Consider the following 72,089-nt stretch of genomic DNA (forward strand, 5'->3'; position numbering starts at 1 on the left):
GGGAGATTGTAAGGTGGTGGCTTTGAGTGGTGTCAGGAGGAACATCTGTTTGGCCATGAGTTGAGAAACTTTGCAGATGTGGTCCTGTAAGGATTTAAAAAAGAAAGAGGAGTAATAGGGGGATTTGTAGAGTCTAGACTTTTGGTGAGATGGAGATGGGTAGAGTTCAGTTGTTCTGACTGCCAGTGGTCCTGCATGGGAGCAAGCTTGAGGCAAAACTGTATGCCAGGAGTGGCAGATGAAGGGGGAAAAACTGCATGTCAGGAGGGGTGTGCAAAGAGGAAAAGAAGAAGGGTCCCATCCATTCCCATAACCAAAACCTGTGAGGGAATTAGAGGTCCAGAGTGTGATAGCAAAACAGAGAAAGTAGCCCCCATGTCCACAAGAAATGAGATGGACTTATCCAATAGTTGCAGCATACCCTGGTTCTCCGAGTCCAGGCCATGTCCTAGGAGTTTGAATAATGCGCCCACCTGGCTGGCTTGGCGGCTTGTACTCCCAAAGAGATGCTGAGGAAAAGCCTTTTTCCCAAAGGGGCAATTGTTCTGTGAGTGACCAGACTGCTTGCAGTCAGGGCAAGGCTCAGTGGGCAGCCGCGGGCAGGGGCCCTGCCAGGACTAGTGACCCTGCTTGCCACACTTAAAGCAAGCTCCTGATGGGGATTTTTCTTTGCGGCTTGGACTTGGGTTGGGCACTTCCTGTGCCTTGCCTCTGATGCTCTGCTGGCCTCAGGGCTGCCACAGGAATCTGGGTTTGGAGCGTTACCTTCTGCTGCATGTGGGCCTGGTGAACAGCCTTGGCCTGTTCCTACTAGTTGTGTCTACTGAAAACTTTAAATGCCATGTTCACAGGTCTGGATAGGAGTTTGGGCATTGAGAATAAGAGGAGGGGGGGCTTGTGGAGAGCCCCGTACCCAGATTCTGCCAGAATCACTGGAGCCAAAGACAGGACAGGGCCAGAACTTCCTGTAATAAAATTGGGGTTGGCCATCCTGCAAACCGGTGTAAGGGCCAATGCCAGACTGAGAATGGCCTGATGGAGTTAGGACTTAAGAACATAGTGGAGAGGAGACCTGAAGATGGCAGCGGAGTAGGCAGACGCACAGACTGCCAGCTCACACCACCGAACTGGATTATAAACTAATTTATGAACAATCAGCATGAAAAACCAAATCTGGGCTACAAGAACAGCTTTCAAAAATCAAAGAGCAAAGAAGAAGCCACAACAAACCTGGTAGGGAGCGCCTGAATCTCCCCTGCTTACAGGAATGGCGGGGGGTGAGGCTGGGCTCTCAATACCAAGGAAAAGAGCAGTAAATACTGCTCACAGCCACTTACCTGGTGACCAGGGAACGAAGTGTGTTGAAAGGGCCCACTTGTCTTCCAAAAGGAAAGGAGAAAGAGAGAGATGGATGGTGAGGGGGAGAGGAATATAGGTGATGACATAAAAAGCTGACTCATTCAGTGCTGTAGGTGGCCATAACTGGGGGAGGGGCTGATCCTTCCACAAAGCAAAATACAAAAATACTTCCAGGTCACAGAGATACAGACATCTCTCCAACTCCAATCAGCACAACAAGACACAGCTGAAAACAAGAAGTGGGGAGAAGGGGCAGTAACTCAGGTCTCCTTGGAGATCTGAGATATACCTCCCCCTACTGAAGCTGAGAAAGCAACTCACCCCCAGAGAGATTAACTGGCAGAAGAGGACTTCAGAGCCTCAGGTCACACCCATCGCATTCCTGGATACAGTTTCAAATAAGCCCCCTGCTGAGATCAGCAAACAAGACAATCACCTGTTAAGAAAACAAACAAATCAAGACTTCAAAGTGGCCCAAATCCTAAAGTGGATTACAAATAATAGCTGATGCTGACCAAAGAAGACTTAGAAACAACACAAGTAAAAGCTAGAGGCAGACAACACCAAGCCTAGACTCAACCAGGTCTACAAAGAAAACACCCAGACACCCAGGCACAATGAGGAGACAAAGAAGTGCAATCCAAATGAAACCACAAGAGAGATCTTCAGGAGATAAACTGAGTGATATGGAAATAATCAAACTTCTGTATGTGGAGTTTAAAATAATGATTGTAAGGATGCTTAGGGATCTTAGAACAACAATAGATGGTCATCACAAACACCTAAATAAATAAATAGCAAGTATAAAAAAGGATATTGAAATATTAAAAAAGAATCAGTCAGAGATGACAAATACAATATCAGAAATGAAGACCAAAATGGAAGGAATTAAAAACAGGATGGATACAGCTGAGGATCGAATCAGCGAGTTGGAGGACAACTGGAATGAAGGCATGAAAGCAGAGAAGAAAAAAGAAAAGAGACTCAAAAAGTCTGAGGAAACTCTTAGAGAGCTCTGTGACAACATAAAGCGAAATAAAATCCGCATCATAGGGGTTCCTGAAGAAGAAGACAAAGAACAAGGTATAGAGGCTTTGTTCAATCATATCATAGCTGAAAACTTCCCTAAATTAATGCAGGAGAAACTCTCACAAATTCAAGAAGCACAGAGAACTCCACTAAAAAGAAACCCAAAGAAACCTACACCAAGACACATCATAATTAAAATACCAAAGCTAAGTGATAAAGAGAAAATATTAAAAGCTGTGAGAGAAAAAAAGGCTATCACCTACAAAGGAGCCCCCATAAGGATGACATCAGACTTCTCAACAGAAACACTTGAAGCCAGAAGGGAATGGCAAGAAATATTCAAAGTAATGCAGAACAAGAGCCTACAACCAAGACTACCTTATCCAGCAAGGCTATCATTTAAAATTTAAGGACAAATAAAAAGTTTTCCAGACCAAAAAAAAAAAAAAAAAAACCTCAAGGAATTCATTACAACCAAACCAATGCTGCAGGAAATGTTAAGGGGCATGGTGTAAACAGATCAAAGTGGGGAAAGAATATAGCAAAAGAGGAATACAGCTTTAAAGAATAAAATGGCAATAAACAACTACATGTCAATAATAACCCTAAATGTAAATAGATTAAATGATCCAATCAAAAGATATAGAGTAACTGCATGGATAAGAAAACAGGACCCATACATATGCTGTCTACAAGAGACACACCTTAAAACAAAAGATGCATATAGGTTGAAGGTAAAAGGATGGACAAAAACATTTCATGCAAATGGAAATGAAAAAAAAGCTGGGGTAGCAATACCTATATCAGACAAAATGGACTTTAAAACAAAGAATATAGTAAGAGATAAAGAAGGCCACTACATAATGATAAAAGGAACAATCCAACAGGAAGATAAAACTATTATAAATATGTATGCACCTAATATAGGAGCACCTAAATATATAAAGCAGACTTTGATGGATATAAAGAGCGAGATCAACAGCAACACTATAATAGTAAAGGATTTTAATACCCCACTAACATCACTAGATACATCCTCAAGAAAGAAAATTAACAAAGAAACAGCAGACTTAAAGGACATAATAGATCAACTCGATTTAATAGATATCTACAGAACCTTTCACCCTAAAGCAGCAGAATATACATTCTTTTCAAGTGCTCATGGTACATTCTCTAGGATAGACCACATGTTAGGGCACAAAAGTGGTCTCAACAAATTTAAGAAGATTGAAATCATATCAAACACTTTCTCTGATCACAATGGCATGAAACTAGAAATCAACCACAACAGAAATGCTCAAAAATTCTCAAACACATGGAAACTAAATAGCAGGTTGTTAAATAACAAATGGATTAAGAATGAGATCAAAGAAGAAATAAAAAAATTCCTAGAAACAAATGATAATGAACATAAATCAACTCAAAATTTATGGGACACAGCAAAAGCAGTACTGAGAGGGAAGTTCATAGCACTACAGGCACACTTTAAGAAGCTAGAAAAAGCTCAAATAAACAACATAACTCTGCATCTAAAAGAACTAGAAAAAGAACAGCAAGTAAAGCCTAAATGCAGTAGAAGGTAGAAAATAATAGAAATTCAACATAGTCCTAGAACTCCTAGCCACAGCAATCAGACAAGAAGAAGAAATAAAAGGCATTCAAGTTGGAAAAGAAGAAGTAAAACTATCATTATTTTCAGATGATATGATATTGTATATAGAAAATCCTAAATCTCAGTCAAAAAACTACTGGACCTGATAAATGAATTCAGCAAGGTGGCAGGATATAAAATCAATGCTCAGAAATCAGAGGCATTTTTATACACCAACAATGAACAATCAGAAAGAGAAATTAAGGAAACAATCCCCTTCACTATTACAACAAAAAAATAAAGTACCTAGGAGTACATTTAACCAAGGAGACTAAAGACTTGTACTCGGAAAATTATAAAACATTGATAAAAGAAATCAAGGAAGATACAAACAAGTGGAAGCATATACCATGCTCATGGTTAGGAAGAATAAACATCATTAAAGTGTGTATATTACCCAAAGTAATTTATAAATTCAATGCAATACCCATTAAAATACCAATGACATACTTTAAAGATGTAGATCACATATTCCAAAAATGTATATGGAACCAAAAGAGAACACGAATAGCCTCAGCAATCTTAAAAAAGAAGAATAAAGGGGAGGTATCACACTTCCTGATATCAAGCTATACTACAAGCCCATTGTACTCAAAACAGCCTGGTACTGGCATAAGAACAGGCACATCGATCAATGGAACAGAACAGAGAATCCAGAAATAAACCCACAGCTCTATGGACAACTGATATTTGACAAAGGAGGTAAGATAATACAATGGAGTAAAGACAGCCTCTTTAACAAATGGTGTTGGGAAAATTGGACAGCAACCTGCAAAAAAATGAAACTAGACCACCAACTTATACCACTCACAAAAATAAAGTCAAAATGGATAGAAGACTTAAATGTAAGGCGTGAAACCATAAGCATCTTAGAAGAAAACATAGGCAGTAAGCTCTCCGACATCTCTCGCAGTGATATATTTGCTGATTTATCTCCATGGGCAAGGGAAATAAAAGACAGGATAAACAAATGGGACTATATCAAACTAAAATGCTTTTGCATGGCCAAAGACAATAAGAACAGAATAAAAAGACAAACTACACAATGGGAGAACATATTTGACAGTATGTCTGATAAGGGGTTAATAACCAAAATTTATAAAGAACTTGTAAATCTCAACACCAGAAAGACAAACAATCTAATCCAAAAATGGGCAAAAGAAATTAATAGACGCTTCTCCAGAGAGGATATACAGATGGCCAATAGGCATATGAAAAAATGCTCAACATCATTAATCATTAGAGAAATGTAAATTAAAGCCACAATGAGATATCACCTCACACCAGTTAGAATGGCGCTCATCAACAAAACAACACAGAATAAGTGCTGGCAAGGATGTGGAGAAAAGGGAACCCTCCTGCATTGCTGGTGGGAATGCAGACTGGTGCAGCCTCTGTGGAAAACAGTATGGAGATTCCTCAAAAAATTGAAAATCGAACTGCCTTTTGACCCAGGCATCCCACTTTTAGGAATATACCCCGAGGACACCATAGAACAGTTCCAGAAGGAGAAATGCACCCCCATGTTTATAGCAGCATTGTTCGCAATAGCGAAGATCTGGAAACAGCCCAAGTGTCTGTCAGAGGACGAGTGGATTAAAAAGCTTTGGTACATATATACTATGGAATACTACTCAGCCATAAGAAATGATGACATCAGATCATTTACAATAACATGGATGGAGCTTGATAACATTATATGGAGTGAAATAAGTAAATCAGAAAAAACTAAGAACTATATGAACCAATGCATAGATGGGACATAAAAATGAGACTCAGAGACATGGACAAGAATGTGATGGTAACAGGGAGCAGGGTAGAGGGGTGGGGAAGGGGCGAGGAAGGAGAGGGAGGGAGTGGGGGGAGGGTATGGGCACAAAGAAAAACCAGATAGAAGGTGATGGAGGACGATTTGACTTTGAGTGAGGGGTATGCAGCATAATCAAATGTCAAAATAATCTGGAGATGTTTTCTCGGAACATATGTACTCTGATTTATCAATGTCACTGCATTAAAATTAATAAAAATAAGATTAAAAAAAAAAAGAACACAGTGGAGAAAGGAGGGGCCCCTGGCCAGCAGGGGAGGAGAAAGCGAGACTGGTATTTGCCGGTGAATGAGAAATAGGATCCTGCGAAGGGAAGGGAAAGGGCTCTGAGGGAAGAGACCCAAGCAAAAGAGGTCCACAGAGGGACCAGAAAGAAGTCCCAAGAGAGGAGCATCGCCAGGGATCAGGCAGGATGGGAAGAGAGTTGGGAGTCTGTGGAGAAGGAAAGATCAGGAGTGGAGGTTTTAGGTGAGGTTTCTCTGGCCAGAAAAAGGGCCTGCGTGGTGGAACACAGAGATTAAGTACTGGCACGTGAATAATTAGAAGTGAATATAAAGGATCTCCAATCAGTTCCCAGCTTTTTTGGTGATAGTAAAATTGGTGAAGGTGTTTAAACCGAAAGTCTCTTCAGGAGGCTAATCCAGTGGGTTCTGTGGCCTGTCCACAGTGGAAAAGAACAGTTTCCTCTTCTTTAGGGAGGGAGAGATTTTGGATAGGCAACTCCCGGAGTGTTTTGGGATTAGATTTAGGTTCCTGTGACCCTATGGCCGCCCTCAGTCCTTGTAGTGGTCAGAGTTGAGAACTGGCATCCTAAAACTCAAGCTCTGGCCATGGATGGATAGGAAAAGTGGAGTGCTCAGGACGCCTCCATGGGCATACACACACTTGGACGGAAAAAAGTCCCTGACGTAGCTATGGTTTTTGACAGGGATTCTCGGCAGAAAGAACTGAGGGGAAGGCTGGAGGCAGGGGATTAACTGCACTGTGTGTTGAAGTGGGTGGAAAGTCGGAGATCCTGGTTCTTTCTTGGAGGAGAAGGGAAGAGGAGCAGTCCTTGCAGACTTCAACTCCTCCTGGGTTTTTGGCACCAAAATTTAAGGTATTTTTCCCCACCAAGTAACAAGAAAGAGGCCAGAGCCACGAAGTGTGGAATAATAAAAGGCTTTATTGAGTATAGAGCGCATCCTACCTGACAAGGTTCCCTGGCCCTGAGGAAAGATGGAGGCCAGGAAAGTCACAAGGGGTGACCTGTGTGAGAGATATTTAAAGACTCCCTAGGGTGGTCGAGCTAATATGACATGGTGAAATCTCACTGGCTGACAGAGGTGTTGCTCTTTTACAAAGGGTTCCTGGGAAGTTTTTTTTTTACACGCTTGGTTGTGGGCAGTCCCAGCCAAAGTTCCCAGGCCTGACTTCCCCACGTAACCTTTTTTCATTATCCACTGACCTTACAGTCTACATAAACAAAATGTAATGAAGGTAGGGAAATCAAGTGCAAGACATGGAGGATGGGGCTATGCAATAGTCAGCAGCAGAGACGCAGTGGTCATCCTCAAGAGAAGGGTGTGTATCATTCCAGGCCTCAAGCTGGGCACTGGTTGCCACTCCCAACCCCCCAGTGAGTCCCAGAGAAGAGCTGGCAGCTGGCACCTCCTTCCCAAGTGACTCATCCAGTGAAGTATCCTGTGCAGATGGAGTTAGCAGACTGCCTTCCCCATGCACCCTCTCTGTTGGCCCTGCCTGGACCAGGGAGCAGAGCACAGAGTTTTCCCCATATTCTGGCTCCCCTCCCCAGACACTCCTATGCCGCGGACCAGCACGGCTCCTAATAACGGTGCGGAATTAAGGAAACACACTTGTCAAAACAAAAACGATGGGACCGGGAGGACTCTTCAAACTGCCTGGCAGTATCTGAGTGCCCCATAGCCCCAGTTTGCTTTATTATATAGACATATGCAAATCAAGGACTCTGATACCAAGTTGCACATCAAAGGCTAAGATAGGAACTCTCCCAAGGCATAAAACAGGATGCATTAGTGAAATCTACCAACATCTGAAACAAACAAAGAGTCAGAGTAAGGGCATATATATTGCTTCCAGCAACTCAAGGAAGCAAGTGGAGTGAGTGCAAATACTCAGCATCAAAGCCAAATATGGAGATGGGGGGGGGAGAGAACTTAGCCTTTTGCTAAGCCTCAAAATCTACAATGGCTTTTTTGCCATTTATGGTCCACAACATATCCCCCTTTTCTTTTTAATTTGTGTGCTGAGATTTGCACTCATCTGATTTCCTAGTTTCCCAGATTCTAATTTGGAGGCAGATGGAAAAAAATACAGAACGAACACAAAATTAGTATAGCCAATGCTAACAGATACCCAAAACAAGTATACTAATACAACATAGTGATTAAAGCCTTTAAGCAAACTCTTTAATACAACAGGAATCTATAAAAGAGTAATGTCCTTAATGTGTTCACCAAGTCCAAGTTGGCACCAACACCATTCCAAATCCCTGCAAATGCAACCCAACCCCAGTTCAGTCCATCAAAAACTGTCACAGGAGCAGGAGTCCAGGAAAAGTTCACGTTCAGGAAAAGTCCACATGGCACTGGAATTGCTGTCACACTTCCACACTCTGCAGCTAGCATTAAAGTCCCAATGACTGCTGCTCCCAGCTGGCAATGACCCAGGTAGACTGGAAAAGCCATCTGCAGCACGCATGAAGACGGAGCTTCCGTTTTCTTTAAACTGGCCGTTTTCTTTAAACTGGAAAGATGAACCCAGGGTCCTATACTGGAGCTTTACAGCCATGGGGTGGTGAGGAGAACCTTGGGATACACTAAGCTGGGTGGCAGAGGTAAATTTGCGTAAGTTGGCAAAAAAGGAAAAAAGGTACTCTGAATTAGGAGTAGGTCCCAGCCTAAAATATGAGTGGGGCATTGAGGCAGGAGGAATAAAGGAAAGACTATATATTAAACAAAGCAGCAGAAAACAGGACTATCAATACCCACAACAGAGATCTTCGAGGGAAGAATAAAAAACCTGAATATTCAGGCAAGACATAGTTAAGTGGCCCTTGTGTAAATGAGACCAGTCTACCGGCTACTTGAAAGAAATACCCCAGGCTCGTCCACAGTGTCATAGATGGGGCCGACGGCCCTGGGCACCTTTTAGCCTTCAGTGGCAAATCCTAGTATTCTGGGCAAGGTTAGGTCACAGGTGGCTGGAGCAGGGCTGGAAGAGACTGAACCCTCCCTTAGAGGAGCGAGGGAGAAGCCTACCTTCCAGTGTCCCTTCTTCCTCACAGCAAAAGCATGTAAGCCTGGCAGGCTTTGGCTTAAATGACCATCCTTTCCACTATTGAAGCAGGGCCCTGATGAAGTTCCAGTTGGAGCCTTGGAGCCTTTGAGGGTGTACGCCAAGAGCTAGTATTTCACCTGATCTCTTTTGGGCTTTTTCTGCCTCTTGGTACCTTAAAAGCCATGCTCAGAAGATCTCGCTGAGGAGTTTGAGGGTCCCTATCTGCCTATATATCTGGAGCTGTTCGGAAAAAGACAAAACAGTGATATTAGCTGGAATTAAATAAAAATAAAAAAGGGGTAATAGTTTGCAGGACAAAAAAATTTGACATCTCTTGTACATCAGCATTCAAAAGAAACTGTTTGAAGTAAAAAGCATGATGGGGTAGACCTGCAGGAGCTCCAGGACATGACTCCCCCCCCCCTCCTTTCTTTTTATAATATTTACAGTTGATCTTCAAGCAAATGTTAAGCACACTTTACAATACTTTGACTTCAAAGATTGCAAGAAATTCTTGACTCTGTTAACTTTTAACAAAAATAGAGTAAATGCACCTTCAAGCAACATTCCCACACTTATCAAAACACCCCCTTAACATTAATTAACAGGCACTTTAAAAAGTACATATCAAAACTGAAAAATCCCAGTGTGATCTTCATTATTCTTTACAAAAAAAATCTTTACACCTTTATTATGTAAATCTATGCTGCCCCAAGCCTTCCACTTGTGGCCTGGAGCAGCCTGGCCAAACCAGCAAGTCTTTTGGATCCAAAATGAGTGTGCTTTACTTATTCCAAATAAAATTATATTTATGTAGAGAAATGAAATTATTTTTATTTTGTTTTCAATACTAGAACCGGCATTTCCAAAATTATTAGTATTATTACTTTTCATGTAAGGACTTAATTCAGGCCTTATAAACAAAGACACTTAGACATTAAACAAAGACTTCACATACAATCATACAAATCAAGAGTGAAACCCAGAGTTTTAGAGATTAAACTATGACCTGCTTGATCTTAAGTAGGGCTACTACTTTAATAGGAATGTAATAAGGATATATACTAAACATAGATCTCTCTTGAAAAATCTCAAGACGGTCGTATGAGATTTCTGTTCAGCAACACCCAAATCAGGCCCCCTTTTCACCCTCTTTTCAAGCAATGGAGCAGGAAAGAAATAAACTGATCTAAAACATTAAAAAAAATAGATAATAATAATTGAGAAAGGGAAGAGAGTATAGTAAAATAAGCCTCATACAATTGCTCTTGTGAAGTGAGTCTCTCATCTAGAATTATGGTGTCTCACCTGTCGTTCAGGGATCCACCGAGGAGCTTCAGCAGATCTAGGAAAAACACACACATATCCTCGGCCCCATAAGAGAACAGGGTCTGGCCCTTGCCAGATTCCTGTGAGTGGATCCCTCCATCACACTTCAGGGAAGGCTTTCCTTGCAGGGTTCCAGAGTCTCTCTGCTTCTGAATGACCCTGTACATCAGTATTCAAAAAATTTAAAGTAAAAAGAGCATGACAAAGAAGATTTGCAGGAGTTTCCTAATACTTAAGTTGCTATTTGGCTCCTAACTCTGAACACACCTCACAATGCACTAACCAAATCAGTAAGTCTTAAGGATTTACATTCTATTCTATTTAAATTTAAATGAGCGCTCCTTACAAGTTCTAAAAACTTTTTTTTTTCTAAATATTAGAGTCAGCATTTCCAATTTTTGCATGCAAAAAAACTTAATTCAGACCTTAAAAACAGACACATTTTGACAACATTAAACACAGACTAAACAGAAACAAGAATTAGACGAACCAGACAAACCAGAGAGAAACCCGGGATTTCAGAGCACATCCAGATTAGAAAGATGCCTGCCTGATATTAGTCAGGGCATTTTCAGACACAGGGACTGAAGAATGTGACTAAACAAAATCTCCCTGAGATAATTTGCTCTCAGCAGCTGCTGGGATATTTTCTATAGTCAGATCCAACACAGGTCCCCTGCCTCAACCTCCAGGCAAAGAATAAGAAAAAAACAAAGTGATAGTTCAGAAGATTGTAGTTAAAACTTTAAAGAAAATCAGATCATGACAGGAAAAGCTGTAATTTTCCTAATTCCTGAGTATCCTATCCATACTCAAGAAAGTCCAACTTCCACAGCAAATAATCACCTCCGGAGAGACAAGCACAAGCAATCGCCTTCCAGCCACTTGGGGGAAGAGCCTTTGCCCTAATAGTATCTAATAAACCAGGTGAAAAGGGGGCAGTAGGCCCATACTGACCACAAGCAAGTTTAAGCTCTTTCAGAGTTCTAAAAGGTACAGGTTTATGTTTTCACACTAGTCTCCCTGTATCATCCTGTATTTCTACAACAGGAAAATGGGTAAAGCCATCATTTATTGTTTCCCCTACATTTTGAGCCTGGTCTATAGATTGTTGGAGAGGGGATTTCCCAGATTTTGAGCTATAGACTCTGCAGTCAGCCCAATAAGGGAACGGAGGAGCAGAAGGTTGAATTTAGGAAGAAGCTGAGGGCAGCGGAGGCCCCGTGGCTAAGGCAGCCTTAGCCACGGATTTTTCATCCCCCCTGTCATCCTCAGACTCCAAGTTATCTTCGTATTCACATCCCTCTGTTTCCAGCTCACCCTGATACTCTTTAGATCACGATTTGTCTTCATACGGAAACATTTCTACATAAAGGTCCCTTATTTTTTACCCTATCTGTCCCATATTCTTTTACTTCCAACTACACTTTCCCCACAAACTTTCTTTACTCACTGTGCGCACTTCACTTTGGGGAGTTCCGTCATCTTCCTTCAGTTTTAGTTTCCTCATACTCAAGTCGTCTGTTTGGGCGCCACTTGCCACGGACCAGTGCGGTTCCTAATAATGGTGCGGAATTAAGGAAACACACTTGTCAAAACAAAAACGATGGGACCGGGAGGACTCTTCAAACTGCCTGGCAGTATCTGAGTGCCCCATAGCCCCAGTTTGCTTTATTATATAGACATATGCAAATCAAGGACTCTGACACCAAGTTGCACATCAAAGGCTAAGACAAGAACTCTCCCAGGGCATAAAACAGGATACATTAGTGAAATCTACCAACATCTGAAACAAACAAAGAGTCAGAGTAAGGGCATATATATTGCTTCCAGCAACCCAAGGAAGCAAGTGGAGTGAGTGCAAATACTCAGCATCAAAGCCAAATATGGAGATGGGGGCAGGGAGAACTTAGCCTTTTGCTAAGCCTTGAAATCTACAATGGCTTTTTGCCATTTATGGTCCACAACACTCATAGGCTTTGAGTTTTTCTTTAGGTTTGCAGAGGGGATGATAGGGAGGGAACCCTGACAATCAAAAGAGAGATTCCCCTCTCTCGCAAATCTATATAGTATATTTAAATATTAATTTACTGGGGCCATTTTTCATTCTGACCTTCAGCATGAGCTGGTGGCATAATGTTAAAGTAAAGTTAGTATAAGAAATGCTTCAGAGGGCAGACAGAATGTCTGTCTTGCCCCTGTGCTGATCTGAAAAAGTAAAGGTAAAACGTTTTCAGAACATTCACTTTAAAAGTAGTTCCTCTTTACTGAGCCTTGGATAAGATGGGATGACCGACATTGAGTCACTGATTCCTTGTGAGAGCTGGAAGACAACAAAGGCTTGTGCTGAACAGAAGACCATGTTTATGCAGAGTTAAAAAAATAGGGTCAGTATTTCCTTTAAGTAGTTATTTAGAGTCTACTTAAGTACAGGTATGAGTTTATGATAGAAGTTAAACAATCCTATGTCATATATAGCATGGCCAAGAGTACTTTTAGTATGGACAAAAAATACTATGGTTGGTAGAACCATACATCTGCATAAATTAAGTGCCCATTGAAGGCCTGTCAAAACTTCTAATCCTAGTAGATAAATTGTATGCAAGGTACATGTCGTGATAATACCACTGTCAAAATTAATATTTAATATTAAGAAGCATCTCTTAGAGATAATTAGATTTTTGAATAGTTCATTCTTTATGAAATAATTACCTGGCAGGACTGTCAGTCTTGTTTAAAAATTAATACTATATTATCTGTTAATAAATAAATGTTTATATTCTTTTCTTTTGATAATTGGATGGACAGTTTATACCCAGATGATCTAAAATGGTCTATTAAATTTGGGGAGACAAAATAGGACGTATGTAGACACATTCTGAGAATTAGAAGTATTGAAAGTCACTCACAATCTTTTTCAGAAGCTCTTATAATGCAACTAGAGTTACTACTCTATATAAAAGCAATAGAGAAAATATTATACCTCTTGGGAAGTGCTCATTAGATATCAGGATTTAGTATTTTCACTGTGTGGTTATTTGGAAGGGCCTAAAAGCCTCAGTAGAACTTATTTTTTACTCAAAGTGTTGTTTGTTTACTCAGCTTTCTCAATTCAGTGTTCATAGACCTAACGATCTTGAATGCTTTTTGATTCAATCCAGCTAATCTTTTTTTTTTTCAGAGACAGAGATGGGGGGCTAGATAGAGACAGACAGACAGGAATGGAGAGAGATGAGAAGCATCAATCATCAGTTTTTCATTGCGACACCTTAGTTGTTCATTGATTGATTTCTCATATATGCCTTGACGGGGGGGCTACAGCAGACCAAGTAACCCCTTGCCAGAGCTAGCGACCTTGGGTCCAAGCTGGTGAGCTTTTTCTCAAACCAGTTGAGCCCGCACACAAGCTGGCGACCTCGGGTCTCTAACCTGGGTCCTCCATATCCCAGTCCGACGCTCTATCCACTGCGCCACCGCTTGGTCAGGCAATCCAGCTAAGCTTTATCAAGCTTCCAAATTCAAAGTTCTATGCCAAGTGCAGAATAAGACACATAAGTTATTATCATAAATGGGTTTTCCTTCTTAGAAAACAAAATAAATCCTTTTAGCATGATGGGTCAGAGAATAGCCCTTGGTCAGACTGCTTGATTTTCACATCTGACCTCTTCCATTTAGCTGTTTGACTTAGGCAAATTCATTTATGTCTTTTTCACTATCACTAGAAAAAATGAGAACACTAATAATAATAATACTCATAAGACTGTCAGGAGGCTGAAATGAAATAATCCCTGTAAAACCATTAGTAAATATTCATCTCTTGATTATTAGTACTATTATTATTATTGACATTTTGCAGCTAGCCTTCCATACTTTGGTATGTGGCATTTATCAGACATAATTGTTATACAATATAGCATTTTAAAAACAAATACTTGACCACCAAGCCTTCAGTTAATGGGGAGACCTTGGGTCTCCTGAGGTAGAACAGCTGACTGGCCCATTGGACCCACACTATAGTATCACCTTGGTGAATGTACCATAATTTTTGGCTCTGTTTCAAAACACATATATATATTTACAAACTGATAATGGGGCATTTTTCTAGAGGTCCAGTCACATTAACCAAGCATTTAAGATTTCTGAAGAAAAGCAAATTGTCACTTTAGAATATACAATGGAAAATGTCACTCTCATACGGGCTAGAGTACCAGTCTTTGCCTGACTCACATACCAGATTATGGGAAGTCAGATATAAGTATGTTGCAAGCTTGGTGAAAATGACTAGAATATATGGGAATTTTACAATAACAGTTTTACAGCTCCTAGTTTAAGAGAGTAATGTAATCATTTTGCCAATCAGATGGAAATAGTCACCATTCTTATCTAAAGTCCCCTTTCTTCTAAATTTTCATTAAATGGACACAGCCACCATTTGCTTTCTAAATTCCTTAGCTAATCATCTCTCTCCCTACTTCCCATCCCAAAGAATGTAGTCCTTTCTAGACTTGTTAATGCATACAGAAAGGCTTAATAGAAACTCTCAGTCCTGTCACTTGAATATCAGTTGAGACTTATCACTTCAGATATTTGGTGTGGTTTTTAAAGCTCAATAACATTTCAGAGGGAGTCTTGCTCTTATTATCACTCAGTAGTTTGCTTGTAGACACAATACTGGTCATAGATGGTAAGTACATAAAGGGTAAAAACAAGTAGGAACTTCCATTTCATTTGCTTTTCTAATTTGAAGGTAAGAAAAATATTTTTAACAGTGCGTATATAGGGAAAAAGTCAAATGAATGACTCTCTAAAAATGATTAGAAATGCAGCCTAGATTTTTATCATTTTATTACACAGTTGTTTTCCTACTGCCTTCAGAGACAGTAAGTAAAAATTTCTGAGAAAGCAATTTAAACAAAACATCCACTAAAAAATAAACATTATAAACTTTCATATTGTTATACTTAGGAAAATAGGTATGTTTTAATGCTAACTCCCCAGAATGAATTAGCTCTGTTATTTTCACTGTTGCACGTTAAATGAAGGAAAGCTCTTCTTTGTTAGACTATACATGAAGAAAACAAGTGTGTTTGACAATACATACACACACACACACACACACATATATATGGTATATGGCCCTGTACACATATGCAAATATGCAAAATATACACACTTTTGTGCCCCCAATTAAAACATTATTTTATAAACCTGTTAGTTTAATCATAATGAATATCATTTTTATAATTTTCAGATTTGTCAGAGATATTGTCATATTTGGATATAAGTCCCATATCAGAACTTTTAGGTAAAATTGTTAGTTATCTGATTCTAACACTTAGTTTTACTTGCTGATGAAAAATGCAAGCTGCTACCTGTGGAAGACCCTAACATAGACCATAATTTTGATTGATCGATGCTACATGGCATCCTGTATTTCTTTACATATTTACCTAACTTTAAATAATTAAAATAACTACTTTTAAAATAAAAACTCCTTCTGGCAGGTGAGATATATAAACCATTAGCAACTATAAATATTAGATGAATTAATTTATCAGGATATCTTTAGGGTTTTATTGCCGTTTGACAAATTAGATTATAGCTTTGGTATGTTTTGATAAGAGGAAACTGAAAAATACTCTGAACATTTATTTCAGTGTGAGAAACAAGGCAGCCAAAAAAGGTGCTGGACATTGCAAGTAGGTAATACCAAGACGTTACAGCATTGCAGTCATGATTAGTATAATAATAATAGGTAAACTTTGTTAGCATGTCCGATATGTCGGGTATTCTTCTAAGCATTTTCGTGTTTATTAGCTTGCTTAATTTCCCCAGTAACGCTGTGATAAAAGTTATGTTTTAGTCCTTATTTACACATGGGGAATGCAAGACACAGAGAGGTTCTGCAATTTGCCCACGCTATGACAGACCCCTAATTACATACCCAGAAAGTCTGGCTTGTGAAATCACATTCCTAATCACTGTGTTACAATACCCTTTATGGCAGTGAAAAGACAAAAGAAAAAAGAGAATGAGAGTGTTTTGGAGGCCTACACTGTGTTAATACCCAGACCAGGTATTGTACCTGTTCTTCCATATGACACTAATGTCAAGGCTTCAAACTCAGGCTCTTTCATTTCTGCCCATATGCTCCTGGAGATGTTCTTGACTTTCATTGTCCTCGGTGTTCTTACCTATAAATCAAGGCTGGTACCGCATTCTTTCTAAGAATCCTTACAGTCTGATCTTTTGCTTCTATGCCTAGTGATGAAATAAAATGATCTTTTCTTTTTCCATGACTTTGACTATGTTTCACTTTGTCAACTTTTTTTAAGCCTTCACAGATTATAATCTTTATATTCTGGTTTTGGGGAGTAGCACTCTATGCTCATCAGTTTTCGTGGCAACACACCACCCACTCATGTCAATTTCATGCCATTTAGAAAATATTAGTTGGCAAAAGTAAGTTCTTGTGTAAAAAAAAAAAACAACAAAGCAATTACTAGACTGCATCCTCCACAATTTGGTTTGGGTTACCTATATGTTTGGACCTGCTAAGATGTCATTTTTATTTTAACTTCAAAATGTGACGTACAACATGCATCTAAGTCAAAGCATTTTTATTCATTTATATTTACAGGTATGTTATGTATGTATATGTATGTATGCACATACAGACAGTTCTTGACTTAAGAGTTTAAGATTTAAGTATTTTTAACTTTACCATGGTGTAAAAGCAATTTAGTAGAAACTGTACTCCAAATTTTGATTTTGATCTTTTCCTGGGCTAGCAATATGTGGTATGATCCCCACTGGTGATCCTGGGCAGCAGCAGCTCCTAATCAGCCACTTGATCCCAAGGGTACACAACTGATATTCTCGAGTGTAGTATTGCATGCATTTTTTTTTATGTGAGAGGAGGGGAGATAGTGAGACAGACTCTCACATGCGCCAAGACCAGGATCCATCCAAACCCCATCTGGTTCCAATCTTGGGCCAATGCTTGAATCAACCAAGCTATTTTTAGTGACTGAGGTTGACGCTGAGACCAACAGAGCTATACTTAGTACCTGGGGCTGACACTTGAACCAGTTGAGCCACTGCTTGAGAGAGAGGAAGAAGGAGAGAAGCAGACAGTCGCTTCTCTTGAGTGCCCTGACTGGGAATTGAACCAGGATGTCCATAATGTTGGACTGATGCTCTGTCCACTGAGCCAGCCAGCCAGGGCCCCATACATTTTTGACTTACAACTTTTTCCTACCTAGGATGGGTTTTTTTTTGGTTTATAATCTTATCACAAGTCAAGCAACATCTGTGTATATGTGTATGTATGTGCATATGTATATAGTCATAGTCTTAAGAGAGTAAAGGCTTCTTATACAAATGTTTTATTTCCAAACAGTTTTGTTTGATTTTTCTGGGTTTTAAATATACAGTCACTTTATTAAAATGAATAACAAGAGACAATTTTTGAGTTCTGAGTAATGCTTTGGGCTGAGCCTGTGGGAAAATGGGGCTCCTTTTTAGAGAGAAGCCAACACCTTCTAGAGTGTCAAAATGTAGTTAAGAAAAAAAAATAAGAAAGAGAAAAAACTGTGTACTTCATGAAGGAGATAATACAATACATGAGATGTCATGAAGCAGTTGAGCAAATAAATAATGTTTTATGATGGATGATGCATTTGATTTGATAGTGAAAAATTGAATGATGGTCAAATGAAAGAAGTCACTTTCAGTAACTGTTCATTTAGAAAGTTAATCTTTTTAATCAGAAAACCAATAACGCGGTTGAAAATCTTGGATCTTTGTGATGTCTTTGTCAGATCATAACCTGGCAAAATGCATTATTCACATTTCTCTCTATCCACTGCACAAGCATTTACTAAACTTTTTGTGTACAGAGATACTCTCAGGAGCACAGAGGAACAAGTAAGCAAACAACCACAGCAATGCAACATGTGAAAACGGATCTATACTAACTGTTCTTGAAGCACACATGGTATACATATGAAAAAGAATAGATCCCAGAAATCTTTACAGAGGAGGTAATATTTGAGTTATCTTTTAGGATGAAAAGAAGTTTATCTGACAGGTGAGGGGGAGTAGTATCTGCTTTAACCACATTGTACTCAGTTCTCCAGGGTATATATCACATATGACAATAATGAGAAACAAAAGGGACTAATTCATAATTAATGCTAAACCCTTCCAACAAGTTACTAGAAGGTAGTCTATAACCAAATTAAGAGTCAAATTGTAACTCCTCATTATGTCAGTATAATAATCTCAGAAATTTGTGGAATTCAGTGTATACTTAACATTGTTTATGTAAATGTAACATATTTATATTTATTGAAAAAGTGTTGAATTATAGATCTATAAGTTTTAAACAAGAAAATAAATTCTAAGCTTTAGACTACTGTACATGAATAAAGTAATATATTCCACCACTTTCTGAAAGTTTATTCTCTAGGAGTGTTGGAGTGTTACTTTTTGATTTCTATAAATATGTATTATAAAAGGAATTGTATAATGAAATGTATGTGAGATATTGTAAGGGTCATTTGATAGTAATTGCCTGCATTGCTCCTAATCAACCATGGAGGTATTTGGGATAATCTTATTCATATTATTTAAAAAAAATAATTCTCTCTTTGGAAGACAGCTTGATGGTCTCTTATAAAACTAAATATACTCTTACCATATAATCACACTCTGTGGTATTTACCAAAGGAGTTAACAACTTATGTTCACACAAAAAAACCTGCACATGGATGTTTATGGCAGCTTTATTCATAATGTCCAAAACTTGGAAGCAAACAAAATGTCCTTCAGTAGGTGAATGGACAAATAAACCATAGTACACTGAGACAATGAACTGTTATTCAGCACTAAAAAGAAATGAGCTATTAAGTTATGAAAAGACATGGAGAAAATAAATGCATATTACTAAGTGAAAGAAGCCAATCTGAAAAGACTACATCCTGCTTAATTTCAACTATATGACATACTGGAAAAGGCAAAGTTATTCAGACAGTAAAAATTTCAATGATTTCCAAGGGATAGAGGAGGGGAGGGATGAATAGGTAGGAGCAGAGAGGATTTTTTTTTTTTTTTGTATTTTTCCGAAGTTGGAAATGGGGAGGCACTCAGACAGACTCCCGCATGCGCCCAACAGGGATCCACCCGGCATACCCACCAAGGGGCGATGCTCCGCCCATCTGGGCCGTTGCTCTGTTGCAACCAGAGCCATTCTAGCACCTGAGGCAGAGGCCATAGAGCCATCCTCAGCACCCCGGGCCAACTCTGCTCCAATGGAGCCTTGGCTGCAGGAGGGGAAGAGAGAGACAGAGAGAAAGGAGAGGGGGAGAGGTGGAGAAGCAGATGGGTGCTTCTCCTGTGTGCCCTGGCCAGGAATTGAACCCAGCACTTCCACACACCAGGCCGATGCTCTGCCACTGAGCCAGCAGAGAGGATTTTTAAGACAGTGAAAGTACTGCATGTGATACTATCGTGTTGGATACATGTCATTATGCATTTGTCCAAACCCATAGAATGCACAGTATCAAGAATGAAGCCCATGGTAAACTATGATCTTTGGGTGATTAAGATGTGTCAATGTAGAGTCATGAATTGTAAGATATGGACCATTCTGATGTAGGACGTTGTTAATGGTGGAGGTTATGCAAGTGTGGGGACAGGATATATGAGAAATCTCTGTACCTTCCATTCTATTTTGCTGTAAACCTAAAACTACTATAAAAAATAAAGCCTATTAAATTTACTTTTTAATAGACGAGTTCTGGATGAAAGAAGGTAAAGGGATTAGCCAAAAAAACACACATATACATAACACATAGATCCAGATAACAAGGTGGTAATAGCCAGAGGGAATGGGCAGGTGGAGGTTAGGGGGTGGGGGGTTAAAGGGGGTAAATTGGAGAGAAAAAGAGACTTTGGGCAGAGGGTACACTATGAAGGATATAGATAGTGTTATATTAAATTGTACATTTGAAACCTGAATGGTTTGGTGAACCATGTCATCCCAATAAATTCAAAATAAATTAATTAACTGAAAGAGGATTTCTAATTTGGTTACATAAGACACCTTTATGAATGAATACAGATAGCCAGAATTTTTAGTATATACACTACTCACAAAAATTAGGGGATATTTCAAAATGAATATGAAGCAATTAAAAAAAAAGAAGCATTTAATTTTTTAATTAAATAAGAACATCAGGAAAGCAAATGACAAAACAAAGAAAGTTGTTCAATTATGCAAATGAGATGCAAACTCAATTATCGTGATTGAGCAGCAAGTGACATATTGGTAGGGGTGAACAGAAGCATGCCAAACTGGACGAGAGTGCCAGACATTGACTGTTCAGTAGGGTGTATGGTCACCCAAGACTGCCAAAACACACTGACAGCCATGGGGCATGGACTGCATCAGACTGTCCAGCAGTTCTTGTGTGATCCTCTGCCATTCTTGCTCCAGGGCAACTTCCAGCTCAAGAAATATGTGGGAGGCATTGAACAGTTTGCCAGACGTCTTCCCGGTGCATCCCAAGCATGTTCAGTGGGATTCGGGTCTAGAGAATGTGAAGGCCAGTCCATGTGTTTAATTCCTGCCTCTTGAAGCAAGTTGTTGATGAGATGCTCATGGTGGGGCTGGGCATTATCATCCATGAAAAGAAAGTTGTTTCCAACAGCTCCAGCATAGCATACCACTATAGGGTGCAGGACCTCATCTCGATATCTAACAGCAGTCAGCGATCTGTTTCTGATGATGTGGAGGTCGGTATGACCACCAATGCTGATTTCACCACCACCAAAGGAGTCCTTTTCTCACACGAAATGTGGATTCTTCCATGTTCCTCATTCACACCAGATCTGAACATGATGATTGTCAGGCTGCAGACTGAACCATGACTCATTAGAGAAGAGGAGAGTTGGCCACTCATCAAGGGTCCAATGACGATGCTCATCAGCCCACATTCTATGGGTTCTACGGTGTTCAGCACATAACGAAATGCATAATATTGATCGCTGGGCATGCCGGTCTAGCACGAAGGAGCTGATTTCATATGGTCTGGGTGCATAGACGTCGTCTGGTGGAAGCAACTGTCCCCGCAGCTCTGTTGCAATTCTGTGCCTGTTCCTTCCTGCCAATAAGGTCAAGTAGCAATCATCTCTTGCTATTGTGGCAGATGGGTGACCCTGCCCTCTTCTTCTTACTGCACCAGTCTCTTGAAAGCAATTCCACAGTCTGCTAATCATGCTTTGGGATGTTACAAGTGCTGTTGCCACTCTCGTCTATGTTTGACAAGCTTCAAGATGTCTTATGGCTCTCCAGGCTTCGCATTCAGGCAAGTTGTGTTGCAGGAGCATTGCAACGGCTGGAAATTGCAAGATGTGCACTTTCATAATCAGGAAACGTGCAGATACTCCAGTACTTTTAGCCTTTTCTATAGTGCATTTTCACCAATGAAATAAAAGTTGGTTTTGGATTTCATCTGCATAATTAAACAACTTTCTTGTCATTTGCTTTTCTGATGTTCTTATTTAATAAAAACAATCAAATACTTCTTTTTTTAATTGCTTCATATTCATTTTAAAATATCCCCTAATTTTTGTGAGCAGTATATTATATCATTAATTTACCTATCTTAACATATATGTCATAGTATTCTCTTTTGCCCAAGTAGTAGAATTAATATGTTAAATGTTTAACATGTCACTTTATTTGTATCATACTATTTTAGAGTTCTTTTAATTTCAGAATTCTTTTACATAAATTCCTTTCATTGGTCATTGCATCATAGAAGTTTTTGTCAAAATGAATTATACATATTAGTCTTCAATTGACTCATATTCAAAGACATTAAAAATAATATTAATGAGCTGTCATCTTTATGTATTCTTTTCTAACTTATTGAACTTCATAGATACCCATATGATATACATATTAAAATGACGTACTGTTGATAGACATTATCATTTCTTTTAATTCATTTTTTCTTCTACATATAATATTGTTTAATTCACTTCTCCCAGACCTCAGTTTAGGACTCATTCCTTATCCTTTTACAATTTCATTAGTTTTCATAATTCATTTACCCATGGTATGAAAACTTAGTTAACTTTACTTTTAGAAAGCAAAGTGGTTCTTGGTCTACTATAAAATTTCACACATTGCTATCTCTGGCTGTTCATCAACTAACCCATAGTCATTTCAGTAAGCTTCTCATGCTTGCTTTGCAGAAACATAGTCTCTATTTTTGTTTGTTTGTTTTATGGCCATAATTTACATTTTTATTAAATACTGCCATTTGTTTTTTGTTTGTTTGTTTGTTTTTTGTATTTTTCTGAAGCTGGAAACGGGGAGAGACAGTCAGACAGACTCTCGCATGCGCCTGACTAGGATCCACCTGGCACGCCCACCAGGGGCGACGCCCTGCCCACCAGGGGGCGATGCTCTGCCCCTCCGGGGCGTCGCTTTGCCGCGACCAGAGCCACTCTAGCGCCTGGGACAGAGGCCAAGGAGCCATCCCCAGCGCCCGAGCCATCTTTGCTCCATGGAGCCTTGGCTGTGGGAGGGGAAGAGAGAGACAGAGAGGAAGGAGGGGGTGGGGTGGAGAAGCAAATGGGCGCTTCTCCTGTGTGCCCTGGCTGGGAATCGAACCCAGGTCCCCCGCACGCCAGGCCGACGCTCTACCGCTGAGCCAACCTGCCAGGGCCAATACTGCCATTTGTAACAACATAGATGGACCTGAGAATATCCTGCTAAGCAAAATAAGTCAGACAGAAAAATTAAGAATCATACAATTTCATTCATATGTGGGATATAAAACAAAGCAACACACAAACAAGAAAAAGAAACTAAAACTTACACAGAAAACAATATGGCAGTTAGCAGAGGGAAGGGGTCAGGAGAGTAGTAAAGGGTAACAGGAGTCAGATATATGGTGACAGAAGATGATTTAACTTTGGGTGGTGGGCACAAAATGCAATTTACAGGTTACATTTCATAGAAATGTGCACTTGAAACCTATATAATCCTAGTAAACAATGTCACTACAATAAATTTAATTGAAATATTCTTACCTAACTGCCATATTATTTTTTTTATATCTAAGTGCATGTCCTAATCTGTGTAGCTAGCAGAGAAATCACCTTTTCCTACCAAAGGCCAAGCTTCCTCCAAACTTCTAGGTTTCAAGTTTAAAATAGATGCCTTTACTTCTTTGTATCTTCCTTAATTTCTTACTCTAATATCTTATAATTTTTCAAGTACAGGGTTTTTTCCTCTTTGGTTAAATTATTCCTAGGTACTTTTCTTTATTTGTTGTTATAAATGGGATTGTTTTATTATATTCTCTTTCTGCTAGTTTATTATTGGTGTGTAAAAATGCCACTTATTTCTGAATATAATTTTTTTGTTATTTTGTTGAATTCATTTATTAGTTCTAGTAGGGATTTTTCTTTGGTAGAATCTTTAGGGTTTTCTATAGGTACTATCATGTCATCTTCAAATAATGACAGTTTTATTTTTTACTTTCCAATTTGGATATTTTTTATGTCTTCCTCTTGTCCGATTTCTATGGCTAGAAATTTTAGTACTGTGTAGAAGAAGGGTGGTGAGACAGAAATGCCTTTCTTGTTCCTGATCTTAAAGGGAAATGGTTTTAGTTTTTGCTCATTTAGTATGATGTTGGCTGTGGGTTTGTCATATATGGCCTTTGTATGTTGAGGTATGTTCTCTCTATTCTCACTTTGCTGCCTTATAACCCAGCAATTACACTTCTGGGAATATATCAGAAGAATCCCAAAACACTGATTCAAAAGTATATATGCACCCCTACAATTACTGCAATGCTATTTACAATAGCCAAGATTTGGAAGCAGCCCAAACACCATTCAGTACATGTGTGACTAAAAATGCTGTGTTACAGTGGTTACCAGGGGGAAGGGGATGTGGAGGAGTGTAATAAGGGTGGGGTGAGGAGAAGGGTGTAAAGAGGAATAAATATAAGGTGACAGAAAATGATTTGACTTTGCATGCTGGGTATACAACATAATCAAGAATTCAAATGCTATAGAAATATTTTTTTTTTTAAATAAATTTTTATTAATGGTAATGGGATGACATTAATAAATCAGGGTACATATATTCAAAGAAAACATGTCTAGGTTATTTTGTCATTAAATTATGTTGCATACCCCTCGCCCAAAGTCAGATTGTCCTTCGCCACCCTCTATCTAGTTCTCTGTGCCCCTCCCCCTCCCCCTAACTCTCCCCCTGTTCTCCCTCCCCCCACCCCTGGTAACCACCACACTCTTGTCCATGTCTCTTAGTCTCATTTTTATGTTCCACCAATGTATGGAATCATGTAGTTCTTGTTTTTTTCTGATTTACTTATTTCACTCCTTATAATGTTATCAAGAATAAATATCTGAAACCTATATATTCTTATTGATCAATGTCACCATGTTAATTTTCTAAATAAAATTTAAAAATTTAAAAAAATGCTGTGGGTGGCCCTGGCCGGTTGGCTCAGCGGTAGAGCGTCAGCCTAGCGTGCAGGAGACCCGGGTTTGATTCCTGGCCAGGGCACATAGGAGAAGCGCCTATTTGCTTTTCCACCCCTCCCCCTCTCCTTCCTCTCTGTCTCTCTCTTCCCCTCCTGCAGCGAGGCTCCATTGGAGCAAAGATGGCCTGGGCGCTGGGGATGGCTCCTTGGCCTCTGCCCCAGGCGCTAGAGTGGCTCTGGTCGCGGCAGAGCGACGCCCCGGAGGGGCAGAGCATTGCCCCCTGGTGGGCAGAGCGTCGCCCCTGGTGGGCGTGCTGGGTGGATCCCGGTCGGGTGCATGCGGGAGTCTGTCTGACTGTCTCTCCCCGTTTCCAGCTTCAGAAAAATACAAAAAAAAAAAAAAAAATGCTGTGGGGCCTGACCTGTGGTGGTGCAGTGGATAAAGCATCGACCTGGAAATGCTGAGGTCGCTGGTTCGAAACCCTGGGCTTGCCTGGTCAAGGCACATATAGGAGTTGATGCTTTCAGCTCCTCCCCCTTCTCTCTGTCTTTCTCTCCTCTCTCTCCCTCTCTGTCTCTCTCTCCTCTCTAAAAATAAATAAATAAAATAAAATAAAAATGCTGTGGTACATGTACATAATGAAATACTACTTGGTTATAAAAAGAAAGGGAATCTTACTTTTCATAATAGTATGGATGGACCTGGAGAGACTATTATTATGCTAAGTGAAATAAGCCAATCAGAGAAAGTCAAATACCATATTATTTCACTTATGTGTAGACTCTAATGAAAAATAAAATAAAAACATACTCATAGATAGAACAGACTAACAGTTGTCAGAGGGGAGAGGGGTTCAGGGCTGGGTAAAATAGGTGATGGGATAAAGCAAAAACAAAACAAAACAAAAATCTCATAGACACAGACAGCAGTATGGTGCTTACCAGAGCGAAAGGGTGGTGGGATCAGGGAGAAGATTATAAAGGGGATAAATGGTGATGAAAGACTAGACTTTGAGTGGTGAACACACAATACAATATACAGATGGTGAATTATAGAACTGTACACATGAAACCTATGTAATTTTATTAACCAACGTAACCCCAATAAACTCAATAAACAATAAAAGAAATTACAAAAAGAAAAAGATGTCTTTAAAAAATTACAGACATAATTTTGCATAATGTTTGCAGAGTGTTTTGCTACTTCCAGGCTCTTCTACTTCTTTCAATGTGTTACTCATTTATTATTTAGCATCAAACTCCTTCCGTTTTATTTTTTTCCAGTTTGTCTCAACACTAGCTTACTATGAGAAGGCACTTTTACCTTTCTATTTCAATAGCTCTCTATTACCCGAACTCTTTTTTCAATTATTAATTTTTGTTTTTTGCCTCCCATTTGTCTTTTCCTTGCAAAGCTTCTTTACCTAATTTATGAATGTAGAGTTTATGATCCTAGAGAATTTAGTGATGCATTTTATAAAGAAAGAAGGAGTGAGCAGATCAAAGAGTGTCAGCTCTGGTACTCTGGTGTATGGTTGCCATATTTTGTCTTTCCTTATGATATTTGAGATTTTGCTAATAACGTATTTGCTGTTGTCACCCTATATATAACCGAAGATAAACTTTGGATCATATTTTATTACTAACCATATGCCTAAGAGAAACACCCTGGTTTAAAATACCCATTATTAGGGTTCAGTAATGAGGACACAAAAGTTGGATAGGGTAAGCCTGGTCTGTGGTGGCACAGTGGATAAAATGTCAACTTGGAACGCTGAGGTTGCTGGTTTGAAACTCTGGGTTTGCCAGATCAAGGCATGTACAACAAGCCAGCAATAAACAAGTAAAGTAAAGCAACTATGTGTTCCCCTACTTCTCTAAAATCAACAAATAAAATATTTTAACAATATTAGGTAGGGTAAGATAGTGACACTATATAATTTTTTTTAAGCCAGAGATTTAAGCCCTTGCAGAGAAACAAATGAACTAGAGGGACTATTATTTCCACTAATTATATTGCTGAGAAGCTTTTGGTGGTATTACTTTTATCATTTTTGCTTCTACCATCCTTCCTTTTATCTGAGGCCCCTTGGTGCCTTCTAACCAATCCATGACACCATTTTCTGTTTCTCTTCAGTGTGTATAGGTATTTGACCATCCACTGTTGTGCTTACTTGACTTGGTCATGTCTGCATGAAACCTCATTTCTTGTCAGAGAGTATTGCCGTGGCCAAGCTGGGAGGTTTTTGGGGCAATGTAATAGGTACTGTGCTTGAGTGAGAGAGGATGCAATTTGGAAGGGTAATGGGAGCAATAAGCAGGTTAATTAAGGAGAGCTCTAATAAAGAGTCTGAAGAGAGAAATGGTTCTCAAGGCTGCTCTTTAGGAATAAGAGTATATTACATTCTCAAATATTTGTGAGAACATGATATTTGCATAGCATATAAATATATACACTCTCACTAGAAATGTTCCCTTCAAGTTCACTTCCAGGAAACATTGTATTTTTGGTTGCTCCTTCAAAATGACTGTTTTCTTAACTTTTAAACAAATTTATTATATTTAAGAAAACATATAGCACCATATATGAAAGATAATAAGGATTAATTCATTTATTTAGTGAATAAATCTCTACAGAGTACCAGATACTCACTAAGCATTTCTGATTCAATTCTTAAAATGATACAACCTCTACTTTTAAGAAGTTTATTTTAATGAGGAAGACAAACAGGTAAACAGGTTATTACTATATGGCCTGTTAAGTGCTCTGATACATTGTTTTGTGATCCATTTTCTTATAGTTCATTATGCCCTCTGTTTAGTTTCCACATATTAGCAATAGACTTACCTGAATATTAAGGATATATGGATGGATATATAATGTTGGTTAGAGACATTCTGATTAGAATAAACCATTATTAGAGAGGCTGAAATCTGCCTCATTGAATGGAGCCTCTTTGTGAGCCAATAGAGACAATTGTTTGTGCCTATTACATCATCTTAATGTATTTTACTAGGAAGCAAAAGTAAAATCAAAGTATACAAAAATGGAGATAAGCCTGACCAGGCGGTAGCCCAGTGGATAGAGTGTCAGACTGTATACAGAAGACCCAGGTTCAAAACCCCGAGGTCATCAGCTTTAGCATGGGCTCATCTGGTTTGAGCACAGCTCACCAGCTTGAACCCAAGGTCTCTGGCTTGAGCAAGAGGTCACTTGGTCTGCTGTATGCCCCCCCCATCAAGGCACATATGAGAGAACAATCAATGAACAACTAAGGTGCCACAATGAAGATTTGATGCCTCTCATCTCTCTCCCTTCCTGTCTATCAATCCCTATCTGTCCCTCTCTCTGTCTTTGTCACACAAAAAAATGGAGATATAACAGGTAGACCACAGTATATTAAGGATACTTTTCAAAGTCCCACCATGTTAACATTAACCTTCAAAATAAAACAAAAAAGATTTTTAAAGCTGGGCTTTTCATCCTTTATCAGTTTACTATATTAAAATTAAGAGAACTTTTATTCATCAAAAGAAAGGAGTAAAGGACCAGTTACAAAGAGGGAAATACACTTATAATTTCCACAACCAAAAAAGGAATAGTATCAAACATTTTAAAAATAAGTACAAATCGGGCCTTGGCTGGTTGACTCATTGGTTGAGCATCGGCCTAATATGTGGATGTCCCAGATTTAATTCCCAGTCAGGGCACACAGGAAAAGAAACCATCTGTTTCTCCACACCTCCCCCTCTCCCTTCTCTCTGTCTCTTTCTCTCTCTTCCACTCCCACAGCCATGGCACAGTTGGAGCAAATTAGTCCTGGGTGCTGAGGATGGCTCCATGGCCTTGCCTCAGGTGCTAAAATAGCTCAGTTGCTGAGCAACAGAGCAGTGGGCCCAGATGGGAAAAGCATCGCCCCACAGAGGGCTTGCCAGATTGATCCAGGTGTGGTAAGTACAGGAGTCTGTTTCTCTGCCTTCCTTCTTCTCATGTAAGAAAAAAAATTATATAAAATTATATATATATCTATCTATCTATTTATATACATATATATATATATACACATACACATACACACACAAATCTGAGGGCCTTGGCTGGTTTGCTCAGTGGTAGAGTGTCGGCCCAGCATGTGGATGTCCCAGTTTTGAGTCCCAGTCATGGCACACAGGAGAAGCAACTATCTGCTTCTCCTCCCCTCCCCTCTTTCTTCTCTCTCTCTCTCTCTCTCTCTCTTCCTCTACCATAGCCATAGCTCAATTGGTTTGAGTGCATTGGACCCAGGTGCAGAGGTGGCTCCATGGAGCCTCTGCCTCAGGCACTAAAAATAGCTCAGTTGTCAGTGGCTCCAGATGGCCAAAGCATCAGCCCCAGACTGGGGTTGCCTGGTTAATCCTGGTCAGGGCATATGCAGGAGTCTGTCTACCTCCCTTTCTCTTGCTTGGAAAGAGGTAAAAAAAATAAATAAAAAATAAATAAAAATCTGTGAGAAAATCAAAACTATTCAACTGAAAAATGTGGCAAAATATAGGAATAAGAATTTTGCTGAAAAAGTAATGTAAGAAAAAAAATTATTAGAAACCAGGCAATTTTAAATCAATGTCATAATGAGATGCCCTTTACATTATTCAATTTATAATAATGACGTGACTGTTTGATGTAAGAGGGTATATGGCCAAACAAAATCCCTTATACATTTATATTAATAGTGTAAATAAATGCAAATATTTTCAAGATAGTTTAGCATTATCTTCTAAGGCTAAACTGTATATCTTACAAGGAAATAATTTTACAACTAAATTTATATCAGAAGAAACTCTTGTCTATGTACAATGGAAGCCATATGCAACAATGTTCATAGCAATATTGCTCACAATAGAAAAACAAACTGGAAACACTCCAAATATGCATAATTAAAACAAAAAAGCTATGGTGTAGTCACACCATGGATTATCATAAAGTGGTCAAAATTAATTAACTATGGTAACATGGCCAATATGGATGAAGCTCAGCAGTATAATATTTAATTTAAAAAACCCCACAACTTCAAGACTATATAAAGCATGATGCTTTTAATAAGGTGAACATGACTAAAATAAAAAAAAAATCAGTAAACAACTATATGCTTGTTGAGCAATACTCAAATGCACAAAACAATATAAAGAGGAAAGCCTGAATGATGAACACAGACTTTAGAAAGATAAGAATACATCAAATAAGGGAAGCAAGGTAATGGGATAGTCAAGAACATATGTTTAGATGTAGATTAATTTGTCTGGTGGATTCACTTGTACTGGTTACATATGTAAAAATAGTTAACTAGCCTGGCCTTTGGTGGCACAGTGAATAAAGCATTAACCTGGAATGCTGAGGTTGCCGATTTGAAACTCTGGGTTTTCTGGGTCAAGGCAAATATGGGAGTTGACGCTTCCTGCTCCTCCCCCTGTTCTTTCTCCCTCTTTCCTCTCTCTCTCCTCTCTAAAATGAATAAAGTCTTAAAAAATATTTTTTAAAAATAGGTAACTAAATATAATATATATAGTAAATAAAAGCAGATCATATTGGATCAGCAATAAGAGTGAACCACCTTTTATTATAAATCCAATTCTAATAAGTAATCACAGGTGGAAAAAATGCAAGTCACTCAAACATGTCATGACCGAAAATCACTGGGTAAACTGATAAAGAAGACAAAATCCAACTTTAAGACAAATCTCCTTTGTCACACTACTCAGAAAATTATTTGGCTATTTCAGAGAACATTTCATATCATATGAACAATTAAGGAGATAAAGCAATCCTCAACATTTCCCTCTCCTGACCATTTTGCACTGTCAAGACTGCTGCTGAATGTTGTATGGAGAAACCATGATTTAATCTCTGCCAAATAGGGTTAGGATATATAAGAACTTCTTTCTGCTTTAATTATATTCACTTATCTATACAAGTTCTCCTTTTAAGCAACAGTCAAAAGAAGAGGAATCAGGTTGCAAACTTATTAAAAATTAGCACAACTCCTCTCCCCCATATTGAGTCTGCAATATTTTTTTAGGTCAAATGAACACAACTCCTGACTTTCTTTCTTTTTTCTTTTTTTTTCTCTCTCTTTTTAAATTTTTTTCTGCTTATTTCTTGCATAAAACTCTGAGATCTAGCTTTTCTGACCTTGCCCTTGACATAATAGAGAAATTTAGAAAATCATTCTCAATGCAATACTGTTAATTGCAAGACTACTTCTATTTATATCTCTTCTCTAACACTAATTTCTCTCTCCCCTAAGGGAGGTAGGTATATTTTCCAAGTCAACCAACTTTGTGGTCATAAACTCAAAAATGTAAGGAACAAAACCCATACTTATTTGCAAAAGGAGTACTCACACTAACCAAGATTTAAATAGAAGAGTCCACTCACACTAACCAAGATTTAAATAGAAGAGGCTATTACAAATTATGACATTTTTGGATACAAGTTCTCACTTGGCAAAGCAAATAAGGAGACTGTAACATGTTCTCTATATAAATCTTTATGAATAGGGGTGTCTAAAACTCAAGGCCTTTAAAAAATCAGATATCACAGTGCTTCTCTAATTTATTTTTTCATACATGCCAAATTTAAACACATTTCTCATGAGAATTCACTTTTTAACAAAATTTTTATAGAGAAATTTTCAAAGAATACCAAGTGACATAAAAAAGACCATAAATAATTATAAATATGTTTTGATTTGAAAAATAAATTTTTCACCCTACTAAACACCATACACACACAAAAATCAACTCTAGGAACGTTGTACAACTAGATATGAAAGATATAACAACTAGAACTATAAAAAGAAGTAAACATAAAAGAAAACACTAATAAGTCATGCTATATAAAATTTAGAAACTTTTGTTTACCAAAAGACATTATTAAGGAAATAAAAAAATAGACTGTAGAGAAAATATTTACATATATATCATCAAGTCAACTTTTAGCCAAATAACTAAAACAGTGGTCCCTCATCTACTACGATAGACAAAAATTCCTGAAGTAGCAACCTTATATTTATTTTATTATTTATATATATTTTAAAGCTTTATAAACCCTCCCCACACTCTTATAAACCTTTCCCACACTTATTTTGCTTATTTTACTGCAAAAAATAATTAAAATAATAAATATGTAAAAATACCTATGTACCGCAAAATCCCGCAATATAGCAAAAAAATCCATGATATAAATTAGAGATATACAATTTTAAAATCCATGATACAGTGAAACCGTGAAAAGTGAACTGTGATATGGTGAGGGACAACTGTATATCCTTTCTCTTAGAGTTTCTGATAGTAGTTTGCTGGTAATCTTTGACATTCCTTGGTTTTTGACAGTAAAACTCCAGTCTTCCCATGGCATTCTCCCTTGTTTCTCTGTGTCAAAATATCCCCTTTTTATAAGAATAAGTTATTTTGGATTATGGATTCCAGTATGTCCTTATTTTAACTACTACATTTGCAATAAACTTGTTTCCAAATAAGATTATATTGTGAGGGATTAGGATTTCATCATATGAATTTTGAGAACACAAGTCAAGCCATAACAGTCATAATGGAAATTCAAATCAAAACCACAGCAAACACCACTACATACTGGAAAAGATAGGTAATACCAAGTGTTGTTGAGAATACAAAAATACTGGGCTTTTATACCTGGTTTGTGGGAATGTAAATTGGTACAGACTCTTTGGAAAATGTGTTGGCAATGGCGTTTAAGGCAAATGCATGTATACAAAATTTCTATTTTAAGATATATACTCAAATAAAGTTATGTGTTCACCAAAATGTATATTCCATACTGTCAGTAACAGAATTATTTATAATAGCTCTAAAGTGGAAAATACATAAATGCCCATCAACAAGAGAATGAATAAATACATTGCAGATGAATCATAACACCCAATACTATATAGCAATACAAATGAACTGACTATTTTTATAAGCATTAGGATGAATAGATCACTCAAACATGTTGAGTTAAATAAACCACATTTAAAAGAATTTTACTGTATAATTCTACTTATATGGTCTTCAAAAATAGGCAAAATAAATCTAGAATCTTAGAGGTTAAGGCAGTGGTTCTCAAAGTGTGCACCAGGATGCACTACACCCTAGAAGATTTCCAGGTGTGCCATATGGTATTCCAGAGAAATATGTGCCTGTTGGGGATCAAAAAACCAACAGGGTTTTTGGAGTTTAAATTTTGGGGGGACAGAGGTGTGGGGAATTGGCTGTAAGCTGACAGTTGGCCCAACCCCCCACCACACTTGCCTGATTAGGTTGCAAAAGGCTGTTAAGCTGTGGTACTGAATTGTTTACACTACCCCCGCATGTTCCCTGGAAAGACTGGAGGCAAGTTTCTTCTATCCTTTGGTATCAAGTTAAGATGATATGTATGGTGGGAATTTTCTGCACTTGATAAAATTCTTGGGTTGCCTTGGAAACATGATCAGAGACTATTGATTTGCTAATGGCCTCACTTTGCCCTATAATTAAAGCAAGATGTGGTTTTGGGGTGTGCTTTGTTCTTGCCAACAGCAATTACAGGGCCCTCCCAACCCCATATTTTCTTAATTTCCTGTATTTTCTTAATTCTGCACTGTTCCCACTTGGGACCTGGAATTACTAGCTGTGCTGGTTTGTGTAATGTGCCCAGATATAAAAATAAATATAGTTATAATATACCATTTCATTATGGAATTACTGCTTTTTTTAACACATCATTATTAAGTTTATTATTGACACATCATTATATTATTTATGTTTTTCATAAACACAAGAATGAAAAAACTTAACACATTCATGCTGGGACCTGCCAAATTTACCAAATCTTACTATGAATGTATCTATATATATAAAAAGATAACTTTTTTGTCATTTTTAAAATTTTTTTATGGCTATTTATTTTATTATTTTTTTATAATAATTTTATTTTTTTAATGGGGTGACATCAATAAGTCAGGATACATATATTCAAAGATAACAAGTCCAGGTTATCTTGTTGTTCAATTATGTTGCATACCCATCACCCAAAGTCAGATTGTCCTCTGTCACCTTCTATCTTGTTTTCTTTGTGCCCCTCCCCCTCCCCCTTTCCCTCTCCCATTTTTAAAATTTTTTAACCCTTTTTTATGAATTCTAAAAAGCATAACTCAAAAAATGTAACAAAAATGATTTTTAATGTCAGAATAAATTTAATTCTGTCATATTTATTTCATTTAATTACCATAAAAGCACATTTGGACTTTATTTTTTTCTTTAATATTTGACTTATTATAACATATTCCTAAGAAATTTGTATATAGTGTGCCTACAATTATTTGTAGAATTTTAAATGTGCCCCGACTTCAAAAAGTTTGAGAACTACTGGGTTAAGGTAATTGTGCCCCTGGACAGGGACACAAAAGAGGTGATGAGGAGAAGAAATAAGAAGGGCTGGAGTGCTGGGTATTGCTCTATTTCTTAATATGGATGTTAGAGACTAGACTCATTGTAGGTCAGCTCACCAGCTGTATGCTTATGATTTACCTTTCATAATGTATTACATTTCATTAAAAGTAGATGATTTTTGTCAACTTTTAATAACTTTTCACAAGAAATAACAAGTGCTGGTGAGGATGTGAAGAAAAGGCAAACCCTCATGCATTATTGGTGGGGCTATAAATTGGTGAAGTCACCATGGAAACAGTATGAAGGGTATCTATTGGAAGATAATAAAAACACTAATTAAAAAAAATTATGCATTTGTATGTTCATTGCAGCATTACTGACAACAGCCAAGATATGGAAACAACCTAAGTGTTAATCTATGGATAAATGAGTCAAGAAGATGTGATGTGTGTGTGTGTGTGTGTGTGTACATCACTCAGCCATAAAAAGGAATAAAATTTACCATTTGCAGCAACATGGATAGAGCTGGAGAGTATTATACTGAGTGAAACAAGTCAGACAGAGATAGCAAATACTATTAATACCTGATTTCACTTATATATGGAATCCAGAAAACAAAACATAACAAAACTCAGATTCATATACAGTAGTATCTAGTATGTAGGGATATTGGGGACAGAAAGAAACTTAGCTTGAGGTAATGGGTGCACAATGCAGTGTGTAGATGATGTTTTGTTTAGTTGTACACCTGAAACCTGTATGATTTTGTGAGGCAGTATCACCCTAATAAATTCAATAAAAAATGAATATATCATTGGGATATAATGCACAGCATAAATAATACTGTATTGACTTAGTAAAGTGATAGATGATAAGCAAACTTATAGTGATCATGTCACAATGTATACAGATGTTGAGCCACTGTGCTGTACACCCAAAACAAATATAATTATACATAATAATTATGCCTCAATGAAAAATAAATAATATATCACAGCCCTCAAAAAAATGACAAAAATTATTCTTTATGCCCTGGCCAGTTGGCTCAGTGGTAGAACATTGGCCTAGCATGTGGATGTCCTGGGTTCAATTCCTAGTAGGGCACACAGGAGAAGTAATCATCTGCTTCTCCACCCCTTTCCCTTCTCTCTCTCTCTCTCTCTCTTTCATGCCCTCTCACAGCCATGGCTCAATTGGCTTGAATGAGTTGTGTCCCGCCCCATGCTAAGAATGGCTCTATGGCCTCCCCCTCAGGTGCTAAAAGTAGTTCGGTTGCTGAGCAATGGAGCAATGGCCCAGATGGGCAAAGCATAGCCTGGTAGGGCACTTGCTGGAGGATCTCGGTCATGGTGCATGCAGAAGTCTGTCTCTTTGCCTCTCTCTGCCTCTGTCACTCTCAATTTAAAAAAAGAAAAAATATTCTTTATGTATGTCCACATTACATATTTTCAATTTTCCAAACATCTGTACAATTTGTAGTTAAAATTGCTTAATTGACTGGATAAATATTTTGAATAAACATTTAAAAAAATAATAGCTCTTTTCAATTTTAATTTTATTAAAGCATGGTAAATTAGATACAGTCATTCTTTGCCATATGGCAGTTCACTTTTCATGGTCTCACTGTATCATAGATTTTTAAGTTGTATATATCTAATTTTGTATCATGAATTTTTTGCTATATTGCAGGATTTTGTGGTATATAGGTATTTTTATATATTTATTATTTTAATTATTTTTGTGGCAAAATAAGCATTTTCTTGTCTAAAAAATTAAAACCTATAAAAATATTAATTAAAACATTAAAAAAATTTTAAATGAAAATAAAATATGTAGTGTACAACAGATCAGTAGACAAAGACATGCACATATGAAAAACACAGCTATGGCTGCTTCTGCTTGAGCTAGTTCTCCCAAATGAGATTGTACATGGTACATACACTATTTTGGCTGATGGATGGGAGGTGACCAACCAGAGCACTGTGTTTTGTATCCTGGGTACTCTTTTTATGTGTTGTTAAAATTATGTAAGTTTACAAGTGTAGAAAGTATTTAAGAGCATAGGAAGTGTCTAAAATAATGTGGGAAAGGTTAATAACAGTCTGGGAAAGGTTTATAAGAGTGTGGGGAGGGTTTATAAAGCCTTAAAATATATAATAAATAATGAAATAAATATAAGGTCACTACTCTGCAGATTTTCACCTATTGAGGGCCGTTCTGGAAACTAACCCCTGCGATAGAGGAGAGACCACTGTATCTGTAATGGAAAATGTCATGATTGTAGTATGACCCAATAAAACATGTATAAGCGTTTATTTTAAGTTTTAGAATTTTTTTAAGTGAAAGGAGGGGAGATAGATTCCCACGTGCATCCAGACCAGGGTCCACTGGGAACTCCCATCTGGGGCCACCACTTGAACCAACTGAGCCACTGGCTGTGAGAGGGGAAGAGAGAGAGAGAAGGGGGGAGGGAGGGGACGAGGAGCAAATGGTCACTTCTCTTGTGGCCCTGACTGGGATCAAACCTGAAAGTTCTGCATGCCAGGTTAACACTCTATCCACTGAGCCAACCAGCCAGGGCCTAGTTTTAGATTTTATAAAAGAAATTTTGTTTACTTTTAAGAGACATTAATTTATAAAGTAAACTAATTTTATCTGGCTGGCTTGATAGCATAGCACTTGTGAAATATGTGAAGAAAAGGTGATAAATATTATTTTGTACATACATATATGTTTTAAAGTTGCTTGTGTGTTTATGCCTTTTCCTAATTTTAGCCAAAATATTTGTACTTTTTTCCTGATTTTTCTCATTCACATACTCAACTGAAAGTAACATCCTACCAGTATATGTTGAAGGCTATTCACAGAAGCTCTATTAGTTTGCTTTGATCACTATTTCACAAAAATACAAACTGAGAGGCAAAAAATTAACCTATTCACCAACTCCCGAAGACAAGGGATTGAGTCCATTTGAAAGCTTGACCTGGATGCAGAGCATAAACTACCTCCCCTAACATGGTCCCCTGAACCATGCTGTCTCTCTTTTCCAGTACAGTTACCACAATTCTTAAATTCTGTCTTGAATTCTAACTTTAAAACTCAATGGCTTTTCTTGTCTAAACTCAGAAGAAAGCATATCATAATAACTTCCCAGAAATTTGATACAGATATTTGTTGAATAGTAGATCATATTAAATAACCTTCATAAAAACACACACGCATTACATACATTACTCTTCTCCTGTCAGTGGAAAACTAATTTAATCAGAAAACCTAAACATCAGCCTAAGCTTTCATGATCTACAGACAGAGCAATCTTCACAGTTTTAGAACTTAAGTTTTTTCCTCATTTTTAATATTAACTATTCAATTAATTTCCAACACTCAGCATTTTTCAAGTTCAGTCTTCATTTGTTTTCTTATCACTATTAGTTATTTGATCATATAATTTTAGTAAATAAAAAAGATCTAATATACATTATAATATATAATATTGAAACCAAAACACAGTAAGTGAAAAGATTAGACATTTTTGTTGGTAGACTTGTATGCTGCTATCCTTGTTAATGTTTTGTTTGTCAAACAGCTGTGCCTGTTTAAATGACAGTCTTCTTTATTTTCATATCAAAACATGTGATAAAAACATATTCCTATATGAACTATGAATGTTAGCAGTGGATCAATATTTCCATTTTAAAAATAAATTATAGGACTCAAAAAGGAGTGAGCCATTTCTTTAATGAAATGAGATAAGGTACTCTATTTTCTAAATAACTGCTCTTAATAGGGTTAGAGCTAAGGTAAAGTGAATTGAGCACGTTGACTATAAATATTTGTAAATATTTACAGCAGTACCACTTCTAACATAGTGTCCTGACATGCTGACCTGCCATATACATTGACAAGAATGGAGCACTCCAGTGAATCACTTACCTAGTTCTTTTTATGGCTTTAAAAAATCCCTTATTTGTAAGGACAAAGAAAGTCACATATTTCTCTTTACTCGTTTAAATTCAATCAAGGCTTACGACTCAGTCAGCTTTTGAAAATGAATTTTGTCTAGTGTTTTTCTACTGAGTACAGTCTTAAAACAAAGCAGAAAAATACTCACATATTGTTTCAAGACAGTCTGTTTTATTTATAATTACAAATGATTCTGAAAAGAAAAGCAAGATTGTATAAGTACTATCTACATACGTGTACCGTGAGAGTTCATAATTTTTAATTTTTTTTAAAAGAAGAAAATAAGCCTGGAATGCCTGCCAATTTAATCCAATGCATATGTAATTGAACATTTTAGTATTTTTCTGGTCTCAGTTCTAGATATACAAAAAAATATAATATTTGCCCTAGCTGGTTGGCTCAGGCATGTGGATGTCCCGGGCTCTCTTCCTGATCAGGGCACACAGGAGAAGCAACCGCCTGCTTCTCCACCCCTCCTCCTCCACCTTCTCTCTCTTCCTCTCTCTCTCTCCCCCTCCTGCAGCCATGACTCAATTTGAACGAGTTGGCCCTGGGCACTGAGGATGGCTCCATGGCCTCCACCTCAGGGCTAAGAAGAGCTTGACTGCTGAGCAAATGGAGCAATGCCCCAGATGGGCAGAGCATTGCCCCCTAGTGGGCATGCCAGGGTGGATCCTGGTCAGGGTGCATGTGGGAGTCTGTCTCTCTGCCTTTCCTCCATTTCACTGAATACAAAAATATATATTTTCTATATTTCCTTCAGGCAGTTTAACTATTATTGGGATGTGAGTCTCAAATGTAGCTTAAAAAAAGAAACATACTTTTCCAAAATCAGTTAGTAGAAATTTAGAAGAATTGGTATAAATTGCAGTTTGCAGTTTGCCCTTCTTGTGAGTGAGAGTAAAACAAGCGTGTCCCAAAACATGGCCCAAGCTGGTGTTCAGTCTTTTTTTTCCAAATCCAAATTTCGCCTTCTCTTCTCCTCTCTATAGCTGCATCAGTCTCCCCGCTTTTGTAGATCTAAAGGGAGAGAGGATGAGAAGGAGGGAGAGAGGGAGGAAGGGGGGGAAGAAGGAAGGGAGAATGTATAAGAAAAAATAGAAGGATAGAAAAGATTTTCCATTTTAACAATTCTATTACTATTGTGAAACAATAAGTGATGGGTAACAAAATTAAATATGTAGATATTATAATTTTCCAGATTTCTAGAGTCTCCTCACAGTAATATTTGGTTTTTTGTTTTTTGTTTTTCATTTCTCCGAAGCTAGAAACAGGGAGGCAGTCAGACAGACTCCCGCATGTGCCCAACTGGGATCCACCCAGCATGCCCACCAGGGGGCGATGCTTTGCCCCTCTGGGGCATCTCTCTGTTGCATCCAGAGCCACTCTAGCGCCTGGGGCAGAGGCCAAGGAGCCATCCCCAGCGCCCGGGGCCATCCTTGCTCCAATGGAGCCTCGGCTGCGGGAGGGGAAGAGAGAGACAGAGAGGAAGGAGAGGGGGAGGGGTGGAGAAGCAGATGGGTGCCTCTCCTGTGTGCCCTGGCCAGAAATCGAACCTGGGACTTCTGCACACCAGGCCGACGCTCTACCGCTGAGCCAACCGGCCAGGCCCCGGGTTTTTATTTATTTATTTATTTTTTAGTTTCTTCTTAGCAACATTGTCCCTCTATCTCTAGGTCCCTTCCCTTCAGCCATTCTAGAAATCCTGGAATGGTCTTCAAGACATTTAACAACCTGACAACTGCTATCTTACGGGCATCAGCCAATCAGGGCAGATGTCAGCCATAGACAATGATGTCCATCCTGATATATGCAGCCCAGACAGAACTAAACACGCATTGCCTGCTCATCCCCCAGGGTTGGGAAATATCCACTTCAACATACACATTCTTTTATGAGGATAAGATCTCTCACAGTCTTCTCATGCTAAGTAGTTTCAACTGTCCTTATACTAGTTAACACATTTGTGTTCATATGCCACCTGCTCATATTTTGCTCTCAGTCTGTCCAATCTATTCTTCATATTCTCTTCTTACCATTGAAACTTACCAACCCTGAGGTCTGTTCTTACCTGTATGGCAAGAATGTTAGGACAAAAGAAGTGCTAAGAGCCAGGGGGTAAACGTTTTCTGTGCAAAGTTTTATCTCTAAAGCCAACAAAGATTACAATAGGACAAATATTTTTTTTATAATCTAGCCCTAGAAAGAAGATGTAAATTTCACTGTCTAAAGGTGCTTTTGAGCTCAAATCTTTACCAATAGCTGGGAAGGAAGTTTCTTTGGCTTTAAAAAGTTTTTGACTTAGAAAAATAGCTTGCAGTCTCATAAAAAAATACCTATAATATTTTAGAAAGACTCCACCATTTTATGAGATGATCAAAACATTGCAAGTTTAGAAGGTCTATTTTCTGAACTATTCAAGAATAAAGTAGACTGCAAATAGTATGAACCCTGAGATTACCAGCCATCTCTTAAAGTAATACTAATTTGTCTTTAGATGAAAAAGATAAGAATTATAATTCAAGTCACTTGAAGAAAGAAGAAAACCAAAAAGAACTACTTCTCAGCTGGAAGGAATACAGGAGCACCTCGCTTGTATTGTACTTCATTTATTGTTTTACAGGTGTTGTGTTTTGTTTGTTTGTTTTCTGTTGATTTTAGCGAGAGAAGAAGGGGGGAGAGAGAGAGAGAGAGAGAGGAGCATCAATCTGTTCTGAGTGTACCCTGACCAGGGATAGAACTGGCAACTTCTGAGCTTCAGTTCAATGCTCTAACCAACTGAGCTATCTGGCCAGGGCTAGGTGTTGTGTTTTTTATAAATTGAAGGCAGGATCCTCTACCAGCTGAAAGATTATGACTTGATTTATTGTGATACTCGCTTTATTGCAGCGGTCCGTAATGAACCCACAGTATCTCTGAGGAACACCTGAACTGGAGCAGCTCACAGAACCAGAGGAAAACTTAGTATCAGGCCTCAGAGACTGGCATGAACTCAGTGCTGGTGGGACTGGTCACTTACCTCTGTTAGTTGTTTCTGTGTTGCATTTTTTTACATAAAGCTTCTTTACATGGTGAGAAATAACTAATGAGAACCCTGTGATCTTGCATGCACGATCCAAAAAGATGAAAATCTTTGCTTTGACTTTTGATTTAAAAATTATGGGAAGTTACTCCAGATAACCCAGCCTGGATTATAGCTGCGCCCCTACCCTGGGGGTGAATGCAACGCAGGGGTCGACGGTGCTCCAGAATACACGAAATAGGGACGGGTTTTCCAGTGTTTTTCCGAAACAGAAGGGATGTTAATCAACTATTCTGGGCACTTGCAAGTACAAGCACAGCGTGCCTACAGGCAGCAGTTACCATGATTTAATTAGCTCCTGAATGCTTTTATATAAAGAAGTATTTCCAGTGGGCACTGACCCCGGGAGATAGAGTGCATCATCCAGTACCAGGCTAACGAGAACTGAACTGGGAAGGGGGCCCCTGGCCACAGTTTCTAGAATGCATGCCGTCGTGCTGTTTGCAGGGTGGCAGCGGAAGCGACGTATCTCAACTCCTGGTGAGGCAGACGTTGTTCCAGGGGCAGAAGCAGCAGAACCGCACGAGGAGACTTTGTACCAGTGAGAGAACACCAGGCTGCACACCAGGATTGTGCATTTGAGCCCATGAGTAGGTGTTTTTGTACTGATATCCTTTATTTTAATCAGTGGTGTTTTTGGCATTGTATGTTCTACCTAGTGGGGAGGTATTTCCTGTAAAAACATAGATTTTGCCATCTGCTTAGAAAAGCAGACGTTTTCCTTTTATTTAATTCTACCTATATGTAGTAGTACGTAGGCACACAGTATTGTAGGGGAGCAAAAATGAAGTCTGTGTCTCATAGAACTCATAATATTCTGTGGCAGCCCTCCCCTCGACCACCTGCAAATATGTACAAATGAACTAGTGGAGTGATAGGAGGCAGTATTGAAAAGATAACCAAATTGTGTATGTGTGTGTGTGTGTGTGCACGTGTGTGTGTGTGTGTGTGTAGGGGCTATGTGGAAGAGCTACCAAAAGAGAAAAAATGAGGGATATATAAGTCATAGTGTAAATAAATATGTTGCATTTCTAACTTCTTTCCCCTCTCCTCTCTGGTCAATGTCTATGTAACAAACCTTGTCCTATAATCAGAGGCGGATTAAGGTCAGTTGAGACCTTGGGTGCAGAAGAAAATATTGGGCCCCTTAAAAAAGAGAGAGAGAGAGACAGGGAAAATAAAAATACATGTTAACCATATTTTTAAATAAATAAAAAGTATTATGTACTATTAATGTTAAAATTGCACATATGAAACCAAACTTGCTGTCATTAGAAAAAATGTAAAGTTGGGGTTTTGCGGGGCTCTTCAGAAGTCGGGGCCCAGGGTGTGTGCCCGGTGCACCTGCTGTTAAATCCGCCTCTGCCTAGGATGAGATCGGTGATAAAACCCATATTGAGGAGAGGGTCCAAAGTCGGGGAAAGCTTAATCAAGAGCTGTGTGAGAAACTGAAATAGCATAGTGCAAGAAGAACTTGGAAACGTTTGCCCAAAGTGAAGGCAACAGAAGCAACCATTGAAGTCCTACCTAAAAAGCCAGGAAACTGCAATTGAGGGAAATGAGGAGAGGGAGAGCGGGCTCGCTCAGGCCCAGGTGAAGATAAGGTGAGAAGCTTTTGGCTGCATCCTCACACACGCTCAGCCTGCCACGCTCAGAGGGGCCGGAAGATGGCCGTGAACTTCATTCCTCCAGGACCGCGTTCCCGCTGTTCTGCAAGCTAAGAGAAGTAGGCTTCCTATGCACTACCTCGATTTATCACGTGCTATATTATAATTCTAAATAAAAAAATCAACATGCACCGTAGACCTTTATGGCAGAACTTAAATAAATGAGATTGAGAATGTACCAAAGCAGATGCATTTGATTTAGATAAATATATCACATAATTCTTGTGGCAGCTGATTCAGAATCAGTGTTTTATGAGAATGGTAAATATATAAGGTACGTAAACATTGCTTGGGGTAAAGAATGAGGGAATAGTTAAAAACAAAACAAACCTGTTTAAATAATGAGCTTACATAGTCTGCTGGAGTTTGTAACGAAAGGGTCAGAGCGTGCAAACTGTGCAACAAAAACCATCTGCCCAACCTGATAGAGGATAAAATGTTAAAACGAAGTGAAAGAACTTTAAGAACTTTCTGGTGATCCATTGTTGAAATATAAAGTGACACTTTATGTAACTAAAACAAATGCATCAATGTGATGCTTTTCATTGATACAGTGTGTCCAAATATTGGTTTCTGTATCATGCATGGGACTGATGAAGAAAACTGCTTATTCCAGTTATTTTTGCTTTAATATTTGCCTTTGCTTTTGGTTTACATTTAATTCCTCCATCCTTGTGTCAGGTTGCAAAAAAAGTTTTTCCTAGTTTAAGGAACCTGTACTTTTCATTTATCCTAATTAGTAAGAAATTTTGCAAACTTGAAATATTTTAGTGGTGTTTTGCATAACTTAGAGCAGGAAAAATAGTCTGAAGTGATTAAATATATATTTTGAAAAGAAACTCCAAAGTAACCCAGTCATTTCAAGGTAAATAGGACGTGCACACACATTTTGATTTTGCTGAGCTATGTGGCACACCTGTCGGGCCACAAAGCATTTAAAAGCTGCCAAGGTGCAGCTAGTTAGATCACATGCAGGCGAGGGAGTTGTTTTTGTTTTGGGGTTTTTACTGCCATGAGAGGGTTTCCTGGAGGGATAAAGAAATAGCAGAAGGTCAGACACCAGTGATAAGAACAGATAATTCAGGGACTGAAGGTAAGTGGTCCAGAATTTAGTGTATGAGTTATGGCAGAAGTTCAGGTGAGAAGGTTCTGTGATGGGATTTTGCCATCTCAGTCCTGGTCATCTGAGAACACTCCTGGACCCTATCCTTTCTCTTCTCATTTTTACTTCTTATCCTACCTTGATAATTCCAAATAGTACATAAATATAAAACATACATTTATTTATAAAACATTGTGTGTGTGTGTCTGTGTGTGTGTGTGTCTGTGAGAGAGAGAGAGAGAGAGAGAGAGAGAGAGAGAGAGAGAGTTAGGCAGACTTTACTACCCTCTTTCTAAAAGGCCTATCAGATTAAATGACATTCTCCATTTCTTCTATAGAACATAGTAACTAATGCCCACAGAACACTGATAATATGATTTTAGCCTACTCTCCAGCATACCTGGGCAGTTCCATTACGGTGGAGTTGTGTGTTTACCCCTACTAAGTTGGTTTCCCCTAAAAAATGTTATGCCTGTAGGACTAGTAACTAAATAATACATTTAATTATTGTATATATAAAAATCAAGTTGTTTTTCTTTTATATTCCAACTACTGTATTATGTTCACAATCAAGTATAAAATAATGTTGCTGTGAAAACCAAGTAGAGTACATTTACTGCATTCTGTTTATGATTCAAAAAGGTATTTTCATAGTTTGTCTTGTTTTGGACTGAGGTAGTACTCATTTTTAGAGGTAAAAATCTCTAATGCTTTATGAAAATATTTCTTGTTGCTTGGCTTGCTATAATTTTTCTGGTGCATCTTTAATTTTTTTTTTTTGTATTTTTCTGAAGTTGGAAATGGGGAGGCAGTCAGACTCCCACATGCACCCGACCAGGATCCACCTGGCATGCCCACCAGAGGGCGATGCTCTGCCCATCTGGGCGTTGCTCTGTTGCAACCAGAGCCATTCTAGTGCCTGAGGCAGAGGCCATGGAGCCATCCTCAGTACCTGGGCCAACTTTGCTCCAATAGAGCCTTGGCTGTGGGAGGGGAAGAGAGAGACAGAGAGGAAGGACAGGGGGAGGGGTGGAGAAGCAGATGGGCACTTCTCCTGTGTGCCCTGGCCGGGAATTAAACCCAGACTCCCGCACACCAGGCCGACGCTCTACCACTGAGTCAACCAGCCAGGGCTGTATCTTTGCTTTTTATATTGCTTTTACAATGCACTCATTTTTGATCAGTTGAAGGGTAGCACAGTGTGGTAATTATTATATGTATATAAAGTGCAAGTATCTTCCACTCAGGTACGTTGTTCCTCTTGCTTTCAACTTGGTTGCCACTTGAAACCTGCATTATTGTTGAACGCCAGAACTCCAACATGTTTCTCTTTGCCAAACAAGCTCTAGTCTGTTTCTATTATATCTAGGTTTTTTTGGCTCCCATTTTCTGAATTTATGATGCCTTCATTTACTGGAAAATTTCAACCTCCAGAATGTACTAATGTGCAGTTCTTACCTCTATTTGTTTTTTGTTTTTTTTTTTTCCTTTTGTATTTTTCTGAAGCTGGAAACGGGGAGAGACAGTCAGACAGACTCCCGCATGCGCCCGATGGGGATCCACCCGGCACGCCCACCAGGGGCGATGCCCTGCCCACCAGGGGGTGATGCTCCGCCCCTCCGGGGCGTCGCTCCACCATGACCAGAGCCACTCTAGTGCCTGGGGCAGAGGCCAAGGAGCCATCCCCAGTGCCCGGGCCATCTCCACTCCAATGGAGCCCTGGCTGTGGGAGGGGAAGAGAGAGACAGAGAGGAAGGAAGGGGGGTGGAGAAGCAAATGGGTGCTTCCCCTATGTGCCCTGGCCGGGAATCGAACCTGGGTCCCCCGCATGCCAGGTCAATGCTCCACCGCTGAGCCAACCAGCCAGGGCCTCTTACCTCTATTTGTACATAAACTTCTGCCTCTGGGAACTAGAGTTCTTATTAGTCCCATCTTAAAGGATTCATTTACTCCTAAGTTTGCTAACAAATATTAAGAGAAATAAAAGAGAGTATAGAAACCCAGTTTTACTTTATTTTGTTTGTTTGTTCAAAATTGCAGGTGGTTGGGAGAAGCTGATTCATTGTATGTTAGCTAGGTGCCCAGTTTTCACCAAAAGAACCTCTGGTATTTTGGGGTTGTTTGGTTTAACTTACTAAATGACATACTACATGATACTTGCATTTTTTTTTATGTCTTTTCATAGGGTAAATTATATGCCATTTTTATTTTGTACTGTAAAAACTATGTAATTTTCTTAAAGTTAAAAGTTACCTGCCTGATCAGGCAGTGGGGCAGTGGATAGAGCATCGGACTGGGATGTGGAGGACCCAGGTTCGAGACCCCAAGGTCGCCAGCTTGAGCGCGGGCTCATCTGGTTTGAGCAAAGCTCACCAGCTTGGACCTGTTGCACTCGCCGGGTAAAACAAACACTGGAGACGTTTGGAGAGTTTCAGACAAAGTTTTATGGCCAAGAGAAAAAGAAAACAAAGCAAAACAAAACAAACCTGCGCAGGGGTGAACTCAAGTGGTAGTCACAAGAGCCATACCGAGCGCCTACAGTCTAGGGGTTTTTATAGCATAGCAAGCAAGCAGTTCATACAGAAGCAAATTTGGCATTTAGCAATTGGCTCCCCCAAATTAAATTCTAGTCACGTGCCTTAGTAACCAGTCATACAGTTGAAAGCCCCAGCTGGAAATATCCCTATCTATCCCCTAGGATGTGGTTACATTTTCTGTCTTAGCAGTTCTTGTGACTTCCTTATCTCAAGGACTCCTCAGCTCCTAGCCATCCTGGGAGTCTGACGACTTCTCTATCTCAAGGACTCTTCAGCTCCTAGCCATCCTGGGAGTCTGGGCTCATCTGTTTACTGGACTAGTTCCTTTGAAGTTATTTCTAAAGCCTATTAATGTATTTTATGGCTTTTATTCGAATGTCACAGGACCCACGGTTGCTGACTCAAGCAAGGGGTTACTTGGTCTGCTGTAGCCCCCCCATATAGGCACATATGAGAAAGCAATCAATGAAAAACTAAGGTGTCGCAACAAAAAACTGATGATTGATGCTTCTCATCTCTCTCCATTCCTGTCTGTCTGTCCCTGTCTATCCCTCTCTCTGACTCTCTCTCTCTGTCTCTGTAAAAAAAAAAAAAAAAAGTTAAAAGTTACCTTTTGCAATAAGTGCTTAATTGATATATAAACATGATTATGGCTTAAGATATATGATGGCATAATATCTTTACTATTTTAAGGAAAAAATGTTTGTAACTGTGATTTAGGGGAAGTTAATGCTATCAATTTAGCAGTGCTACACTAAGTGGTACTATATTTACATCTCATTTTCTTTTCTGGAAGTTGGGGAATGACCTGGATGGAGTACTAGTATTCCTCAACAGAGAAAGGTCAGCAGTGGGTCATCTCTTATGTAAAAGAAATGATTAGGTCATCCATCTGTGAATTGCTCAGTAATTTTGAGGGAAACTCATATCTGCCTAGTCCAAACTAAAATGATTACAGTGATTTTTATGGCAATCTTGAGATTAATTACTGATGTTCTTAAAAAGGTTACATGCTTTTTATCATTATTATGAGTACCCTGAAGAATAAATGCATAATTATAGAAAACTGCTGCATCCTTATTTAGGAACATTAAAGGATATAATGATACCTAAGATCCAGAATGTTACCTTCACTGCACTGTGTACTAATTTCCTGTGTTCATTATTTTACATTAGTTTTCATTTCCCATCTCACTGATAGGCAAGCTCTCCCCTGTATTAACATCGATGCGGCATTGGTTGCACTAATTTTCACCTAAGTGAGGCAATGTAAAGACAAGTCATAATGCACAAAATGGATAGCTTTCTGGAAATTGCTGTATTTGGAAAGTGTCTTCCGTATATTCCAGCAATTTAAAGTAAAAAATAATGAAAACTTGTGTTTTCGGAACAGTAATGTTATAAATTATTTTAAAATTACCTGTCTGTTTGATGTTATTCTCTAGCACCCCAATCTAAAAAAATTTGTGTGTATTCATTAAAAGTTTTAGACACTTAAAAAATAACTTTAATTTTTTAAATGATTTCATGGATATTAAAATGAAAGTCCAGGCTGTCTAACATTCATAGTTTGAGCAGAGTCTTGAAAAAGAACCATGAAACTTTCAGCCAAAAGGAAAAAACAGAAGGAGAGAATAGTCACTTTGAGATATAATTAATCTTTCGTATCTTCCAACATCTTGATGGGGATGCCTTGGGAATGGGGAGGTGAATGGCAGCTCTGGAAAAAATATCAGAGGGTTCCCAGGGCATATCTTCAGCCACTTATATCTGACTGAGTGGATTGCTATTCCATAATTCACTGAAGGCAATGCATATGTATCTGTGATTGTGTGTTTCAAAGTGTTCCTATGACCCTTTGTAACTTCTAAAAAATAAACTTTTAAGAATTTCAAAATGCTAAATGATCTGAATAGTGTGTCTGAAATACACTATTACATCTGGGAACAGCAATATTGGGAAAAACTACCATTAACATTCTATGTTGCTAGCTAACCTGTAATAACCAATATTTTTTTAAATTAAGAATATTTTAAGCCCTGGCCAATTAGCTTAATGGTAGAGCATTGGACCAGCCCAGGGTTCGATTCCCAGTCAGGGCACACATGAGAAGTGAACATCTCCAGCCCTCCCTCATCTCACTCTCTTTCACTCTCTCTTTTCCCCTCCTTCAGCCATGGTTTGAATGGTTCAAGCAGGTTACCCCCCCCCCCCCATGGCTGAGGATGGCTCCATGGCCTGACCTCGGGTGCTAAAGTAGCTTGGTTGCCAAGCAACCGAGCAGCAACTCCAGATGGTCAAAGTATTGGCCAGTATGGTGCTTGCCAGATGGATCCTCATAGGGGCACATGTGGAAGTCTGTTTCTCTGCTTCCCCTGCTCTCAATTAATAATAATAATACATTTTTTTAAAGAACTCAAAACATCTGGTTAGAACATAAGAACCTAGAAAGTCCCAGTGTTCCATGTGCACTTGAACATATATTTTGATATTGGGTCCAGTGTTTTATACCTGTCAAATAGGTCAAGTTGTTTTATATTAGTGCTTAAATGATCAAACTCCCTCCTTTGTGCTATTGCCATATAATTTATTTCTACCATACTATACACCCAATATTACATGGTTATGTTTATTTTTTAAAATCAGTAGTATTAAAAGAAATTATTTTTAATCTCTTCTTTTTTATTGAATTTATTGAGGTGACTCTGGTTAACATAATAATACAGTTTTCAGGCGGGTACACAATTCTTCTACAACACATCACTTGTACATTATATTGTACAAGTAGAGTACTCCAAATTGAGTCTCCACCCAGCACCATTTATTCCCCCATACCTTACTCTACCAAAAGAGATTTTCTGAAGTCCTTTAAAATTGTCAGCATATTAACTTATCCTCATGTTTATTTATTACCACAAAAATTTATTTCTAACTGCTGTATTTTTTTTCATTATAATAAAAAAGTCTCTAGTGTTTTTTGTACCACAAGTATTTTTCAGCACATTTACTGAACTTCAAATGCCTTTATTCTTGATGAAAATTTTTGCTAGCATAGAATTTTTGATTGGCAGGTGTTTTACTTCTTTCAGTACTTCAAAGGTTTAATGCTATTATCTCTTGCCTCAGCCATAATTTTTAATATTGTTTCATTGTATCTAAGGTATATATTTTTTTGTAGAATTAAATGTATTTTTCTTTTTGGCTGAGCTCAAGGTTTTAGTTTAATTTAATATTTTTTTAGCAGTTTGATTTTGCCATGCTAGGTACATCTTGCACTATTAGCTCTGCAAGTATTTCTTCTTTCACTTTTTTTCAGTACATCATTAACTCATATTAGATTGTTTGATGTTATCATGCAGATTTGGAACACTTTTTGGTTTAAGCTCTCTTTCTACCCATTATATTTTAGTTTCAATAATTTCTAATGACATGTCCTAAAGTTCTTTTATGTCTAACATAATTATATGCCCAGTAAATCTTTATTATTGATAATCATAATTTCACCTCTAGTATTTGCATTTGATTCTTTTTTTTTTAATATTTCTTCCTTGACTAAATCTCCTAACTCTTCATTTATGTTGCCCAACTTTTTGCATTAGTAATTATAAAGTTCTGGTCTATGTCTAGTCCATTTCTGAGTCTGGTTGATTGACTATTTACTCTCTTAAGAGTAGGTCACATTTTTTTTGCCTTTTTCACATCTTATACTTTTAGGTTGCATGTTGGACATTGTATGTAAAAAAGAAAAGAAAAAATATATAGTGGGGTGAGATAAATAATAATGATGCCTCTGAAATAACTTGCTTATTCTTTTTTTCAGCCATTAGAGTGGGGTTTTGAGTCAAGCTAACCTGTAATCTGTCTTGATTTTGTTGTTGTTTTAGTTATATTGAGATTATACAGTTTATTTCATTTCTGAGAGAAGGATCACAGGCTTTCTTTTTTTTTAAGAGGCAAGAGAAGATTTATTTATTGAAAATATCTCTTTAAATCAGCCATCAGCCAGAAAAATAATCTCTCTTTCAATATTGAAGAAGGAAAGTGAAATGTGTCTCATATCATAGCTCGGCAGCATGCATATGCTTCCTCCCTGGGGCCTTGTTTATAACCAATGAGAACGGTGAATGGATGACGATAAACCAGCCTTCCATGCATCTCTGGTTCTCCATAGTGCAGTCTGAAGCATGCCACTTCTAGGAAGCATTCCCCAAAGGCGCGATTCTCTGAACTGTGGAAGTTTTTCTTGTTTTGATATTTGATATATATATATGAATATTTGGCTCTGTTTCTTTCCATACACTTTGGCATGGTCTATGTTAGAATAACGTAGTTCATGCTGAGCTTCGGGTCATGATGACTATTAAATTGCAAGACAACAGGGCAAAAGAAAGGGCTTTGCAGCCACCACTTTCCAGGGAAGAGTGACTGAAGCTGGAACTTTGGGTCTGGGGGCAGCAAGTGTGAGGAAATTTCTCCCGGAGGAAACCTTTGGTTTATGCACATCTGCTAATTGAGACTCATGGACATGGACTAGAGTGTGGTGGTTACCCCAGGAGGAGAAGGGAGGAGAGGGAGGGGGTGGGGGGAGAGGAGGGGCATAAAGGAAACCAAATAAAAGGTGAGGGAGGACAATTTGACTTTGAGTGATGAGTATACAATGTAATCAAGTGTCAAAATGATCTGGAGATGTTTTCTCTGAATCTATGTACTCTAATGATCAATGTCACCATGTTAAAATTGTCTAAAAATTTTAAAAAAATATCAGGTGAACCATTTCAAGCCAAATGCCAGATGTTACTATTTTTCAGTTACCAATATGGTACGAAATGAACTTTCCTGCGGTACCTCCTTCACCTAACTGATTAAAATAAAGAGGCAGAGAAAGGACAGTTTCCACTCTAACTGAACCAGTATGTACTTAATGACCCACTAGGTTTAGAGAGAAAACTCCACAGGCTCCCTGTTATTAAGGTTTGAGCTCTGAGGTCTGGAAGTTTGGTCTCAGATTCTCTGTCCTACTGCTCTCACTTGCCCTGTATAACTGCACCTGAGGGGGGGATTACTCTTAGATCCCCCACCCCTTCTCCAGTTGCAGGTGGTGTTCTGTTGACTCTAAAGAAACCTCCTTGAATTATCTGGGAATGTACCAGATTTCTGTGCTAATGACAGAACAAACACCAAGCGTAAGAAATAAAAATGTATTAGTATTCACCCCAGCACGGACTCCTGGAGGAGTGCCTTTCTTGTCTGAGGTTGGTGGTGAGAGGATAATTGGAGAAAAGGCAGGATTACAGGACTGAAAGTATTCATGCCTTAACTAGCGAGGGATTACATTTCATATGAGTTGTCAGCCAATGGATTGGATTTGAACCCTAACTGGCACTTGCAAGTACTGCCAAAAAGGGAGCTTCTTTTTCTAAATTTCTCACAACACATCGTGAGGGTTTTTTATTAATATAACAAACATGGGGGTATTGAGATGTCAGTTAATGATAGGGGGAATTGGAGAGAGGCAAGAGAGGGACCTTTGTGAAATGTCCCTGACTCAAAAGAAGCGATGTCAGTTATCACTCAAATGTCACAAATTGATAGAAGGCTGATGACGCCTTATGCATAGGGTAAGAACTACTGTGTGGAGTGTTTCAATGTTCTTGGTCGGCCCTCCCATAACATACAGAAATTCACATTAATTCTTAGATTAAGTTTCTCTCAGTTTTCCTGTCATACCCTTAATGTGTAAAAATTTGTTTGGTGGTTTCCTGTTCTATCCTCTGACAATGTTATTTTCTTTCCTTTTTATTGAATTTATTGGGGGACACTGGTTAACAATATTAAACAGGTTTCAGGTGCACAATTCTACAACACGTCATCTATACACTGTATTTATTGTGTGTTCACCTCCCCAAATCAAGTCTTTGTCACTCACCATTTATCCCCCCTTTTTGCCAGGAGGGGAGACTCAGGGCGCATAGGCCTAGCCAACTATTCCAGCAGTTGGTGAAATGAATACTAGTAACAGAATCTAGTGCATGTACATATATGTATTGCAGATATTTACTCTCACTTTATAGTTTACTTTACCCTTCCTTCTTGGTGTTTTTGGATAAATAGAAGTTCTTCATTTTAATGTGAATTTTATCTTTTTCTTTATGACAATATTGTTGTTTGGGATTTGACTTATAAAATATTTTATACTGTAACATTGGGAAGGATTTTCCTATGCTTTATTTCAAAGCTTTACTATTCACTATTCCATTTATATCTGTACTGCATCTGGAATTGATTTTAATGTGTGATGTGAGCTATAGGTCCATTCATTTTCTGTATGTGACCAGCCAGTTGACATGGAACCAGTTACTGAAAATGTCTTTTTACATTGTTCTACGTGGTCAAAAGTATTTTAGGTGCTTTTATTTTTACTTTGTATTTTAGTCTACTGGTATGTTTGTCTTTTCTCTTGCCAAAATACAGTCTTATATAATCTAGCTATATAGATATCTGAGGGTATAAAAATATACAATCCAATTCAATATGTTAATCTTGTTTAAATTCTTGTTTGCATAATGAAACTATAAAAGAGAATTTGGAAACAATTGCAGAGATTTGAATATGAACTGTGCATTAGATTATAAAAATAGTGTTGATGTATATGATAACTCAGTGTTATGAAAAATACTGTTTTTATTATAGATTTATACTGAAATCCTTAGGAGTTAAGGGTCATAAAATCTGCAAGCTATTTTCAAAATTTTCAGCAAAAATATATATACACCAATAAATAAACTAAAAAGATAAACATGTTAGCAAAAACCAAATTATGTGTTCATTTTTCAATTTCTACTATTTTGTTTCCATATTTTATAATTAAGTTGGAAAATTCAGTTTGAAAATATAAAATCAGTGTTATTATAGAAGATTTAGATGAATTCTTATGTAGTTCTAGGTGAACTTTGATAATAAGCCTAAGTGATCTCTTAAAATAGAGTTATAAATATTAGTAATCAAACCAGAGATGCATTTGAAAATATTCACTTTTGAATTGACATGCTGTATTTTATAATGAATGCATAATGTGCTCTGCACAGCAGTCCTTTTATGATCATACGGAGAAGAGGTGGTATTTGGAATGGGGTGCAGCCCATGAAGATGATCCTATTTAAGAATTGATCAGGCCCTGGCTGGTTGGCTCAGTGGTAGAGCGTCGGCCTGGCGTGCAGGAGTCCCGGGTTCGATTCCCGGCCAGGGCACACAGGAGAGGCATCCATCTGCTTCTCCACCCCTCCCCCTCTCCTTCCTCTCTGTCTCTCTCTTCCCCTCCTGCAGCCAAGGCTCCATTGGAGCAAAGATGGCCCCGGGCGCTGGGGATGGCTCCTTGGCCTCTGTCCCAGGCACTAGAGTGGCTCTGGTCGCGGCAGAGCGACGCCCCGGAGGGGCAGAGCATCGCCCCCTGGTGGGCAGAGCGTCGCCCCCTGGTGGGCGTGCCGGGTGGATCCCGGTTGGGCACATGCAGGAGTCTATCTCTCCCCGTTTCTAGCTTCGGAAAAAAAAAAAAAATTGATCAAATGACAAAAGTGAAAATTTAATAGACATTAAAAAATAAATGACACACTTTGTATACTAATTGGGATGATATATTAAAAATTAATTTTATAAGCTAGCAAGGAAATAAAATTTAATGTGCAAAATGTTTTTACAGTGTTAAAGTGATAAAAATTATTTGAAAAAAAGTGATGCTAACTTGAGAAAATACATTATTAATACAAAAGAAATTTCAGACACTTTAGAAATTTGTTGCCAAGTAAGTTCTTCAATGTATAAAATTGGTAAAATAATATTAACAAAGATAATTTGGACCATAAATCCTCCACCTATAATTTAAATCTAAATCTAAAACCCATTGATATTGCTTGTCTACCCAATATAAAAAAAGTAATCATATTTAAGTTAAGGTATATACTGGAAGATTATCATGAAGCATTTTATGTTGTTTACAACATAATAATTTAATGAGTTACCAGGAGCCAAGACTCCTGACTCTAAAAAATTAAAATTGAAATATATTGTAATAAATGCTGTATTGATGAAACATTGATATTTTAAAAATTAAGGATTTAGGTTTTTCCCCATAAAATACAGGGTGCTTAAAGTAGGTTTACAGTTATTTGTAAGGAAAATATTACAGTAATAAATAATAATACAAGAATAAACTATTTTGACCATGGCTGGTTAGCTCAGTCAGTTAAGAGCATTGTCCTGAAACAACGAAGTTGGGGTTTGATCCCCGGTAAGGGCTCACTCGGAACGGAACCAATGAAAGAATGACTGAGTAGAACAACAAATTGATGCTTCCTTCCCCTTCCCCTCTCTCTTTTCCTCTCTCTGTCTTTCTAAAAATCAGCAAAAATTAAGCCCTGGCCAGACAGCTCCAGTTGTCCCAGAGCATGGAGGTTGCCGGTTTGATTCTTGGGTCAGGAGTAGCTCCATGTTCCTATCTCTCTCTCCCTGCCTTTCTCTCTCAAAAAATAAAAAATAAAAATAAAAAAGCTGTTTAGCGTGTTCACAACTATTAACCTACTTTGTCCCTCCCTGTATAACTGGATTCCCAGTGAAGTACTATAATATATTTGCAGTATAAATAGATATATTTGGAATTGATTCTGTAGCTTAAGGGGCATATTTAATTTTGTTAAAAGTGCTTGTAATTAGAAAATATAGCTTCTCATAATTAAAATTTATTATAGTAACTTGAGGAACACAGTGTCACATTAAATACTGTCCAATATGATTACCATTTCCCTAGAAAATAAAATGTCTAGAAATGTAACCGTCTAAATATCATAAAGAATTAGTTTCTATAAAAGCAAGATTTAATTATTTTCATGTATTAGTAACTATGAGTTTCTAACTACTGTGATTTTATTTTGAATTTTATACTTTTATGTTCAGAATGATGAATGAGTGTTTTGACACACATTGTCATCATGAATCCTGAGACTGCCTAACACAACCTCACTGGGTAACGATTAAAAGAATATACAGAAGTCTTGTGAACACATCTACTAATACTTAATCAGGGGTGAGTCACAAACCTTTTTTTGCTTTAGATCTCAGATCCACAAAGGCGAGGCCAATTCCATGGCTGATTCTGAACTACATCTCAACAGAGTTTTGACCTCCATTTTTCAGTGATGTGATTAAGGAAAGTGCAATTCTGTTAGTATAAGTTTTACAAGTTGACTTTGCCCTATGTACACAAAAAATAGTCTCTAGAATGTGTGTGTTTCTCTTGTGCTTCATAAGTACATAGATAATAAATTAGGCTGTATCTTTTAGCAATTTTTGCTGACGGCATGGTGTCATATATTTGAGTAAAATTTTATCCATATTCAAATGATTAAAACATTAATTTGAATAAATTAATGCAAATATAATAAATAAGTCTCAAGAGAAAGAATGGCTGTCTCTTCACTTTGAAACTGGAAAATTAGGGGAGGTCTCATATTGGGAAAATCAGAAGTAAAACAGTCATACAGAAACTTCCCCATGATTGTCTGATTGTTCTTGTATATCATATCCTGGCTTACAGGAAAATTCTGGCTAAACACTTTTCTTCTACCAAGCAGACATCCGGAAGGTAACAGTAATGCTCTGGGTGCACTATCTACCTTGTGAATCTTAAGACTTCTTTTTTTACTTTTTGGAGTCAGACCTTGGAAATGATAAAGGTGTGGAAATAAGAAATGGTTGTAGTCTTCACTGTATTATTACCTAAAGTAATCCTGTTTTAAAAGTAGCAGCAGACAGTAGTATAAGGATAATATCTATACTTATTCATAGTCACTAATGTACAAAATAATGAGAAATATACAAAAAGTACAAATATAAACAAATTTTGAAAAGTAAGAGTACATGCTTGCGTGTCAAGTAAAAAGCAACCTGGAATTAAAAAAGAAGAGACTTTTTCCAGAAAGACTAATTGTAATATGGAGAACACTTTGATTTCAGGCTACTCAGTTCCTCAACATGAAACCAAAGCTAGGGAGGGTGAATCAGAGCTGGCAGGTACTTCTAAGGGATAATGAGGAAACGTGCCTAGTGAGCAGACAGCATGACTGGGAGTCTGACATGCTGAGGTTACCTCATTCTTGGAGTGAGCTTCTAAGGAGGGTGTTCTGGATTTCAGTGCTTGCTCAGACTTGGGGGTACACTAAACACTTGGGGACCTACAGGAGGATAGATGCCTAACTAAAGTTTCATGAAGGCAAAGCAGAGAGTACCAAATGGGCAACTGTGAACACTTCGTCAAGTGAGAGCAGCAAATTCTGATATTGACACTCAAATGATGAAAATGTTTTGCTCCTTCATGTTATGGCCAGAAATTATACTAGAACCAGTTTTCCTTTCCTGAGTTACACTCTTCTTACTTTTATAATAGAGACATTTTTATGTACTAATGTTATTTACATTTCAAGAATATATGCATATAGTATTACCAAATAATAGGTTTGAAGATAGTATTATTTAATAGGTTGAAACTCTAGGTTTTAAAGTAAAATTACTGCCTTATTAGGCAGTGGTGCTGTGGATAGAACATCTGTCTGGGATACAGAGGACCCAGGTTCAAAATCCCAAGGTTGCTAACTTTAGCATGATGGACTCACCCGGCTTGAGTGTGGGCTAACCAGCTTGATTGCAAGGTTGCTGACTTGAGCAGGGGATCATAGACGTGTCCCCATGGTCACTGGCTTGAGCCTAGAAATGTTGCTGGCTTGAAGCCCAAGGTCACTGGCTTGAGCAAGGGGTCACTGGAGCCCTCTCTGATCAAGGCATATATGAGAAAACAATCAATGAACAACTAAGGTGCCGTAACTATGAGTTGATGTTTCTGCTCTCTCTCCTTCTCTGTCTGTCCCTGTCTGACTCTATCTCTAAATAAATAAATAAATAGAATTACTTTTGTCATACTCTTATGAAACAATATTTACAATCCACTGATTGAATTTTTCATCTTAAATTGAACATTATAAAGAAAAATACATTTATATATCCACAAGAAGACATGAGTAAAAAATACACAGAATTGTCTGTTGACCATATTGTCTATTTATTTGAATTTGTCTATTTATCTGAATTTTATTTTTTTGATATATTAACTATACAGATCACTAAAAATCATTGCAATATTTTATTATACTAAACACTAAAGTATGTTAGGGATGTTTAGAAAATATTTCTAAATTAATAGTAAAAAATATAAATCAGTTTATATTGGGGATTTATTATTTAAATGTGACACTTTAACTTTGTTTGGATAATATAAGTAGACTAATTTTGAGAACTAAGTACTTTTGGGTGGTATGCTCAAGGAACAGTGAACATATATACTTTCCTGGCAGATTTTACAAATATATAATTTGCAGAATTATATTTTTAACTAATGGCTATCAAACTTACCAGTAGTCCTTTTAGTTACATATAATGTATCACTAGTATCTATAAGCTGTGTCACCTCATAAAATTTCTCTTAATATTTAACCTCTCCAAGTTGGTTTTGTTCTCTAGACTAACAGATTTACATTAGGCCTTGTAGATCTCAAGAGTATCATAAAGATAGTATATTAAAAAGAATTAATATTTGTTTAGAAGGCTACTATTGAGTTATTTAAAACTTCTATACTTATAGATCACTTAAATTACCAAAAATAGTACTGTAAAAACTTATAATGATCCCCCTAAAATGATAATTAACATTGTGCTTTATTAAAAGTAAAGAAGTTATTAAATCATTACAGTGACTCTCTTCTGTCATAGAGGAAAGCATAAATATAAGTAAAAGAATCATTGGAAATACATCACACATGTACTTCTGTAATTTTTAATTCTAAAATCCATTTCTTACAATATTGTTTTTATCCCACCAGTCTCACAGCATATAAGCCTTAGAGTTCATTCTCACTCATCAAATTATATCAGCATGCTCACTGCCTGCTATGGCATCTATGGTAACTGCCTAGCAGTTCTCTGTGAAGTGTCACCTCTAACACACGCAGCCTTCTGATGCCAGACTAATCCTCCTAAAACAGTATTTTTGCTGTGCTAATCTTTCTCATAACCTACAAAATCCCCTTATGGCTTGTCACGTTGAGTTCATGTTCTTATCAAATAATTCAAAAACATGCATTAACTTTTCCTTTTGCGCTCCCTCCTCTGAGAATTCTCAGACAACTATTGTCTGGACTCGTTTCAAACAGAATGAGGGTACAAGGCAAGGAAGTGATTTAGAGTGAACGCAAGGGGAGAGCACAGAAAGAAAAAAAAATGTTTTTAAAAAGAAAGAAAGACAAAATAACCTTGGACCTTAAAATTCAATCAACAAAGCAGTGAGATTGGAAGAGAAACTTCTTTATGGGAGCTGGAGCTGCCGGTGGAGGCAATGAGCAAGAGGAGGAGGGTGAAGCACTCAGGACACGGGGTAGTCAAGGCAGTGACATAGCAGGGACAGAGGGTTATGAAAATTCAGAATTTGGGAGTATGCTATTTCTGGATTTTGAAGGATTCTGTGAAGTTATTTTAGTTAATGTTGGTGAGATCAAATTTATATTGAATCAGTCTCACTTTTTTAGTCAACTAGAGTAAAAATTTATATTCCCCTTTCCAGTGTGCTTTGAAAGTGACATTTGCCCCACACTGAAATCCTTTGGATTAAGATTTATAGTCTTGATAAAATAGTCATTTTAACTTGACTTGCTTGTGTAAAAACATTATAGGAAGAGTACTGTTGTATGGCCACTCTGACCTTAAGGCTCATCTCAGGCTTTCTTGCAGGGAATCTTCCATAAATTCCACCCATATGTCCCTAAGCCTAGGATTGTACAGTTAACTGCCCTTTATTTATGTTTTACATTAGATATTAAGCCCTTAATATTGCAGGCTGTGCCTTGAATTTTAATCATTTATACTTACCTAGTACAATGTCTGGCACGCAGGAGGCAGACCCAAAAGTAATGAATGAACTAATCATTTTATGGGAATATTGGCATTCAACTATGTACTTGATGCTGTTCTCAGAATGAAGGATAAAACAGTTAATAAGCCAATAAACTGAAATCATTGGTGTCAGAATTTTCATTGTCATGAGTGTAGATGACTGATTAATGAAGATGAAAATATGTTTACTGGCAAAAATAAATAAATACAAATAAAAGAACCATGGAAAATTCATCACTCAGATCCTTCTGAATTTTTTTAAAACCCATTCTTAAAATAGTATTTTGATCCTTCTAGTCTCATAACCTAGAAAACTGAGTTTTTCCTCTCTCATCAAATATCAATACTAAAACTAAAAAGGCAATAAGGAATGATTCCGTCAGATATATTTTTTAAATGGAGAAATTGATCTAACCTTTTTGAATGAGGCACTGGAAAGATGTTTTAGGAGGTGTGGATGAAAGTCATAAGAATACTGAACACCAGCAGTGCAGGCATGGTGAACAGTCAGAGTAAAGGCTCTGAGACTGGGGCATGAAAATGTATTTCCAGAGAGAAGAGCTCACTGGGACTAGAAACTCAAAGCAGTAGAGCAGTGATGGGGTGAGAGAAAGATAGAGTGACAGAAAAAGAAGCAAGAAGATAGGGTGAGAGAAAAATGGCTGGAGCAAGTTTATGTAGGACCATCTAAGTCATGCTGTAGTCTCTTACTCTTTTCTGATGAAGACGCACATTCTAATAATTTGATTTTCAATCTAGGCTGCACATGATTGTTACCTGAGTAGTTTCAAAGTCCCTGGCTGGTTGGCTCAGTGGTAGAGCATCGGCTCCATGTGTGGAAGTCCCAGGTTCAATTCCCGGCCAGGGCATACAGGAGAAGCGTCCATCTGCTTCTCCACCTTCCTCCTTCTCCTTTCTTTCTCTCTCTTCCTCTCCCACAGCCAAGGCTCCATTGGAGCAAAGTTGACCCAGGCACTGAGAATGGCTCCATGGTCTCCACCTCAGGTGCTAGAATGGCTCCGGTCGCAAGGAAGCAACACTCCAGATGGGCAGAGCGTCGCCCTGTAATGGGTATGCCAGGTGGATCCCAGTCGGGCGCATGCGGGAGTCTGTCTCTCTGCTTCCCTTCTTCTCTCTTAAGAAAAATACAAAAATATAAAATGACCAATGCTTAGGTTCAGCTCAGAAGTATAGAGAGCTGGAAAAAGTGTTCCTTCTCCCTTATTAGGGAGAAAAAACTGGGGAAAATGAAAATAAGTGACTTTAATTCATAAGAGAATAGAAGGCATCAGCCTAACAAGCTGAAATATGATAGAGAAAGGAACCTGCAGCTAAAAATAAAAGAGCCCAAGCACTTGTATAACTGGGGCAGATGCTGCTGGATGAATATCAGCTGTGAAGAGGATTCAGCTAAAAACTTGAACTGAAAAAGGCTGAGTGTGGGCTCACATGACAGTGTGCAGCCCTGAGGCCACAGACACATGGGAGCTTGAACAGTCTCTCAGGCTTGTCCTCCGCTAATCCACAGAAGATCAGGAAGAATTCTGAAAGGCTTCCTTTATGATTCTACCTTGGAGGGGAACAGCAGCTGCTCTCAAAATTCCATCCAGACCCAACTCCCTTTTCTTCCCCTAAGGAAGAAAGAAAGTCCTATTCTGAAGAGAAAAGCATTGAAAGTGGTTGTTTTTTTTTTTTCTTTTTTTTTTTAATTAAATTTAATGCAGTGACATTGATAAATCAGGGTACATATATTGAGAGAAAATATCTCTAGATTATTTTGACATTTGATTGTGCTGTATACCCCTCCCCCAAAGTTAAATTGTCTTCTGTCACCTTCTATCTGGTTTTCTTTGTGCCCCTCCCCTCCCCTAACCCCTCTCTCCCTGGTTGTTTTGAGTCTCTAGTGGATGCTCATTGAGGTTGGACTTCAAGAAGAAAAATTCTACAGCAAGAATAGAGCAGGAATGCTTATTTAGACCCATCATTGTAGCTGGATAAGAGATAGACATAGATATAAAAGTCATACTCTTGAGACCAAGATTAGTAGTGCCTAAGATTGAGGTTGAATCCAAATTTCAAAGAATGTTCTTCTTATTCCACTCACTTGAACACATTGACATAGTACTAAAGAAAAACACAAAAGCACATCTGAGAGACCTGTAGGAAAGAGATTTTCTCTGATGAACAGGGCAGGGAGAAAAGTCAGAGGGAAGTGAATACTGAGAGGAACCATCTGAAAACAAGGCTATAACTAAAGAATTTGAGATTTATGTTGTCCTGAGTGTAACCATAACAACCAACTTCAATTCTGTCACAACTCCTGACTAGAATAACACACTAATACTAAGGACTTAGCAGAAGAAAAGATTTGCTCACTTACAATCATAAAAAAATATTTATCTTTTATCCACTGACCTCTATAATTTGTCCAACTTTTAATAAATAACTGTAATAACCCAAAGTAAGCAAAAACACAGTTTGTAGAGAAAGCAATAATCAGAACCAGACTCAGATATACAAAGGTGTTGCAGTTATCTTACAGGATTCTTAACATGAGTATGACTACTATATTAAGTGTTCAAGAGAAAAAGGTAGACAGCATACAAAATCAGATAGGTAATTTCCACAGAGATGGAAAGTACAAGAAGTTATCAAATGTGCTAGAAAAAAACCCACAAAATACAAAAACAGTAACAGAAGCAAATAATGCCTTTCATGGTCTCAGCAGTAGACTTGACTCAGCTTAGGGAACATAAACGAACTTGAAGATAAGTCACTAGAAGTCACACCAACTGAAATAGAAAGATTGTGAGGTGTGAAGAACAAATAAGCAAACAAATAAGGCAGAGAACAGAGCATTCAAAAACTGTGGGAGAGTATTACATAATGCAACATATGCTTAATGGGATCCCCAAAAAAGAAAAAGAAAATGGGAAAGAAACAATATTTGAATATGTGAGGGCTATAAAGTTTACACAGTTTATTTCCAAAGTTAAAAAAATCAAACCCAAGTTCAAGAAGCTTAGGGAACTTCATGCAGAGGAAAAAAATAAAAACAGAAATATTATATTCAAAGAGTGGAAAATCAGAAGGTCTTGAAAGCAACCAGAGAGAGGAACATCTAGGCCAAAATTTTGTGTAGCCCTGTCTTTGATGATGAGTTAAGATGCTGAACAAGGGAATGTTTAGGATGGTGAAACTATTCTGTACGGCATTGAGATGGCAGCTACATGACTGAATTTTTCATAACCCATAGAAAAGTACATCACAAAGATACATTTTTAATGTCTACCCATTTTAAATTATGTCAACAAAGATAGGTGAAATTCTGAATGAATCCATTTGTATTATGAAGATATGGTAGAATCTCATTGAAGGTATGCCAAACCAAGGAACCAAGCCGAATAACTCTGAAAGTGTCTTGTCTAGATACGGCAAGGCTAAATATAAAAAGAACTACACATAAACACTGTACTTCAGTAGTTAAGTTCTTTTCCACAAAAGGATGGTTTAACAATCTAGAAACTACTTTACATGCATACTAGGATTGAACAAATAAGCATATCAATTTTAGTTAATGGGAACCAGGATTTCTACTGTTAGAGTCACAGATGTAACTGTGATTTATTTTAGCATACTTTTAAGCATAATTATCACATAAATAAATATAGAAGGAGATATAGCTGTGCCCACATACATGGGTTAATACACATACATGTATTTTCTCTTGAGGGCCTGAAAACAGTAATATCCCAGTAATAATGAGCTTACCTCCTTGTTGGTTTCTAAAGGAAACTAGGCCCTTAGGGGAAATGTCTGATTCAATGTTTGAGGCAAACAAAATGTAAAATAAATCTGGAGCATCTTGGAGTGCTGCAAAGTAAAAAATACAAAAACAAGCAAACAATGATGGGGAATTTCAAAAAGACTGGAGACAATTTGAAAGTGCTCCCAATATCCAAAGATGAAATGATGTGAGAAAAAAAAAAGATTAAAACTGAATAATGAAGTAAATATCCACAAATCCATACTGACTTAAATGATTGAACAAATAAACAGAAAGAAGAATTCTGCATGAATTATGTAAAAGGAATAGGGAAATAGAAAAATACTGTTATAACACCACAGTAAAAATTGTGGATAAATGCTAAAATTAGTTTCAAAGTATGGGTAAAACTATAAATAGAAAAAGACCTTCCTGCAAATAGAACTACCTTATGACCCAGCAATCCCTCTACTGGGTATATATCCCAAAACCTCAGAAACATTGATACGTGAAGACACATGTAGCCCCATGTTCATTGCAGCACTGTTCACAGTGGCCAAGACATGGAAACAACCAAAAAGCCCTTCAATAGAAGACTGGATAAAGAAGATGTGGCACATATACACTATGGAATACTACTCAGCCATAAGAAATGATGACATCAGATCATTTACAGCAAAATGGTGGGATCTTGATAACATTATATGGAGTGAAATAAGTAAATCAGAAAAAAACAAGAACTACATGATTCCATACATTGGTGGAACATAAAAACGAGACTAAGAGACATGGACAAGAGAGTGGTGGTTACCAGGGGTGGGGGGAGGGAGGACGCAGGAGGGAGGGAGGGAGAGAGTTAGGGGGAGGGGGAGGGGCACAGAGAAAACTAGACAGAGGGTGACGGAGGACAATCTGCCTCTGGGTGAGGGGTATGCAACATAATTTAATGACAAGATAACCTAGACATGTTTTCTTTGAATATATGTACCCTGAATTATTAATGTCATCCCATCAACATTAATAAAAATTTATAAAAAAAACACAAAACAAAACAATTGAGATTCACAACAAAAAAAAAAAAAAAAAAAAAGAAAAAGACCTTCCTCAAAATGTTTATTATACAGTTAATTTTAAGTCCAAAATTTTAGATATTCATCCCTGTTATAGGTGGATTTTAATTGCCTATCCTTTAATATTGATAGTATATAGTTAATTATTCCTAACTTATACAGTATGGAAAGGGAAAAATTGTGACTTTACTGAAGAGTAATTTGGCTGGCATCACATTAACCAAGTAATCAAAGTTAGTGTATGGCCGGTAGTCACGATCATCACCGCCAGGCAGTTGCAGGTTCCCATTAGATTCAGACAGACAGTAAGGAATCAGCGGAGCTGGAGGATGGTGGGCTATTCCTTTATTCTAGCCTCACACACGGCTAGTGAGTAAAAACAAACACACAAAGGAAAAACACTTCCCTTTCCATTCAGGGCTCCCAAAGCCACTGACACATCCAGGTTTTCCTAGAATCAAAGGGCCCACCAGCTCAGCCACCTCTGGTTCCCCATCTGTACCCCTTTTCTCTTCTCATCTCTGCACAAACTGGCTTCTCCTTTAGCAACCTGCCATCTTGGCTTTCTTCTTCTTCTCCACAAATTTTCTTGGCGTGAAAATGCCTCATCCAGCAATATAGCATAACAAAACCCCTTCCCAAGCAGGAAGGTAATTTACCTGGGCAGTGGCCATTCTTAACAATAAAAGTGAGCAAACCCAGAAAATATGGATCTTACAAACTCATTTGCTCAACAGTTAGCATCTCTAATAATAAGTCAAGTTGGTATCACATACCAGATGAACTGGTACAATGAGAAGAGCACATTGCTTCTGTGATATTTTTTCTACAAATTTATAGTAGTAATCTCAATATAATTAAGAGAAAACAGCCAAACCCAAATCGATGGCTCTTCAACAGATGAAGGCACATTCTTACCAGAAGTCTTCCAAAAGGAGTCTAGGTACTTAAAAACAAACAAACAAACAAAAAACTGAGAAACATCACATATTAGAAGAGGCTAAAGAAACAAGGACTAAAGGTGGCATCATATCCCATTTGGAATCCTGGAAAGAAAAAAGGATATTAGTGGAAAAACTGTTGGAATCCAAATAAAGTTTCTGATTTAATAATATTGAATCAATTTTAATTTTTTGGTTTCAATAAATGTAGCATAGTTGTGTAAGATGTTATATAATACTGCCTTTGCAACTCTTCTGTAAATCTAAAATAATTTCAAAATAGAACCACTGAAATTTTAAAAAAATCAATTCTTGTGTTCACTACCAGATATTTTTAATTTAATTGGTTTATGCTTAGGCCTAAGGAGGAGTGTTTTAATTTTTTAACATTTTAAAAAATGTATATGATTCAAGCTTTAATTAAACAATAGTAGTCATTATTTTAAATAAAATACCATTAAATACTTTGAAAAGTATTTTTCATTCACAATCCAATTTTTGTTTGTTTTTTTGTGTTTTGTTTTTTGTTGCTGTTTGTTTTTTTAGTGAGAGAAAGAGAGAGAGAGAAAAGACAAAAAAGGAGAGAGATGAGAAACATCAACTCGTAGTTGTGGCACTTTAGTTGTTCATTGATTGCTTTCTCATACGCACTTTGACTGGGGGTTCAGTGGGGAGCTCCAGCTGAGCCAGTGACCCCTTGCTCAAACCAGCAATCTTGGGCTCAAGCCTATGACATTGGGCTTCAAGCCAGTGACCATGCAGTCATGTCTAAGATCCTAAATTCAAGCTGGCGACCTTGGGGTTTCGAACTCGAGTTCTCAGCATCCCAAGTTGATGCTCTATCCACTGTGCCATCACCTGGTCAGGCCACAATCCAGTTTTATATTTTATATCTCTCTTGATTAGGCTGCTTTTTAAAAAATTTTGTGCAGGTCCGCGAAAGAGCTAACCACTCTGATGTATGAAGATTATTATTACCCAGTAACCTTAGTTGAATTTACTTATGCTAGGGGTGATTTCTGCCTTCGTGGTCCCCGAAATAATTCTATTTTCACCAGTCCACAAGTGTAAAAAGGTTGAAAACCACTATACTGAACTTTCTTGGTTAGTCCTTAAAATATGCTATCACAGACTCATTTTAACTTTTAATAATCAACTCTGTTGAGGGATAAATTACATAAAACAAAACACAACTATTTAAAATGTACTGTTGAATGAATTTGGACAAATATATTCATCCATTTAACCATCATCTCCATCAAGATACAGAATATCACAGGAGTTCCATAATAACCTTTGTATTAAATTTATAAGCCAGTGCCCTTCCTTCCCAAACCTAAGGAGCTATTGATATATTTTAGTTGCCATTAATTAGTTCTTTTGTTCTATAATTTTACATTAATTTTTCCAGTCTAAAATCTTACATATATGAAAAATACAAGACATAACATTTTGCATCTGGCTTCTTTCACTCGGCATAAGCATGTTTTTGGGTAAACAAGTTTTTCATGCCTTTTTATAGACTTTTGAGTTGTGTCCAATTTAGGATCATTATAAATAAAGCTGCTGTAAACATGTGGTCTAAATCTCTGTGTGGTCATCTGTTTTCCTTGCTCATGAACACATTAGCAGGAATTAAATTATGGGCCATATGATAAATATGTTAAACTTTATACTGCCAAGTTCTTTTTGAAAATGGTTATAAAATTTTACACTCTCAGTAGTAATTCGTGAAAGTTCACTCACTCCACTTTTTTGACAGTACTTTTAACATGTCATTTTTCCAAGGCATGTGTAGTAGTGTTTCATTGTAGGATTTTTGGGGGGCGGGGTTGTTTTGAACATTATTTATTCATTCAAATGAGTGTCTCCTGAGCCTTTACTCTGTGGGAGGTCATGGGAAATTGCAGGGTAAAACAACAGTAATGACTAGTTCTGTGTTATGCTCTAAGAGAGCCTGTGAGTGGAGGGGGGACAGGCAGCCGCTAACAGTGGATGGGCTGTGTTGCTCAAAGAGAATTCTCTTCAGTGTAGTTTTCCTTTGCATTTTTCAAATTGTTAGTTACATTGTACACTTTTTCATGTGTTTACTTTTCACATATCTTCTTTTGTAAGTCTCTGTTTAAACCTCTACAATTTTAATGGGCCATTTATATTTTTATTATTGAATTATCAGCATTCTTCATATTTCCTGGATATAAATATTTTGCCACATATATGTATTGGAAACATTTCCTCCCACACAGACTTGTCTTTTCTTTTTAAGCATATCTTTCTAAAAGCATGTTTTTAGTTTTGATGAAGTGTGATTTATCATTCTTTTTTCTAAAGTTTGAAAATACTTTGTTTTCTTCCACACACTTTAATTGGGCTCAATACAATATTTTGTGTAATTAAAACTATTTTCTCTGTGGTATATCTACCTGATTAGAAGAACTGGCATGTTTAAAACTGCACCCTCTTGGGATTAGTTTAGTGTAAATTAAGACTGCCTGTATCTGATCCACTCTCTCAGACAGTGTATAAATAACATGTACTGGAAGCTTTGCTGCAAAGAATGACTCAATATATGTGTGGACCTGTGAGGCTAGGTCCTCAATTTATTCATAAGCCGTCCCATCATGCTGCAAAAATACACAGCTATTCAATGCCCTTGTATTTTTTTCCTTAAATGATTGAATTACAATGTATTTTTAAAAATGCATGTGACATAATTTTGTTAATAGCTCATGGTGTCCATATCTGATTAACATGAAACAAACTCAATCTTCTATTACTTCTGAGTGCTTTATTTTAACAAATGGCTAGCTTTACTAACTAACTTTGGAGAGTGCTATTTTAATCTAGCATGTTTCTTTATGGTCAGTGTTAAGAGTGTAAATAACTGAAGAGTGAATGAGACTAAAGCCTGTAACCCATGGACCACACTGTTTTCATTAGGGAATTTAGAACACTGTTCCACATCTGTTTGGGAGTCCTTAGTAAGAACATTTGACAGAATAGCAGAACATTTCTGGGTTGCTGTTCATTTGGCAAATAGTTGAAGTCCATGTCTTTCCAACCACATGTCAAAAATATTTTCTTGGGAAAATATGGTGCCCAGAATAGAATTCTTGTGTTTCTTTGTAGAGCGATGAGAAATATCAACCTTGTTAATGCAATATCAGAATATGAGTTATTTTTATTATCTAATATAAACCCAAATTAAAAGCTTGCCAAATGAAGTAATTTTTACTTTTATATTATGCTTAAGGACTGAATGCTAGCTATTTTTTATGGTTTATTGCTTATACTTTATATATCTCTTCAAAATTTTACACATACACATCCATATAGCTATATATACATATATGTATTACATGTGTATATATACACGTTATGTGCATGTGTATATATATATATTACATAAATATGTGTAATTATATATAATGATGTATAATATATATGTACATACAATAGAGAGAGAGGTTTTTTTGTTGTTGTTTTTTATTAGAATGGTGTGTCTAGGAGTGAATAAAAGCTGATGGGTTCTTGATTGTTTCTTTTCTCTGCAAACCCGTGTAATATATACTCTATTGTATAATTCAGCATTTATGTAGTCCCAAGTATTTATGTGGGGGTTGACTGTGTCCCCAGATACACTCTATTTATATGTAAATGTGTCACTAAAAGTCAGTCATGACCATTTGACACTCTTGCCTTACCCACCCATCCTGGGTCTCTTTCCCTTACCCTTCTCTGTATAAGAAGAAATATTTTAGTTAGGATTATTTATTGTGACAGCTAACCTGAACAAAACTATAAATTATTTGAAGTAAATTAGATTTCTCACATAAGATCAGAGAATCAAGTCAGAAAAAAAGTACAAGGAACCAGAGAGTTTAGATTGAAAGAAGTACCACCGTGATCAGTCCTCAAAATTGATCTGGCTCAGAAATTGTGTTTGTATGTAGAACAATAGAGTATTCTTGAAATCTTGAAAATATCTAAAATCTTTGTGCATCTCTTTGTTACCCCAAAAAGAGTTACAGGCCCCAGGGAGGAACATGCTGTTATCCAAGATGTATCAGTGTCTGCGTTCTCCTGCTGGGAGATGGTTGGCGAGAAGAGGTAGATGTCCAGCTTCTCTGGTTTCTACCAAGAGAAGGGAACATTTCCTCTCACCAAAGCACATTAGTGGTGATTCTACTAAGTAAGAAATGTCTTTGGATGAAGGATAGTATTATATTAATTACAAACAACATAGACTCCAAGGTCTTCCAATCTGGTACATACCTCCTCCAGTCTATTGGGTACCCATTGGGTTTCTGTCTGTTTCTGTAAGGTGCTTGAGAAGAATGGGGTACAGCTAAGTAGGGGCAAAGCTTCAGAGGGGTGGAGAAACCAGACTTTACTCTTCAGTTTTGGATTTGGCTACAGAATGGAAAAGGTGAGGGTGAAGCCCAATCTGAGTCTCCTTCAGCTATAAGCATCAGAGAATGCTATCTCTGTGTTTTCTTGATATTCTAAAGGTGACTTTGTTTGTTAACCATAAATACATATGAAACCTCATTTTAACTTTTTTTAAATTATTTTTTATTCAGTGAGAGGAGGGGAGGTAGAGGGACTGATTCCTGCATGTGCCCCAACCGGGATCCACCTGGCAAGCTCACTAGGGGACAATGCTCTGCCCATCTTGGGCATTGCTCCATTGCTCCTCTTGGTGCCTGAGGCAGAGGCCATGGAGCCATTCTAAGCAACTGGGGCCAACTCACTGCAACCGAGCCATGGCTGCAGGAAGAGAAGACAGAGAGAGAAAGAGAGAGAGAGAAGTAAGAGGGGGAAGAGTGAAGAAGCAGATGGGTGCTTCTGTGTGCCCTGGTCAGGAATCAAACCCTGGACATCCACATGCTGGGCTGATAGTCTGCCACTGAGTCAACCAGTCAGGGCCCATTTTAGCATATCTTTTTTTTTGTGACAGAGAGAGAGAGAGGAAGAGATAGGGACAAACAGGAAGGGAGAGAGTTAAAAAGCATCAATTCTTCATTGTGGCACCTTAGTTGTTTATCGATTGTTTTCTCATATGTGCCTTGATAAGGGAGAAGGGCTAGAGCAGAGTGAGTGACCCCTTGCTCAAGCCAGTGACATTGATTTTCAAGTCAGCGACCTTAGGGTTCAAGCCATGACCTTTGGGCTCAAGCCAGCGACCATGGGGTCATGTCTATGATCCCACACTCAAGACATGACCACATGCTCAAGCTGGTGATTCCATGCTCAAGCCATATGAGCTCGCACTCAAGCAGGCGACCTTGGGGTTTCAAACCTGGGTCTTCTGCTTCCATTCTGATGTTCTATCAACTGTACTACCACCTGGTCAGGTCATTTTAGCATATTTTAATAAGAAAATATATGTGAAGCCTCCTAATACTGTACATGGCACATAATAGAAAGGTGTCCTCGGCCCTGGCCGGTTGTCTCAGTGGTAGAGCGTCGGCCTGGCGTGTGGAAGTCCCGGGTTCGATTCTCGGCCAGAGCACACAGGAGAGGTGCCCATCTGCTTCTCCACCCCTCCCCCTCTCCTTCCTCTCTGTCTCTCTCTTTCCCTCCCGCAGCCAAGGCTCCATTGGAGCAAAAGATGGCCCGGGCGCTGGGGATGGCTCCTTGGCCTCTGCCCCAGGCGCTAGAGTGGCTCTGGTCCCGACAGAGCGACGCCCCAGAGGGGCAGAGCATCGCCCCCTGGTGGGCGTGCGGGGTGGATCCCGGTCGGGCGCATGCGGGAGTCTGTCTGACTGTCTCTCCCCGTTTCCAGCTTCAGAAAAATACAAAAAAAAAAAAAGAAAAAAAGAAAAAAGAAAGGTGTCCTCTAATACACTGTTTCTAACATAGTATACTCTTAATAGTTATAATCAATCTCTTTCTCACAATCTGTGTCCCAATACCTATGACAGTGACAAATATATGTAGATATTTTATAATGCTTGCAGAATGAATGAATATTTTTTGTTTCCCTGTTCTTTTCCTTCCTTTGCTTTCTGTTTCCTTTTTGTCTTCATTTCTTCCATGTCCATTCAAGGCACTTACAATATTGCCCAATAAATAGTAGAAAGACAATATATTTTCAAAGAAAAGCAAATGACATTATAAGAATGAACAAAGAAAAATGTTTATAGGCACTTCAATATTTTTGTCTTCTGTTAGAAAAAAATGTTATTTTTTCATTTATAGATGAGGGAATTGAGGTCAAAAATAAAAAGCACATTAATTCCTCATGTGTTGGTTTATTCTTTGTCATAACCTATTTTAGGGTTTTAATTTTTTAAGTTTGAGTATAGTTGTTATACAATAATATATTAGTTTCAGGTGTACAATATAGTTATTCAACATTTATATGTCTAAAAATGAGATCAGCACACTAAGCCTAGTTATCATCTGTCACTGTGCAAACTTATCACTATATTAGTGATTATATTTCTCTTACCTTTTTTTTTTTTTTTTTGCATTTTTCTGAAGCTGGAAACAGGGAGAGACAGTCAGACAGA

Source organism: Saccopteryx leptura, chromosome 4 (genome assembly GCF_036850995.1).
Source record: "Saccopteryx leptura isolate mSacLep1 chromosome 4, mSacLep1_pri_phased_curated, whole genome shotgun sequence".
Lineage (NCBI taxonomy): Eukaryota > Metazoa > Chordata > Mammalia > Chiroptera > Emballonuridae > Saccopteryx > Saccopteryx leptura.